At 33.4% G+C, this 72,089-nt stretch overlaps 2 protein-coding genes across 4 annotated transcripts; one reads left to right on the plus strand and one right to left on the minus strand.

Annotated features, from left to right (window-relative positions):
- Positions 1–4,165: 4,165 nt before the first annotated feature.
- On the plus strand, positions 4,166–33,155 carry LOC115995645 (DExH-box ATP-dependent RNA helicase DExH14). Of its 3 annotated transcripts, XM_031234745.1 has the most exons (49): positions 4,228–4,334; positions 4,424–4,485; positions 4,577–4,745; positions 5,581–6,022; positions 6,111–6,176; positions 6,318–6,422; positions 6,553–6,855; positions 7,319–7,435; positions 7,528–7,587; positions 10,236–10,307; positions 10,746–10,862; positions 10,953–11,114; positions 11,730–11,795; positions 11,945–12,097; positions 12,195–12,278; positions 13,141–13,215; positions 13,289–13,420; positions 13,498–13,563; positions 14,160–14,225; positions 14,330–14,452; positions 15,459–15,608; positions 15,705–15,917; positions 17,388–17,543; positions 17,637–17,861; positions 17,956–18,057; positions 18,168–18,248; positions 18,348–18,428; positions 19,147–19,350; positions 19,470–19,586; positions 19,684–19,806; positions 20,488–20,577; positions 20,667–20,792; positions 20,940–21,002; positions 21,671–21,759; positions 21,939–22,029; positions 22,763–22,912; positions 24,317–24,508; positions 24,614–24,679; positions 26,181–26,336; positions 26,479–26,622; positions 27,677–27,744; positions 27,833–27,998; positions 28,106–28,168; positions 29,425–29,520; positions 29,668–29,835; positions 31,459–31,629; positions 31,831–31,980; positions 32,167–32,298; positions 32,506–33,155. In XM_031234745.1, the coding sequence occupies exons 1-49, from the start codon at positions 4,228–4,230 to the stop codon at positions 32,578–32,580; spliced, it is 6,255 nt and encodes a 2,084-aa protein (XP_031090605.1). In that variant the 3' UTR covers positions 32,581–33,155. The 3 variants fall into 3 exon arrangements, with proteins under 3 accessions (XP_031090607.1, XP_031090605.1, XP_031090606.1); XM_031234746.1 differs by lacking the exons at positions 4,228–4,334; positions 4,424–4,485; positions 4,577–4,745 and having other exon boundaries at positions 6,001–6,022; positions 6,115–6,176; XM_031234747.1 differs by lacking the exons at positions 27,833–27,998; positions 28,106–28,168; positions 29,425–29,520; ... (3 more) ...; positions 32,167–32,298; positions 32,506–33,155 and adding an exon at positions 27,017–27,189 and having other exon boundaries at positions 4,166–4,334.
- A 2,540-nt stretch (positions 33,156–35,695) lies between these two features.
- LOC115996601 (chaperone protein ClpB1-like) lies at positions 35,696–41,167 on the minus strand. The gene is made up of 5 exons (XM_031235903.1): positions 41,032–41,167; positions 38,799–40,790; positions 36,646–36,925; positions 36,351–36,548; positions 35,696–36,182 (listed from the first exon to the last, which is right to left on the minus strand). The coding sequence occupies exons 2-5, from the start codon at positions 40,757–40,759 to the stop codon at positions 35,874–35,876; spliced, it is 2,748 nt and encodes a 915-aa protein (XP_031091763.1). The 5' UTR covers positions 40,760–40,790; positions 41,032–41,167; the 3' UTR covers positions 35,696–35,873.
- Positions 41,168–72,089: the final 30,922 nt, after the last annotated feature.

Consider the following 72,089-nt stretch of genomic DNA (forward strand, 5'->3'; position numbering starts at 1 on the left):
TGAAATTGGAAAAAAAAAAAAAAAAGTTATGCTGCTGTCAGGCGCGCCTGAACGTGCACAGCCAGCAACAATCGTTAGTTTAATTTTTTTTATTGGGAACCCAAAGAACCCCAAATTAGCATAAGCAACAATTTCCTTCTCTCTCCTATTTCTCACTCCTCCAAATAAGCATTTACTATTCCACTGTACCAATATTTCACTATTATGCATTGATGGTGTTGATCTAAACGGACAGAAAAAATTCCAGTGAATTTACCAAAAAAAATGTATTTTATACTTTAAAATAATGTACTTTATGAGTTATAAAAATATATTCCGTATGTTGCAGCAGTAAAGTTAAGAAAGAAGTAATGGAGAAGAAAATACATGTCGCGTGAAAAAAAAAAAAATTAACAGCATCGTCTCAGAAGATGACGTTGTTTTGGACTCTGTGTGACCACGAGCCATACAATAACGATTAGTTTACAATGGATCATGGTCCACATAAACCATGGCCAAAATAGGGGTAGCTCTTACGGTAGTTATGTTGTACGATGTGCTCAATTTTCTAATGATGGTATAATAAAATCAGAGTATGGCTATGTTTGGCAAACCTAGCTGAAAAGGTAGCTGAAAGCTGAAAAGTAGCTGAAAACTGAAAAGTTATAAGCTCGAAGCTGAAAAGTGTTTGGTAAACTTAGCTTTTTGATAAACTGATAAATGTAAAAAGACTAAAAAGGACATCTTCATACAATTTAAATAATTTTAAATTTAAATAGGTTTGTTTGTATATTAAAATATAAAATAATGAAATTAATATATGTAAATAAAATATAAAGTAAGAACATGTATTTGAAAATATATAAAGTAAAAAAAAATGTTTATAATTCATAAGATTAGTTCATATATATAAAAATTAATGTTCAAACACAAATGTCAAACTGAAATTACAACCAAACATAATGAAAAGAAAATGTCAAAAGCGTTTTAATTGAAAGGGGTAAAGGATATCATTTATTTAAAATAATAAGGATAAAGATGGAAAAAAGTTAAAAAGCTACTAGCTTATTTTTGAAAAGCTACCCCAAGTAGCGTTTCAAAATAAGCTCTTATTTTAAGCTACTAGCTTATTTTGAGAACATTACCAAACAGAGCTTATAGCTTATTAGTAGCTTAAAATAAGCTATAAGCTCCTAAATAAGCTCTGCCAAACAGAGTCTATGTATAAAATAAAATAGAATAACAAGTCTCATATATTGAGTATATAATGTCAAATGAAATTATTGTTAAATTAGAATGATATTTTAGTGGTATTATGATGAAATTACAATGTGTATAAATGAAATTGAATAACAAAATTGACATATTGAGTGTAGATTGTCAAATAAAACTGTAATTAAATACGAATGATACTTTAGTGATGTCGTAATAAAACTACATTATGCATAAAATGAAACTGAATAACTAGTCTCACATATTGAATGTGTGTTATTAAATGAAACTGTAATTCAATTATAATTTCACATATGTGATTAACGTCAAATTCAAAGGTTGGAATTGAATTAGGTCTACGTTAATTAATCTACGTATGGAATTCAAATTAATAGGCCATAGACTATCATGCAAAAAGAATGAAAAACAAGTAAGCAAAAAACTTATTGGATATTATTTTTGTTGTTGTTGTTAGAGGTAATAAGGGTCAAATAATCCTTGAGCTATTTGGGATATTCAATTAGGCCATCAAGCTACCTAAAAAAAAACCTTCAACTCAAAAGTAAAATGCAATTGAACCCTTTTAACGCATTATTACGTGTAAAGAACATGTTATAACTGCTATGTAATGTGCCATACATCATTTTTGCTACACACTTGAACAACAAATCATCGATTCATCGTATTTTACTTTTTTTATTTTAATTAAAATATATATATATACCATGACAGTTTGGTTCATTTTCATTATGTAGGATGAAGCGCTATTTGTCTTTTTCCTAATGACGAAAACAAAGCATTCCCCATCATTGACAAAGACAATGTTGCTCATATAGATAATTTTATTCATATTTGGCCTGCGCAGTACGTGCGGTCGTGTAGCTCAACGTATGTCGCTAGATTAAGGTGATCTGACGAGTGAATGTTATATATTAGGATTTAGGAAGTTTAATTCGCGTAAGGTAAGTGGGGATTTGTGGTAATTGTAAGTGTGGAATGTAATGTTAGGGTATAAAATGCACCAACAAACGTATTGAACCACACCATTCTACGTTGTAAAATGTACCAGTTCTCATATTAAAACACACTACTTAACCCCCACACACCAAATGCAACTACTCTCGTAAAACTCACTACCATGTGTATTAAAACACACGATTCTACGTTATAAAATGCATCACTAGACAAATTAAAACACACCATTCTACGTTATAAAATACACCACTAGACAAATTAAAACACACCATACCCAAATACACATAATTCAGATTAAAACTCACTACCATGTGTATTAAAAACACACCATTCTACTTTATAAAATGCACCACTAGACAAATTAAAACACACCATACCCAAATACACATAGTCATTTCCTGCGTGTGAGAGAGAGCCTTTATACTATACAAGTTAATTAATCATAAAAGTACCATTGTATAAATAGTGAGGCAAATCTTCTTTCCTAACCAATGTGGGACAAAAGCTACATAAGCTTTTTCCTCACACAAATTTCATCTCAAATGGGTCTACTTTGATAACCAATTTCTCATTCACCCATTATCTATTTTGAGCGTACAATATATCGATCTATTCAGCTAACTACGAAGAACCCGAATCCACTTTGACCCGATCCAAATCGGGGGTGGACCCAACTTTTAATTGTACCATAAACTGACCACTTAAAATACCATTTATGCCATTTTTTTCAACACTCATTACATAATCGAGTTAAACTTGAGCTCAAATATTACCTAATTCATTAATTTATTTCCCTTGTTCCAGTCGCAAGCCACTCTACAGCCGTTCCACTCCAGTAGTCCAGTTCGTCCAGTACTCTAGATTCTAGAAGTTCAGATCTTTACCACTAACATAGCTGTCAATTCGCGCCACGCTCATAAATTATAATTACAAAATAGTATGTTATCGCTTTGAATCGTGTGCACGGTATAAGACTATAAGTAGTACTGTCAAAATGGACCAAAGACCACGGGCTGGCCCGCACCCGCCCCGCGGTGGGACGAGTTAGGGCTACAAAAAAGATAATCCGCGAATGAGCGGACCTAACGGGCATAGTCCGCTAAGGCTCGTGACCCGCGCGGGCTAACCCGCACGGGTTGCGAGCCGTCCCGCGACCTGCAATATATATATATATATATATATATATATATATATATATATATATTCATGTGTGTACTATACACATGAATATATACTATACACATGAATATATATTCATGTGTACACTTTGTGTACAAAGTATAATTAAAAAAAAAGAAGAGCAAAATCAAAAGTTCGCGGGCTGGCCCACATGACCCGTCAACCCGCGTGAGGCGGGCTAGGGTTGTATGAATCCTAGTCCGCGGCCTAACGGGGCGTCCCGCAAAAGACCGTCAAAATTAAGATGGGGCGGCCCGGCCAGCTTTAGATGAAAAGTTAGGGGTAATAATGTAATATAAGTATTGACATAGCCAACTAACATAGGGGTAATAATGTAATATTAGCACATCAACGCCAAGCGACGGCGCAAATTATACTGTGGACCATCGTCATGACTGATACTACAGTTGTGTTGAACAGATACTACAGTTGTGTTGAAAAGATACTGCAGTTGTATTGAAAGAAAACTGTAGTTGCTAGACCGCTCATCTGTTCAACACAACTGCAATATCCGTTCAACACAACTGTAGTGTCCGTTCAATATAAATGCAGTATCAGTTCAACACAACTGCAGTTCCAGACGGATGAAACGGCCCATGTTCCGCACAATTGCAGTTCCCTTTCAACACAGCTGCAGTATCCGTTCAACACAACTGCAGTATCAATTCAACACATCTACAGTATCAGTCATGACCTATGGTCCACAATGCACTGTGGACCATGGTCCACGTATAACGACTGAAGCTACGGAGCCAAATTTGACGAACCGGTTAATTCAGGAATATATATATACACATACCAATTTGCCAAATTTGAGCTCTAAACCCTTTATCTTCTCCGTCGATTTTCCCCGCTCTGATCAGTCTGCTCGAAGGATCATCCATGTTTCTTCAACTCCCTCGCCTCACCAGCTCTCTATGTGATCCATTCGACGTCGATCAAGCCTATTTACACCGGAAAACCATTCTCCAAGGCCTCAAGCCTCGCAGGTACTGACTTCACATTCAATTCCATTAGTTTCTCCGCAAATTTCCCGCATTTCTAAACATTAAAAATTCGTTTTTATCATTTTTTGAAGTTCTGCTAGTTCGTCCGAAGAATCGGAGCTTGCTCGAAATATTGTGTATAAATGGGATGAAGGTATTAAACTAAATGCTTAAAAATCTACCTGTGTTTGTTGATGTGGTTAAAATGCATTGGCTTTTAACAAATCTTTGTGATTGGTTTGCAGCTTCTCCAGAACTGCGACAAGCTTACAAGCAGTTTATTGGTTCGGTGCGTGAGTTGGTGGGCGGTGAGGTGGTACAAGATGAGTTTAGGGAGGTGGCATTGAGTGTTTATAGACATTTTAGTGGGCCGATGCCGGAGGGTGAAGAAGACCGTATAATTTCAGAGAAGAAGTAAGAGTGTAGTTTCTTAATTTTAGTAAATATAGCCCCCTTTGTGTGTGTTGGTCTTTCTTTATTAATTTTTATTTTGAGCTAACACTCTGTTTGGTTGAGCATCATTAGAATGCTAATTCTCAAATCTCTTGTTGCCAACATGCCTGATATGTACTTATTTATACATGTTAGCAAACAATGAAACCTTCTTTGCAGAATTATATTTTTCAGTGCTACTTCCTTTGAAAATGTAATGGCTCATAATTGGCTCTGTTTACTGACTGCTGCTCTGTAGTGCAAGGCATGCCGTTGTTTAATGAGTTTCCATTCACATATAGTGATGGGTGGCTATTTAGGCTTCCATTTATCCGAGTCTGAGACCTTGCACTGGGCTTAAAATGGCATAAGAACAGCTAAAATGCAAATGAAGTGGCTGAACCTGGGATCTGGCCTTACACTCTCACACACTTATCTATCCTAAGATTCTAGGAAGAAACCAGTTGTGCTTTAGGAATTACTTGAATTGCTATCTTTTGAAGTGCGAGTATTACATTTTGGGAATGCTGTGGATTTGCGATCTGCTTCTCATATACATTGTCCCGATTTCTTATAACAAACTGTAATTTGTAACTGTCCTGAAACTACAGTCGCTTCACTTGTCTACTCTGGTCTGGTTATTGTTACACCATAATTAATTAATTGTTGTCCCTTCTTTTGAAAGTATATTGTTTGATGTTCCATCAATATAGTTTTGACTATTATCTTCATTGGTTTGCTAACCTTTTTTATATTGTAAGATGCTTGTATTCTATCATTCAGAAATGGTTATTCATTGTACTTCTGCTGAATGTAGGTTAGATTTGCAAAAGCTTGTTGGTTATGCTATTCCTAATGCAGTTCTACATAAGGCTGCAAATTTAGCACAAAGACTTTATGAGTTGCAAGAGAACAAGCATCGAACCGTGCCTGTGCTAGAATTGGAAGATGGAGGTGGTGATAATTTTGAATTTGGATCAGATCTTGTCTTTCAGCCACCTGCTCGATTTTTAGTTGATGCTTCCTTGGAAGATTTAGACTTTGTTGTTGGGCATGACAAAGAAACTTCAAATTACCGGAATGAGTACACTCATGGTTACTCCTTTGATGGTGGTCATTTACCAGGAGCTAAATTTGATTTAGAATGGTTAAGAGATGCTTGTGATAGGATAGTTAGTGAAAGTACTTCACAGCTTCCCAGAGATGAACTGGCAATGGCAATATGCCGTGTGCTTGATTCAGAGAAACCTGGTGATGAGGTAACTTGATTATATGTTTCCTTTCTGACTGCACTTGTCATATTTGTGCTATTTTAATTCTGAGAACATTTCAAATTCTTCTATGAAGATAGCTGGTGATTTGCTAGATCTTGTTGGTGATGGTGCATTCGAAACAGTTCAGGATCTTATAATGGTAAGAAGTATCCCTGCTCCTTCCATGCTACTTTCTATCTTATCTGGAGTTCGTGTAATCCTGTTTGAGGTTGATAAAATGCTCAATGGTTATTCCTGCACAATTTGACCCCTTAACCTGAAAGGGTTCTCTTTATCTCAGCATAGAAAGGAACTTGTTGATGCCATCCATCATGGAGTGTCTGTACTGAAAGCTGACAAGATGGCTACAAGCTCTCAGTCACGCCAGCCTAGTTATGGCACTCAGGTAAGTAAAAGAATAAAGTGGTTTTTGGAAAATCTCAGTGTAATTTATTTTCCTGAAAATTAGTATACTTTTGATCCCTGCAATGATAAAGACCTAATTTGGCATTGTAAACTTGTTAATCTTCTCACAGGTAACTGTTCAAACAGAATCTGAGAAGCTAATTGATAAACTTCGTCGAAAGGAAGAAAAAAAGCATAGACGTGTTGCAGATAATGGGGTTGAGAATGACTTGTCTTTGATGAACTTTAGTTCTTTACTTCAAGCAAGTGAGAAGAAAAACATATTTGAGGATCTCATTGGGCGTGGTGAAGGGCCTAATTCATTAGCTACTACTGCCCTTCCTCAAGGAACCATTCGGAAACATCACAAGGGATATGAAGAAGTCATTATACCTCCAACAATGACTGCACCCATGAAACCTGGGGAAAGACTGGTACTCTATCTCTTCACTCTATACTTTGTGTCTATTGGTGTCGGTGAACGGGTGATGATTGAATATGCTAATTTGTTCTTTGTATTATACTTTTATTTATTTATTTTTTAAAATCCTATAGCACGTAGTTTCATAAAATAGAAAGTGCCTCAAGCATTGATGGCAAAAAAACTATACTAGGTTCTATTTGGAGAGCATGTTTTAAATTATAAAAGAAAAATTTCTCATTTATTTAAGAAAGTTTATGTGCATCTTATTTTCCATCAAATTAGAGGTTTCTAGAAGCTTTTAGGAGATGGACATGCTTAATTCATAGCCTCAGGAATTTGACTTTGTGACTGGTAAAGTAATTAAAACATGCTCTCCAAATAGACTTTCTCTGCATTTGTTTTGAGATTCTTTTTATACTGTTAGCAGTTTCCTATCAACACTAACCTCTTTATTTTTGGTTCTCTTCTCTCAGATTGAGATAAAAGAACTAGATGATTTGGCTCAAGCTGCATTTCAAGGCTACAAATCTTTGAACCGTATTCAAAGCCGAATATATCCAACTACTTATAATAGCAATGAAAACATACTTGTGAGTACTAGAGTATTCTGTTGTATGAATTCATTTTTCAGTAGCACCAGAGCTTTTATTTTGTGTGAGAAAACTTTTACTTTGATTGTCAGGTTTGTGCTCCAACTGGGGCTGGAAAAACAAATATCGCTATGATATCTATTCTGCACGAGGTTTGTTGTCGATTGGTTCTTTCTAAGTTCTTTGATTGGGTTTAATCTTCCCTTTGTCCTTTAAGATGAAATGTGTCAAGTAATCTATCCAATGCATTGATTGCCTAGGATTATATAGTAGGTTATTCAGTTGGGGAGGTCATCATTATTTAATTCTTCCTTATTTCTTGTTTGGTTTATGACCGAACCATCTTCTCATGCAATGCGATACGAATTTGCATCACTTGAAACTTCTTTTATGGAGAGAAAGATGTATATCTCTTAATTATGGACTAGGATTAAGTAAGTCAAGGCCATCCATCTTTTAGACACTTGGTTTTGTACATTAATCTCTTTATATGGGGAAGAGAGAGAACATAAACACCTTTTAGGGGATAATACATCAAAATTTGATTTGTTTAAAAAAAAAATTATTTTTCACAATCTGACAACACACTTGGTTCACGGAATAGAATGGAATAACATTCTCAGGAATAGTAGGCCTATTTTGTTGTTTAGTAAATCATTTATTCTTGGGAATAGTAGTACTTCCAGAGGGCGGGGGCTAGGGGGTGGTTGTGGTATTAGGTTGTTCTCGAGTTCTCAGGAATAATCTATTTTTTTTGTAATGCCTAATAATATATTTGTGTGTGTGTGTGTATATATATAAATATTAAATGTTTTTGTTAATGTCTAATTTTTCTTTAATTAATAGCTTCTTTTTGTTATGTACTCCGTATTAGAAATGTATGCGTTGTTGTTGTTATTATTATAATTATATTATAAATAATAATAATAATAATAATAATAATCATAATTATTATTATTATTATTATTATTATTATTATTATTATTGTCTACTTCTACTAAATGACATAAAAATCAATGTTGGTAAGGTTTTAATGAGAATATAAAATATGTTGGTCAATGTTGGTAAGGTTTTAATGAGAATATAAAATATGTTGGTGTAATCATGTATGGTTTTAATGAGAATATAAAATATGTTGGTGTAATCATGTATATAATTATTATTATTATTATTATTATTATTGTCTACTTCTACTAAATGACATAAAAATCAATGTTGGTAAGGTTTTAATGAGAATATAAAATATGTTGGTGTAATCATGTATTAATGACTTGTACATTTTGATTTCTTCCTTGTACAATAATAAGATATTTCCAAATTTACCATCTTGCTTTTTAACTTTTCCCTTTATGTACAAACTTTGGTAACAAAATATTCCTTTAACTTATTAATATTCTTGACTCTACTTTTTTCAATATATTTCCAACTTTTTAATAATAATAATAATAATAATAATAATAATAATAATAATAATGAGCATTTTTTATATCATTATTATTATTATTATTATTATTATTATTATTATTATAACAATTAAATTAGTGTACACAAAAGGATTTCATGACATTTTTTTCTATTCTTTTTGTAACTATTTTCTCTTTTGTGGTAATAGTATATACTTAATTTGATTTGTTTCTTTCAACTATTAAAAAATGTGAAAAATATTATTTTTTTGAATCATCACCCTAAAAGAATATGAATGTCATACTAGAATTATCCTAAGAATACATTTTCTACTCTTTGCTTAAATCAAACCTTATTTGTTGTAGCACACATTTTAATTATCTATTCCAAAATTACGTTTCTTCAATTAGAATATAAATTTTATTACAAGTTCATCTACTATGTTTGAAACAAAATTTCTCTATACTTTGACAAAATTAAATGCAAAATTTGCATTATTTAATCAAATCTTATAGGGAAATAAATTAGTATTTCAAAATATTAATGAGAGTTTGCAAGAGAAACAGTTCACATATAACACAATTAAGGTCCAATCATATACACAAGGAAAACCTATGAATTTGTAAGCTATAACTTTATTGCAGAACTCATTAATTACTCTTCAACAACATTAGTAAGCCTATTAGAAACTTGTCACTTTCAACAAAAAATAAATTATGTTTTACCAAGTCATCAATGGTCATCAAAATCACATTAAGAAGACTTAATTTATCTTAATATGGAAATTGTCAGGAGATGATTTTTATTTTTGATCATAGCTATCTACAACAATACTCATCTTTACTACTACTTTTATCACAAGTTAAAAAGACCTGAAAATAATCAATTTTATTTTATATTGATTAACTTGTTTATTTAAAAAGTATATTAATTGTTTACTTGTTTTATTTTTCATATTGGACATTAGTCTAATCTTGCAATGCACGTATTATAACTAATTATTATACATAAATTACAAACACAAACAACCTATTATTATTATTAAATTTTCTATATGTCAATGAGTAGGGTATTTTTATCTTTTGCATGCTTATTTCATTTATATTCTTTAATCCAACCAAACATTAGAATATGATTCCTGAAGTTTATTCCTTCCGCAAACCAAATAATGGAATAAAATTTCTATTCTATTCCTTGTCTATTCCATTCCCTATGGAATAGGACTCCTATTCCTACAAAATTCATTTCGTGAACCAAACTTGTTGTAATAGTAATAACTAATAACTGAGGAGTCCAGAATTTGTCATCAAGACCTTGGTCATTGACTTTGATTTTAGTGGCTGCACTGTTTTTGATTCACTGTCTCTTTGACATTTTAATGATTTTCTTTGTGCAGATTAAACATCACTTTAGAGAAGGCTACTTGCATAAGAATGAATTCAAGATAGTTTATGTAGCTCCTATGAAGGTATCACTTGACTGAAGTATTATTCAGCTTTTCCAAGTTGTCATGGTGGCATTTTTTTTTGCAACATTCCCTACTGTCTATTGGACACCTTTAATGTGCCACTCTCCAAAAACGAGTTAAATGCTTGTTTGTCTCAGTTTGTTGCTACTTGAAAGAGGTTTTTTCCTCTTATTTTCCTTGAAAAGCTTTTTCATATTTTTAGGGTTTGGATTAGATTATGCTTTTTGGAGCAGATAAGCTCCAAAATAAGTTGGGCCAAACAAGCACTAAGTTCTGTGGGTTACATTTAAATTCATACTAAGATTGCATTGATTGGGATCAAAATGAGTTGACCCATCCTCAAAATGTTTTCTGCATTTTGATCCATAGTTTATTTGGACAAAAGCCATCCATTTTGCCACCTGTAGGACTTATGACTAATCTCCCTTTATCTTCTAGGCATTAGCAGCAGAGGTAACAATGACTTTCAGCAAACGATTGTCTCCACTGAACGTTACCGTGAGAGAACTTACTGGAGACATGCAGCTTTCTAAAAATGAACTTGAAGAAACTCAGGTTGTCTTCAGACTTTGTGCCAAACTTTGTTGATAAACTTAAAGTTTTTCTTTTTGGAACCTCACATGATTCTTCTTCAATCTCATTAAGATGATAGTGACAACACCTGAAAAGTGGGATGTTATTACTCGCAAAAGCAGTGACATGGCACTTTCAATGTTGGTGAAGCTTCTGATAATTGATGAAGTTCATCTATTGAATGATGATAGAGGCCCTGTTATAGAAGCATTAGTAGCTCGGACTCTTCGTCAGGTAAGGCAACCAATATTTTTCCTTGATCCAGAGAATGCTGCAAGAATTTCGTGATTTTTGTCAACATTTCCTCTGTTCATAATTATGATGTAAAACATCTTTCCTGTTTCACCAAAGAGTCTCTATTATTTATCACTATTGTTGGAATGATTTAATGATAATGTCATTTGCATAAAAATTAAAGACAAAGTGACAGACAGGAAAGCTGATGTTTATGGTTGCTGATAATTGGTAAAACTCTGAAACCAATGGAAGATGAAATAATATGTTTTAGTACAGAAATGTAAGAGGTGAACATATACGTAATTATTTTCAAAAAGGCATTAGAATCTAAATTTTATTGGACTTAAAAATATTTTATACTGAGAAGGTAATTTTATTTTACTAATTCAAAACTGCATTAGAATCTAAATGTATTTGGATTTTAACAGAACTTGCATAATATATTATACTAATAGGACAATTTTTATCTCCTGTGGTTTGAGCATGGAGTGTTTCATTCTAATATGCTATGCAACAACTATGCTATATTGGTGAATTTTCATTGTGCTTCATTTTAATGCAATTATGCAAATAGACACAGTTAAACAATTATGGTTGCTGTTTTGGCAACAGGTGGAGTCTACACAATCCATGATACGAATAGTGGGTCTTTCAGCTACATTACCCAATTATTTGGAGGTTGGTTCTCTGCGAAATCTCAGTATATTATGTAGAAGTGTTCTCTTCTGTAGAATGTATGTGTTAGACAGACTGTTGAAGCTCTGTAATCATATTATTCTGTATTTGGTCTTAAATGTTTTCCATGGTTTATCTTTGTTGAAATCCAGGTTGCTGAGTTTCTGAGGGTAAATCCAGAAACAGGACTTTTCTTCTTTGATTCCAGCTACCGACCTGTTCCTCTTGCTCAGCAGTATATTGGTATTAGTGAGCATAATTTTGCAGCCCGCAATGAGCTACTGAATGAGATATGCTACAACAAGGTTTCTTCGCAAGTTATTTACTTTATGGTGCTATATATGGTTGGGCAAATACTTGGTTTAATTAATTAATTGTTTAACCTATCTTTTACTTGTGCAGATTGTGGATTCCTTAAGGCAAGGGCATCAGGCTATGGTTTTTGTTCATTCTCGCAAAGACACAGGGAAAACAGCGGATAAACTTGTAGGGTTTTCTAATATTTTTTCCTAAAAGTCTGTCACTTGGAGTTTTTAGTTGACAAGAAAAAACGTTTCTTGGGGGCACTTTAACTTAGGTTTTTCCTCTCCCCAAAGAAAGTTAACATTATTGCTTCAAGTGAGTTCAATATCTTTCAAAAGTGAGAAACCCACATCCATTAAATTATAAGAGTGCTGTGTCCGGAATGAACAAAAGAAGGATTTCTCTATTCCAAGCACTGACTTTTCATCTAAGGAATTTCAAAATTTATGTCATCTACATCTCCTTACTGGTTGCGACAAAAGTTAGGACCTTTTTGCTAAAACAAAGAACATTTTTGAAGCATTTTCTAATTTGTAGTCCTTTTGTTATCTTGATCTTCATATCTTTGATGAAGATATCATGATAAAACTGAAAAAATTGTCAATAGAATGGTAGATCTTTTTTGTAATGTTTATGAGGTTCCCTTAGAAGCTGAAAAGCAAGTACTTTTAAATTTTGAAATTAAAAGTCCTCTTTTGTTCTGATCTTTAATGCTGTGGTGGTATATGGTGGTAAAACTGAAAAATAGAACATAGAATGATATTTTATTCCCTGGAATACCCCATACACGGAAATACTTTGAAATTATAACATTTATAATTTATTAAGTATGTTCAAATTGTTAAATTTGAAGTCTTGTTCTCTTTATCTTTAATATCTTTGGTGATATGATGCTATATGGTGATAAAACTGAAAAAGTTTACAATAGAACAATCTATCTTTTCTGGAATATTTATGAGGTTCCATTACGAACATATTATCCATATATGGTGTAATGCTATGAAATTTGCTTAATGTTCAAGCATTTTACGTATATTGTTATCAGGTCGAGATTTCCCAGAAAAATGAAGATTGGGAGCTCTTTCGGAATGAACAACATCCTCAGTTTGAGCTTAAAAAGGCAAGGAATACGTACTTTCTTAACATCCAGATGCATGATATTATGCTCAGATCAGTCTGTTTATTGATTTCAGAAGGAAGTACTCAAGTCCAGAAATAAGGAGGTTGTCCAGCTTTTTGATCATGGGATTGGTATTCACCATGCTGGTATGTTGCGTCAAGACAGAAGTCTAACTGAGCATCTTTTCTCTGAGGGACTTCTGAAGGTCTTCTTCTCAAATCTTGACTCTATGCTCATAGAATTCTCTTTGGACGTATTTCCTGAACGCTATGTCTGTTTTAGGTCCTTGTTTGCACTGCAACCTTGGCTTGGGGGGTGAATTTGCCTGCTCATACTGTTGTGATTAAGGTATGTAAAGGCTCATCTTTGATGGTCATCTTTTGTTTTGTGATTATATGAATGCGATGTTTCGGAAAATCGATTTATGGACTTGGATTGTGGGCACTCTAATAATATATGTTTAAGACGAATGCTCTGTATCTTTTTTTTTTTTTTTTAAATAATTTTTATAATTACTTGTTTGTGAAATAAAAGAAAAAACAACAATATAGTAACCCAAACCTTCTACCTTTTTGATTACAAAACCTAGAACTTAAACCAAGGTATATGTGTGACTTTTTCTGGCTGAAGTTCACCAAATAAAAGCAGTGATGAAAATTTTCACTTTAAGAACATATTCCATCTGGAGCTGTTTGCTGTAATCTAATATTAATAATTATGTGCTAAGCTAAAGAGATTATATTAATAATAAGCAACAGGCCCTCTTGGGTTTTTCTTTTCCTTTGCAACCTCTACATTGCAAAACTCTGATGCTAAATAGAATTCTGGTAAAAATTTTCATATTGTTTCCTTTTTCTTTTGGCACAAAACTTGTCTACTTTTGCTTAAAGGCGCACACAATGAATTCCCTTTCATGGTAAGGTGTTTGGATGTTAATTCCCCAGGGTACACAAATTTATGATCCAAAGGCTGGTGGATGGCGAGATCTGGGCATGCTTGATGTTATGCAAGTAAGGCACAGTATTCATGGACAGCGTTCTGAGTTATTTGTCTCCTGTGGATAGTGGATGTTCATTTGTAATTTTCCATGTTTTGAATGTTGATCCTCGTGTAGATTTTTGGACGTGCTGGAAGACCTCAGTTTGATAAGAGTGGTGAAGGCATTATAATTACTACTCATGATAAGTTAGCCTACTATCTACGTTTGTTAACCAGTCAGCTTCCAATAGAAAGTCAGGTACATATGAAAGATGCTTGTGTTTATAGATTTGTTGAAGATATTATCGTGCACTTGTGTGGATATAATCTTTTTGAGGGATGAAACATGCTGCAATATTTGATGATGAGTAGAGTGTAAGATTTGAACCCATGACCTCACCTGCTCTTGATGCTATATTGAATGATTTGTTTCACTTAAACTAATAGTTTAAGCGTCGTTTTTAAAGCAATTGAATTTTCTTGTGTCTATAGATTGATATCTTGGAGTTAGATGCCCTCTTGTCCTCATCTGTTTTGGACTTGGGTATCTGGTTGTTTATTCCCTCCTTTTTATAATCCCTGAGAAGAAATTGAGATTTTTACCACTCTTCTGATTGTTAGTTTCAAATTAAAACACTATACCTCTTAAGGAGCCCTCCTTGTCACTATATTTTTAACCTAATTTGCTTTTTTGTTTTTTGAGATCTTTCATGCTCCTTACTGTACATGCTAAAAATCAAATTTCTTAAAAAATAAGTTGATATAGGCGCACCCATCAATTAACTTTATGCTTAGTCAACAACTCAGTGTTGAGTGAGTTATGCAACATTTAATCATTGATTTGTGGGATGAATTTAAAGCAATGATCATGTCAAAACTAAAAAGATGGGAACCATCTCAAAATTATCATGATCGATGAAAACTGTTTCTACAACACGACTAGTTGGGGCACGCTACATGGATTTCCTCGCTTGGGTTCTTAAGGCTTCCTTAAGAAAGAGCAGGGAATGAATGATTGTAAATAGTGCATTACCTACAAGATACTGGGGATTTTTATTCATTTAGTTTATTAAAAATATTATCAGTTGTTTAGTTCTCAGGTTATTTTGATTGAATTTAATAAAACGTTAAATTAGTTTGTACTCATGAATGAAGGTTATTTTTTTACATTTGTTGTGAATAGTGTATGGACTGAATTAACTGATTCACTCTGTGATTCTTTTGTTCTTGTTTTTGTTAAAATTTCTTTTCTTGTACTCTTGTAGTTTATAAACTCCTTGAAAGATAATTTGAATGCTGAGGTGGTACTGGGCACTGTGACAAATATTAAGGAGGCTTGTGCTTGGCTTGGGTATACATATCTTTTCATCAGGATGAAAATGAATCCTTTGGCATATGGTATTGGATGGGAAGAGGTAGTGTCTGTTTCTTTGTGTTTTGTTCATCTTAGCATTTATGTATTGGCTTCTCATATCCCTCACCATTATAAATGATGATTCTGTGTTTGACAGGTCATTGCTGATCCATCATTGAGTTTAAAGCAAAGGGATTTTATTACTGACGCTGCACGTGCTCTTGACAAAGCAAAAATGATGCGCTTTGATGAGAAAAGTGGGAACTTCTATTGTACTGAGCTTGGACGTATTGCAAGCCACTTCTACATTCAATACTCTAGTGTTGAAACATACAATGAAATGTTGAGACGCCACATGAATGAAAATGAGGTGTGTGCCATTTCTTTTTCGGGTAGTACTATTCTAACCCTTTCTTTTATTAAGATATAAAAAGTTATCCCTCCGTATTAATGAACCTTTGATTGTGATATTTGAAACATCTGTTGAGTTAAATTTTTTCAGTTTTATTCTATTGTATTCTATTGTATGAGTGTATCTCCTTTGAAAAACTAAGGAAAACAAGATGGGGATCCAATTGTTATTTTTTTTCTTGGAAAAAAATGGGAAAAAAAGAGAAGAAATCGGAACTAGGAAAGAAGGAATTTTGGGTAGTGAAATGAAATCATTTTCTTGTAAGGACAGAGCCTAATGTTCTTAAGTTTCAATGTATTCTATTTTCACTGAAGATTATTGTTAAGAGTTCCACATTGAAAAAAATAAGAGAGAATATATGGGTTTATAAGGCCATGCGTTAGACTAGTTAATTGATTGGATTCAATATTTTAGTGTTGTTTGATCCATATGTATTATAGCCCAGTTGAGTGACCTTATCCAATCTTAGATTTTTAACATGGTATCAGAGCCCGTTCGGTCCACTTTGTGTTCACCCGGTTGTCTACCCGGGGTATTGGTGGCGTCCAAGCTTTCGTAAGCCCGCTTGTTCGGTCCACTTTGGTGGTGTTCAGAGCTTTCGTTTTAGGGGAGGGTCCAATCCAATTTCAAGTGGTCAACCCTTTAGATTAAAATGGTTTGGTTGTCACTTGAGGGGGAGTGCTAAGAGTCCACATTGAAAAAATAAGAGAGAATATGTGGTAAGGCCATGTGTTAGACTAGCTACTTGATTGGATTCAATCTTTTAGTGTGGTTTGGCTTAGTCTTAGATTATAAGGAGTAACAATTATATTTAGGTTTTAGCCTTCTGCCTCTAATAGCATGTACTCCATTCAATTTTTTATGTCTAGTTTGGTTAATGAGGTTTGACTTAAACTATTTGCAATTCAATTTTTTTTTTTGTAATATTTAATTTAGCATTAGTGAATAAAATTTATATATTTAGAAACTACATTAAAAGTTCTATTAAACATAAAATGTTTAAAATTTAAAATTATATGAAATGTTATAGAAGTTAAGTGGAGAAAGGAAAGTTAGTTTGGCCAATGAATATTAAACAAGACATGTAAAGTGGAATAGAGGGTAACATTTTTAGATAAAAATAGTTCCCATATCGGTATTGATTTTGAAATGTTTAAAAATTATATCACATCGTTGTTTACAAATGCGAAGTATTCTTGCCTGTGTAAAGTAATAAAATGTTGGTAATATTTAAAATTACAGGCAATTCATTTCTACTTTCTGTCTTTATCAATATCATTTCTTCTAAAGTGAAACTTCCTTCAGTTGGGATTCTCATCATAAAGTCAATTTTCTGTGTCTGCAAGTATCATGTCTCTTTAATAATCGTTATGTCTGAACTTCATACATGTTCTTTCCCCTTAACATGATTTCTTCTTTTTTGACTAGTTAATCAATTTGGTTGCCCATTCTTCTGAATTTGAAAATATTGTGGTCCGGGATGAGGAACAAAATGAACTTGAAATGCTGGCTCGAACATATTGTCCTTTTGAAATCAAGGGTGGTCCGTCGAGCAAGCATGGGAAAGTTTCAATTCTTATTCAGGTTTTGTTTATTGGTTGCCCAAACATAACTTATACATGCTTGTTGAATATGTGGAAGTTCTTATTTGATTTTCTGATTGATCTTGATTTGCAGTTGTACATTTCTCGGGGTTCAATTGATACATTTTCACTAGTTTCTGATGCTTCATATATAAGTGCAAGCTTGGCTCGTATTATGCGGGCTCTATTTGAGATTTGTCTACGTAGGGGGTGGTGTGAGATGACTGCTCTCATATTAGAATTTTGCAAGGCTGTTGATCGTCAAGTTTGGCCTCACCAACATGCACTCAGACAGTTTGATAAGGATATTTCAGCAGATGTGTGTTGCTCATAACATTTTGAATGTTTGATCTTGATTGAATGTTGACTTTGTTTCTTATTTATTTCTGGTTCACTAATGATTGTTATTTCAGATATTGAGGAAGCTTGAAGAAAGAGGAGCTGATTTAGATCGTTTACAAGAGATGGAGGAGAAAGATATTGGAGCTCTGATTCGTTATGCACCAGGAGGAAAGGTGTAACATCTTGTACATGTCAATTCTTAATGGAAAGTGATACTTATAACCCATTATGATTTCAAAGTCTCATTTAGCTCTTTTATTTATTTATTTTTAATCAAATTAAGGTGGTTAAGCAACATCTTGGATATTTTCCGTCAATCCAGTTGTCTGCTACAGTCAGTCCAATCACTAGAACAGTGCTTAAGGTAACTAGTCATACTTGATTCCATCTTCTTTTTTGTATCCCCTGAAGTTGTTTTCTTTTAAAGGATAGTATGAAATTGACAGTAAGCTCAATTCACTAGGTGGACTTGGTATTAACACCAGAATTTGTTTGGAAGGATCGATTTCATGGTACTGCACAGCGCTGGTGGATTTTGGTAGAGGTATTTTCTTTTAGAATGCTTTCAACAGTGGGCTTGCCTTTTATTTTCTAGCACTATGATGTGGACAAATTTCCGAATATCTTTGATTGATTATTATTTTGACTTTGGTGCTATTTCCTTTACAGATGTTTGGTAGTTTCCTAGTTTAAAGGTTTGGTAGTTTCCTTTATCAATGTTTGGTAGTTTTGGTTAATTTTACTTTTCAGTTTAGAAGGCCTGCTCATGTAAGTTGGCTAAATGAACACAACAGAATTAAGTCAAAATTAAGGACCTTGGACATACATTTTTTTTAAAAGAAGTGAGTATTTGTAGAGGCTGTCTGCAACTGATCTGAATGAAGCAAGAATTGCTTGTTTTCAGTTTGGGTTAATTGACCTCATTTTTTGGGTATGAAAACATTATATACTGGGTTAGTTGAGACTCTGATCAATTGAGTGCTCTTCTACCTTAGAATAACCCTTTAATAAGAATGAAGTTGAGGGAGTTGCAGTTTCCACACCTTCTTAGATAGAGCACTTTCAAGGGTTCCTTATAAACAAGAATACTTCCTTATGTGTTGTCAGAATTTGTTGTATAATATCTCCTTATGGCAAAATGCCAATTTTGAGTTGTTTACAGTCTTACCTTCTATGCTAGGAAAGTAGGAATTGGAGATTGACATGTGGCCGGGCTTGTGGAGTATTGAGTTTATCTAATTTTATGCTTTTAATTTGCACAGGATTCCGAGAACGACCACATATACCATTCTGAACTCTTTACTTTGACAAAGAGAATGGCCAGAGGAGAGCCACAGAAGCTATCCTTTACCGTGCCAATCTTTGAGCCACATCCTCCTCAGTACTACATTCGTGCTGTTTCTGACTCTTGGCTGCAGGCAGAGGCATTTTATACTATAACTTTCCATAACCTTGCCCTTCCTGAGGTTGTCTTAACAACTCGTCTTCTATTTCCTTTTATTATTGTCCAATATATGTTAGATTTTTTGTGGTGGCAATCACTTCATTGACCTTGTCGGCAATACCAAAACATCATTGCTTTCAGGCTCATACGACTCATACTGAACTTCTGGACTTGAAGCCTCTTCCTGTGACTGCACTTGGAAATGGAATGTATGAAGCCTTGTACAAGTTTTCACACTTCAATCCTATTCAAACTCAGGTTTTTTGCAGTTCTTTACTACAATATTTTCATGCTTTCTACAAACTGCTTTTCCAAATTCGGATTATTTATTTAATTCACCAATTCATTCTGTCAGGCTTTTCATGTGCTCTATCATACAGACAAGAATGTTCTCCTAGGAGCTCCGACTGGAAGTGGGAAAACTATATCTGCCGAGCTTGCTATGCTCCATCTTTTTAATACTCAGCCTGATATGAAGGTGATTGTCTGAAATATGTTTGCTAAAGTTCACCGGTCATTGCTGAAAATCCTCTAAAGTCTAAACTATGTCCAAAGGTCATTGGTAACTGACCCTTCAATTGAATGTCTGAACTTTGAAGATAGTTTGTCATCTTGCATAACATGAAAGATGCAAATTGTAAGTTTTAGGTTTATTTAGTCCTGATCTTTGTAGAATTCACTCTGGTTGGAATGGCTGCAATAATGGCCACATTTATTAATGACTTCTATAATTTGTAGTGGATTATCACCTTTTCAGTGAAGGATCAGGTGCTGTATTTTATACCAATGATTTTGCATTGTTTAGAGATATAAATGAAATGCATATTATTCAGTGTACTGAATAAGAATACAGTTAATTAGGTTGCTTTGGATTCTTGGATTGGGTTTTGGTCCACGAGTATGATCCTAGGATGTTCTATATGTGAAGATAACATTTGATACACAACCAAGTTGCTTTGTGGAAGAATTTGTTGTTCATACTCCCTCTGCACTTGATTTGGTGTCACTCTCTTAGGTTAGATTAGAAAGATAATACTTATAGTACTATCATATCATATATTATGAAATGATTTCAATAAAATATTTATATGATCTCTGTACTGCAAATGAACAATTTAAAGGTATTTTCCTTGAAATGCTAATTGTTTGATAATTTCAGGTTATATATATAGCACCTTTAAAGGCTATTGTCCGAGAAAGGATGAATGATTGGAGGAAGCATCTTGTTTCCCAGCTTGGAAAGAAAATGGTGCTTGATGTCTTCTCTTGTTGCATTATCAACTTGAGTTAATGTATTTGTACCAAAAAAAATCAGTACTAACTGAATATTTTATGCAGGTTGAAATGACTGGGGATTATACACCGGATTTGATGGCACTCTTGTCAGCAGATATCATTATTACCACTCCTGAAAAGTGGGATGGAATCAGCCGCAACTGGCACACTCGTACATATGCCACCAAGGTGCTGACACTTGCTCATTTATTTACCTTATATTACATGGCATTTGCTCATGTTAAATTAGCCATTATTACTGGAACTAAGTTTGGTTGACCGGGCATATTTTCTTGCCATAATTACATTCTCACCTGTTGACACCTACATCTGTAGGTTGGGCTTATGATTTTGGATGAGATCCATTTACTTGGAGCTGATCGGGGACCAATACTTGAGGTACCGAAGATTCTTTTCAAGGATAAATCAATTATTGCGTGATATGAAAGTGATATAAGTGAATTTTATGAAGAATATTATTTGCTATTCATAGCATATTCAAATTATAGGAAAATGAAAGGAAATGCGATATCTTTGCGTGAATACATACACTGTTTCCTATCCACCCCATCAAAATCCTAATGTTTTTCTTTTGTTTTTATCTTATAATTCTTATGTTATTCCTATAAAATTGTGTGCAAGAACAAGGATTTTTATGATCATTCTATATCAAAGTACTGTACAAAGGTCCTTCATTTATATATGAGTATACAAGCATTGGGCTAAGCCAACTATAACTAGGTTTAGGGTTAGGGTTTCTTCATCATTCAACAAATTGAAGCCACCATGGAATGTAGTCTGGGACTCTAAATTGATGTTAATTTGTCAATTCGTTTGAATGATTTTAGTACCCACAATTTTTTGGCAAGAATATAGATATTACAAAATTTGTGAAAATTCTCTTTGTCAGGATTTTCATTAGTGCGATAACTTATCATTTTTTTCATTTTCTAAAATATATTTATTCTTTTGTATAATATATTTGCGGTACGTACCAATTTTTTGTGTTCTATCTTACTATTCAGTTTGCCCCTAAAGTATTTTCATGCTGAATTTTATCTTTCCAGGTTATTGTTTCAAGGATGAGATACATTTCGTCTCAAACGGATCGTCCGATACGTTTTGTCGGCCTGTCAACAGCATTAGCAAATGCACAGTTAGTGCTTCATTATGCATTTTTTCCATTTTTTTTTCTCTCTACTTCCGTGGTTAAATTATTAATGATGTTATGTTTTTAGCTATAATATTTGTACACCTTTCAATCTGGTCTATTTATTTACTGGGGAATGCTTTCTCTTGTTAACCTGACTATTATTTATTTACCTGGTAATCCAGAGATCTGGCCGATTGGCTGGGTGTAGATGAAAATGGTCTTTTCAATTTCAAACCGAGTGTCAGGCCTGTACCTCTTGAGGTTCATATCCAGGTAAGTGGATACTGTTGTGTTCTGTAATTTACTAATTTTTCTGTGCGATCCAATTATGTTTCTGGCTTGGTTTGAGAAAATATACTCTGTATCATAAATTGGAGGCTCCACAACAGAACGCTTATATATTTGTATATACATATTACACTTTTAATACTATGCTCTAACATGCATACTTGTATCTTAGGAAGAAGTTATCAGCATTACATAGATGAATTGTGTCTGCTTGGTGCTGCATGTCATGAAGATTACTTGTAAAAAAGCATAGATCATCAGTTTTGTAGGTTATCATTGATCAATGTAATCCTTTAATGCAGCAACTATAAGAAGGTAGAAATGGTTGGGGATAATTTTTAAGTATAACATGTATAAAATAAATAGTTTTACACATGCACGATTGTGCCTGTGCACACACCTCCACTTGAGGTGGGGGAAGATATATATATATATATATATACACCAAAGACATCAGTTGTGTCAATAGATTAAAGTAAGCAGACTTTTAAAGTATTGCCATGATGGCAGTGTAGGTAGAATTCCAATGCATTTGAGCATGTGAAATCATTATCTCGTCTATTCTAGGAGAGAATTTGTGAATCTTAATCATTGTAGGTGTGAATTTGTTTTGTAAGATTTGTATCTTAGCCAACACTACTTTCATGGTTACAATACCTTTAATCATTTAGCAACTGAGTTTGTTTCAGTTGTGATAGTTGATTGGCTTTATTGACAGGGGTATCCGGGAAAGTTTTATTGCCCAAGGATGAATAGCATGAACAAACCCACATATGCTGCTATATGTACGCACTCGCCTACAAAACCTGTTTTAATATTTGTTTCATCTCGTCGCCAGACACGGCTCACTGCACTGGACCTTATTCAGGTGAGAGAACTGTGAACAGTGTGTGCGTGTGCGTGTGTATTCTATGTAATATAGTTATATAGGTTAACACAAACATAACTGTTCATAGCTTGGTGAACGTATGTGTTTTATTGTGCATTTTCATAGATAATTTGGATGCTTCCTACATTTTAATATTTGGACATAATTTGTAATTTTGTACTCTTATTCTCTCTATTTTTATTCTGCGAATGAAATGCCACATAACATCTATGGTATCTATGCATTTGGTCATGTAGCAGCTTGGGCATGCATGACTCATGTGGCTGTGTAGTTTTAATATTTTATCTAAGTTGCATTGTCATAGTATCAACACTGAAGTTATGTAGTATTGAACATGTTGCATAATAGGAGCTTGCTTTTACAACTATGTAACTATGTAACTATACTGAATTAGCTAACACAACTATACGAAGAACATAATATTAGATATACATTGAAAGTGTGCTTCTGACTGGGAGATTCCTTTGTCGTGTACTCAATTATGGGTACAAGTTATAAAATCCTGCTCAAAGACTGAAATAGGAATAAAATTCAATTTGTTGATAAAAATGGGAAGGTTTTGAAACTTGGACTAGAATGGGAAAAGAGCGTTTGGGACATGCGTTTGTAATTTTTCTTTCTCTCGAATATTGACCACAGATGCAAGTGGGACTTGTGTCAGATGTATTATACATGAGATGCAATGTATATAAAAAAAAAGTTGGTCGCCTTCGCCTTCTCCGGCAAGCAACTTTTTTTTTTTTTTACATGAGAATGTAAGTCCCATTTGTAGTCAGCATTCGAGAAAAAAAAAACAAACGCATGTGGGAGATGTCAGAAACGCATCTCCCAAATGCTCTTTTCCCACTTTAGTCCAAGTTTCAAAACCTTCCCATTTTTGTCAAGAAGTCTAATTTCCTTCCCATTTCAGTCTTTGACCCTAAAATCCTGGACTACAGTTATTTATATCTCTTGTAGGTTCATTACACTGTTTGCAATGGGATTTGACAATTGTTCTGATCTGAAAGTTGGTGTCTGAAATAAAAATATATTCATTTAACAAATTGTCAAATGATAGCATATTCTCATATTTTTTACTGCCAAGACATTAGCTGTGTGTGGTTTGACTTGTTATGTGAAAGGACACAAACTTTTGATAGAGCTTATCTCCCTGCTATTGGTTCTTTATGAGAAGGATATATATAAAATATGAACAATCATATTTTTTGATTCATAAGTCACAACATATTACAAGAAATCAAAATGCTTATTTCCTACTACAGGAAAAGCACATCAACCTTAGACCATAGGCAGAACTATGCTAGCATGGTAAACCCTTGTAAGTATGTCCGTGTATTTATCTGTGGCTGCAAAGTAATTTGTTTTTCTCATCTGTAATTTCAGTTTGCAGCTTCAGATGAGCACCCAATTCAGTTCTTGAACATGCCTGAAGATGCACTTCAGATGGTCATTTCTCAAGTCATGGATCAAAACTTGAAGCATACTTTACAGTTTGGTATTGGGCTGCATCATGCTGGACTGAATGATAAGGACAGATCTTTGGTTGAGGAACTTTTTGCAAACAACAAGATCCAGGCAATTATATTTTTCTGAATTGTTTTCTTGTGCAACTGAACAATAACATCACCGACTGAAAGTGGAGGTGCTATCCTCATTTATCGTTTGTTCCATCTCTTATAGGTTTTGGTCTGTACAAGTACACTGGCATGGGGTGTGAACCTTCCAGCACATTTGGTCATTATAAAGGTATTTCCAAGTGTTATATCACAAATGATATTATAGTATTTAGGTTCTTTTACAGTGTATCAATTTGGTGCAATACTTAGGTTACACTGACGCTGACACAGACACAGACACTTAACTCTATAAGTAATAATATTATGTGTGTGTGTGGGTGTATTTATTTATTGCGCACATTAAAATTCAGGGTCTATTTTGTAAAAGTGAGACCCTGTGGCCAAGAATTTCAAAATAAAAAAGGAACAGATTTCCACTCCATTACCTGTCAATTGCTAATGCATAATTGTCCTATCTCAACCCTTAAATTTATCTCCCACTCCAAAATTGTCTAGCTCCTCCATTTTCCCTTCTAAACTCTTCTCCAGAATCTTTTTCTTTTTTTGGTTAGGAATTTCATATGCTTATTAGTGTTATAGATCAGCAACCTTTTCTTAATAGCAAGAGAAATCTTAAGTTTCGTAAATATATAAATATGTGCGCATATGAATGACTGACAGATGCACATACCCATTTAAACTGTTGTATCTGGGCTTCCTTGTGCAAACATGTCAGTCCTTGCATATACTTTTGTTGCCTCTTGTCTCTTCCAATTTCCAAACCAATCCAACTCTTAAGTTTGCATTTGGTACTTGAAGAAAATGTGTGGACACCTGTGCACAAGTCTTCTTCCAACAGATGTATAGAATTTTCTAACCTTGGCCCTACTTCTAAAAGAGTCTACATGACTTGAACTTCTTCTATTCTCTAACCATGAGGTAATTGTAGGATTGGTTATGGCTGATATTTAGTTGCCTTTGTTACAAGTCAGAGGAGAAATTCTCACTTTATTGTTACATCATGTTAACCACTACATGAGTTATGACCCCTAAGGCTATCCTTATCCCTGCAAATAACTCACTTTCTCAAATGGGTCCCACTTCCACATCATCAAATTTGTAAATTCTCCACTATTTATTCTACATCTCTGAGAGTCTCTCTCACTTTCATGGGTCCCATTTTCATATTATATTATAAATTATAAATATAATGATAAAATAATATTAAAAGAAATAATAATTAAAAAAAAAAACAAAATGTGTGCTGCGGCAGCTTTTGCAGCTTAGCCAATTCTCTGTCCATTTGCTAATTTTGCTAATTCTCTCTCCTCTTGCAATACGCGTTGGCTTTAATTTAAAAAAAAAGTCTCTCTCTTGCCATGTAAGCTTGCCAATTCCAAACTTGCAGGGATAATGGCAGCCTAAGAGGCAACCAATCTCGTATGGGTCAATTTTAAATACATTGAAATAGTTGGATGGTCACAGTATTTCTAATCTTAGGGAGATATATTTTATGCCATAGCCCTAGGACATTTAAATTGCATTACTAACTCTGTTAAACTCAAAAGGATCAGATGCATATATTTAACAAATCCAATCAGGTGCATCATATCAAGTATCTGCTATATAACTTCCATTATGTTTTTCAATATTTATATTCTCTCTACTTAATGATACCTATCCTCCACCAGGGAACAGAATATTATGATGCAAAGGCAAAAAGATATGTGGATTTTCCTATTACTGATATTCTGCAAATGATGGGTAGAGCTGGCCGTCCACAATATGATCAACATGGAAAAGCTGTTATCCTTGTTCATGAACCCAAAAAGAGCTTCTATAAGAAGGTTTTTATTATTATTATTATTATTATTATTATTATTTATTTATTTATTTATTTATTTAATTTTTTTTTTGGGTATTGTATATACTAATGTGACTAGCTTTGAATCTTTTCTCTTATGTGATAAGTTTTATTCTCTTTTGCAGTTTCTGTATGAACCATTTCCAGTTGAAAGTAGCCTGAAGGAGCAATTGCATGATCACATCAACGCTGAGATAGTTTCTGGAACTATCTGTCACAAAGAGGATGCAGTGCATTACCTCACCTGGACATATTTGTTCCGTAGATTGGTAAAGTCCTGTGATCTTAGACTAATTCACCAGGATAATCAAGTAATACATATTGCGTTTACTCTCTTAAAATAATGATGTAAATACTCTAGTGAAGTATTTTTTTGTCAGTATTTAAAAAAAAAAACCTGATATGAGCTCATATTCATAGACAACATTGATAAAACATTTTTAATTTTTTACATTTATCTTAAATTTTGATAATCACTACGGGATCTTCTGCTTTTGATACTCTTAATTCCTTGGCACATGGACTAATGGTTCATAGACGACATTGATAAAACTTTTTTAATTTTGTACATTATTTTAAATTTTGATAATCACTAGTGGGCCTTCTGCTTCTGATACTCTTAATTCCTTGGCACTTGGACTAATGGTGACTAACTTTGCATAGGTAAGGACCAAAGTGGACTATAAAGTTAGCAATGATTACTCCCTCCACAAATTCTGCCCAAAGTTAATGTTGTCCATTGTAGACTTTTATTATTTAGCAGTAAAGCATCTGAGAGGAATCAGAGGATAATGAAGACGGACCAAACAGGAAATATCCTTAATTTTAAGCATGCGGTACACTAATTTCTAGATCTTTTGACTGGTAGTTGCTAGTGGTTCAAGAATATTGAGAACATATTTCTATTCAATTTGGTAACAATATTTGAATTAGCGATGTATTCTAATATCTAAAAAGTACGTCCCAACTTGTTTGGTATTAGAATCTTCAATATACATGATCAACTCATCTGAAATACAAACTTAGAATACCATAAAAGGCATTTTATATATCAAAACTCATTGTATTGTTGATCAAGTCCCAAACTTAATGTACCATGTGCATTGGTCTGAACTGCCTGATATGCTTTACCGATAACATAGTTAAAGAGAGAGAAAGAGGGGGAGAGAGATAGAAATACGAAGGCTGTCTTAAAATTTCCTTAACTTGTCTAAATATTACTGACTTTGTTTAAGCTTCTATATACTAATGGTATAAATGATTTCATATTCTTTTACCTATAGATATGATCATTTTCTAATGATAGGTATTTGCGTCTAACAGATTGTCAACCCGGCTTATTATGGTTTGGAGGATGCAGAACCTGGAACAATTAGTTCTTACTTGTCTAGGTAGTATGAACATATTGCATTATTTTCCTTTAGAATTCTTTATTTTCGTTGGTAACATTGTTGTGTACCTGACTGGAACCATTAACAGCTTAGTGCAGAGCACATTTGAGGATTTGGAAGACAGTGGATGCATCAAGATTAGTGATGATAGTGTGGAGCCCCTAATGTTAGGGTCAATTGCTTCTCAGTATTATCTCAAGTACACTACTGTATCAATGTTTGGTTCAAATATAGGACCAGACACATCACTTGAGGTTGGTAAACATTGAAGATCATTTTTACACTGTTATTACCCGTCATGATTATTTTTTTTAAATATATATATATTTTAAATTTTAATTGTACCTGGATTTTTTTAAAGGTTTTCCTTCATATATTATCTGGTGCTTCTGAATATGATGAGCTCCCAGTGCGCCACAACGAGGTAATTTAAAATGATCTCAAAATTTCTTTTCTTTATAATTTCTAAATGAATGAGTGCCATAAAATTTGTGGAGCCAATTGTGGCTGATTTCATAGCATACATTATAATTAGATTAATTTTACATGCAAGAAAATATTTCATGCTCCTGCTTGTTTTTCTGATCCTTATTCTATGGTTGTGTTTCTGTTGTCGGACTTTCCCTATAATCATGTCTTCTGATCTCATTGATATTGCTCTTGTTTGATCATTCTAAAGCAACCATTAAGGATTGTATGGAACAAATTGTGTTATAATTACATTTGTATGAATAGGACTGAATGTAGACATAGGACCTTTGTACCATTATGTATATATAAATAGGGAATTGTACACAGGTTCTATACATCAACAAAGAATCCTTTTCTTTGTAACAATTGTAATTCTTTATACACTTAAATGCATTCAACTCTATTGGAATAAATATAATATATCTGTTATTCTTTGTTCATTTCTTGTTGCTTCTACTCAGTGTTAGGCAGCCACCACTGCGACCATAATTTCATAATTTCTAATATTAGTAAGGTGGAAGTTCTAGTGGCTGGCAAAGAGTCACTGCCCACCAGTAGCCAGTAGGGTGGAAGCTTCTAACTGTTAAGCAAGTAGAATATTAAGAGAGAAGACACTTAATTACTAATAGCTTCATATGGAGTTTACAGTAACCTATGTATTTATAGGGTCTGTGCCTCACCATTATGACAGTTGATTGTTTAGTCATTGAATTTACCTATCTAGACCTCAGTTATAAATTTAACAGAACCAAGGTAGGAAACATATGTCGATCGTTTGTATGTCTTTTTGGCCAACTTGAGCATGACCTTTTCCTCACCCATTGAAAGTCAAAATAACTAATGTATATTCTTATAAGTATCATAAACAGTATACAGGAATAGCAACTTAATTACTAATAACTTCATATGGAGTTTACAGTAACCTATGTATTTATAGGGTATGAGCCTCACCATGTTGACAGTTGATTGTTTAGTCATTGTATTTACCTATCTAGACATTCTTTAATGGTCGACCTCTTCCCTCCACCCCCTAACTCAAGATTTTGAGTAAAGCCTTGACCTGCAAAAACAATGTACAACGAAATTGTTGCCTTATTGTTTTTATTTATTTATTTATTTTATCATACCAGTTCCAACAACTTGAATTTGCTGCTATGTTGCTTATCCGGATTTGTTTTTACTTCTAAATATCTTAGATGTTTGTTTCAGGACAAGTATAATGAAAGGTTGATTGATAAAGTTCCATATATGGTGGACAATAATCGCCTAGATGATCCTCATGTGAAAGCAAATCTTCTTTTTCAGGTACGTCTCATACTTGGGTAGTTGTTTTGAATTGGTTTCAGAGTGCTTCCTGTTGACTTCACTTTTTATAGTTCTCCACTTCCATTCAATGTTACAGTGTTTGAGTAGATATGTTGGCTTCACTTTTAACTTATGATGGGGTTACAGGCACACTTTTCCCAATCAGAGCTACCAGTAGTTGATTATGTGACAGACATGAAGTCTGTGCTGGACCAGAGTATACGTATTATCCAAGCCATGATAGATATTTGTGCCAATAGCGGGTGGCTGTCAAGCACCCTTACTTGTATGCATATTTTACAAATGGTCATGCAGGTATTCCTTCCACTAAGTATGCTTACTATAAATGGACCTAGTGCAGAGTACATGTAACTGTGAACCATATTTCTTCATAATGGTCTCCTCCGTACTACCCTTTAAGTGTATAAGACTCCTATATATGTTGTTATAATGGTCTCTTGTAATCTCTGCATTTGTTTATGCGAAGAAAAAATTTGTAGAGTACTATTCTTTGAAACATAAATTTCCTGTTTTACTCTGATATATAAAAACATTATGGGCTTTTGATTTCTTTGTGATACATACAAACACATCATCTCAGATTGAGACTAGCTTACAATGTCGACTGACAGGGGAGCTTAATTGTTTGTCATTTGAATTGACTATGTCAAAGAGTTCTTTATAGCTAACCTTCTTTCTGTTTCTTCGCCTGGTTTTTGTTGTAAGGGTTTTCGAATATATGCTTTCATAAGTGGAAACTATACTCCCCTCAATACTAAATTTGCTGTACATGTTCCCCTTTTTGTACGTCACAAAATGTTGCCCAGTTATCTAAAATAAATATCAGAAATAATTTTACTTTCCTATCATAACCCTTCTAATGAAAGTTAAAAAGTCATTGTTTCAAAGTTATCCACTTTTTATGAATAGAAGAGGAAATATATATATATATATATATATACACACACACACACACACACACACACACTTTTCCTCTATATCCTTAAAATCTGTGCCTGTAGTAAATAAGATAACCTTTTTTGTGTTGGGGGGAGTATATTATTGGAAATGTAATCACATTTAGCCTCTTTTTTTTTTAATTACTTTGGAAGTTTTGAATTTCTTGGAGTAGGTCACTTACAATGTTATTAGGTGTGTTTGGCATGATTGATCTCTCAACATCCATCATGCTACTCTTCCTACATGGGTGCTGAAATCTCTACAGCTTCCTAATTTATTACCAGTATGATCATTAATGTTCTTTTCTAACAAGAATTTGATTCTGATATGTGAACGGAAGTGTTACTTTAATTGTTGTGGCCAACATAAATTCTCTACATACATAGATATCAGTTTATAACCAGCAAGATCCTAAATGGTCTTCCTTAACTAGAATTTTTATGGTGTTTGATGAGTAATGTGTTATTTTATTTATTGCACTATGTTTGCTCTTGTAGATTGTCTATGATGCATGGAAACTCTTAGGGACGAGTGTTTAAGCATTTCAGACATGTTTCCACATTGGAAACTTCCTAGAAACATTTTGGGGCCGTTTCCGTAGATAAAAAAAAGTTTTGGAGCATGTTTCTTAAAAATAAATGTGCTTTTGGAGTCTAATTTATTTATTTATTATTGAATACCCCCCATCGTAGGTTCATATTCCTTAACCTACACCATATATTTTTTATAGTATATATACACCTTTAGTGTATTGCTTTTTAATTATGGAACTAGTAGACAATTAATATTTATGCATGTTTATTTAGGCAAAAATATTTGAAAATATATCCGTGTGTGTATATTGCATGTTGTGTATTACTTTTTTAAAAATTGCCATTTCCTGGTGTTACCTAATATGCTTCTAGTCTGTTCTCAATCAATTTTCATCTATTGCTTCTCTTTTCGGATGCCTCTACTAATGGCTCCTCTATTTTGCAGGGCCTGTGGTTCAGTAGGGATTCTCCTCTTTGGATGTTGCCATGCATGACTAATGATTTATACAACTCATTAAGTAAACGGGGTGTTATTAATGTCCAACAGCTTTTGGATCTTTCTTCTGCAAATCTGCAATCTATTGTAGGGAATTCTGTTGCTTCAAAACTGCATCAGGTTTGCTTTCCAGTCTCAGATAATTCTCTCTGAATTCAACTGTCATACTACATTTTAATAGCATAAAGCTCACTGTATCCTCATTCAGTCAATTGGCACTTAATATGGCATGCTAAAGTTGTATGAAGTTGCTATTCCTCATTCAGTCCATGAACGTTTTCATTCACTGTATGTTTTAGTTACACATTCTTTCTCTATCAGGATCTACAGCATTTTCCTCGTGTTCAAGTTCGATTAAGAATTCAGAGAAGGGATTCTGGTGATAACAGGAGTCACACTCTAAACATTAGACTGGAAAATATTAATACGAGTCGTAGAACATCCAAAGCATTTACACCTCGATATCCAAAGGTGAGTATTTGCTTCAGTGTTGTAAAAATTGGCGCCCCTAGGCCGAGGCAAAAAGGGGTTTAGGCGGTTGCTAGTTGGCCGGAAAAAAGGTGGCTACCTAGGCGCCTGACTAGCGCCAACATTGATTTGCTTTGATATGTTTATAATTCGTGGCATGATGTAAATTGACATTGTAATTTATTGCAGATAAAAGATGAAGCATGGTGGTTAGTCCTTTGTAACACTACTACTTCAGAGCTGTATGCTTTGAAGAGAGTTTCCTTCTCTGACCGTTTAATGACACACATGGACTTACCATCAGCTGCCACCACCTTCCAGGTTGTAGAATATCTTCCTTTTTATTTTTATTTTTTAAATACAGACTAATAATAATGAGCAAAATTTTTCTTGTATATTAGGCTCAATTTCAATTACTGTCTGATAGTGCGTTAGGCTTGGTTTAATCCTCATTTTGTTACCCTCAAGGCTCAAACCCGTTATTTTTTCCTTTTAATTGTTTTGACATGGATACATTTTCAATTTTAGGGGATGAAGCTCCTTCTAGTCTCAGATTGTTATCTAGGGTTTGAGCAAGATTACCCCATCAAAGAATACTCCTAATTTGCAACATTAGCAGCATCTGGTGATTGTAAAGCAAATCGACCATGTTTTTTCAAGTCCATGAATTGGTTGATTGGGCAGCAACCAAGTGTACAAAGTTCACCCAACACCATCTCCCTGGAATGGAAAGGAATGTAAGTTTTGAAACATGCAGGATCGGATCATTTCTCCTTGAAAATCTTCTTAGCTGCCAGTGCTCTAGTGCCCATGTGTTGGGAGTTTATTGTGAACTATTTCCCCATAGAAAGGCAAGAAAACTTGGTAAATATATATATATGCAGAACTAGAAGTTCATTAATCTTTTATAAATACTCCGAAATATATAATGCAAAGTTCGACCAATTCGTAGACAACAATTTGGATGTGAATCAAGGCTTGTTTTGTTTTTATGGTTCCCCAAATTTGCGAAAATGTCATTGATACAGGCTAAAGCAATTGTGTTGTACTATTGATACAAGATCAAAAGAGTGTTTTTCCTACTTTGCTTTCCAGTAATAAACAATTTAAAAGGTGGCTATATGGCTATGTATTGTGAACAATAAGCAAAAGCTAAGTAATTGGGCATGTTTGTCACATTTCTTTTTGTCAATTTGGTGGACTTTCAATATGTAATTACTCTATCTCATATACTTTTTTATTTGAATAATGAAATTAAATGTTATTCATCTATCTCATATACTTTTTTATTTGTATAATGAAATTAAATGTTATTCATCTTTATTAAATGATGATGGAAAGGTATGCATTTAAGAGGAAGACTAAATATGATAAGTAAATATGGAGTAATAGTTAAGGATGTAATATGACAAAATTAAAAGAACTCCGTATATGATAATGTTATAACTTATAATAGTCGATTACTAAAAGTGAATTTTGTTTAATTTAAAAATATGCATTAAAATTTTATCATTGACCATAATTAAACAATAGAGTAGAACAAGAGCCGCCAAGTAATGCTAAAAAAGGCATTTAAGTGTGCACACTCTTCTCTTCGTAGTTATATAGAGAGATCATTTGAAGTATCAGAAATTATGCCATGGATTGGAAACCCATTGTGGGTGTGTAATTAAGATCCTGTCCATCATTTGAGATTAAATGAGATTTATGCATAGTGTTCACCCTGCCCATTATTTGAGATTGAATGGGATTTTGTGTAGTGTTCAATAGAGAGATTTTTGTTCACTAGGACTTACCGACCCAGGGACATTAGTGAAAGTTTCATTCCCAACATCTGAACATTTTTTCGTATAAAGTTCCTCACGGGCTGGCCAATCATCACGGGAAAGAAGAAGATGAGGATCTACTCTCATTACCATACCTCTTTTACTTTCCCACGAGACCTCCTGTCCTATTCCTTGCATCTGCCAGCTCTTTTGGGGGGTTGGTTGTGGAACTGAGAGGTTAAGCTAGGCCAGAGAGAGCGAAAGAAGGAAGCCCGCCTATAGCTTCTTTTCGATGAAACAAGACTCTGCATATTCTATTGAGATTGGTGTTCCTCCGTGTATATGTACATGTATATATTAACAAATGATTTTGAAAGATATATTACTTTTGAAATGTTCCTAAAATTTCTATTGTGAAAAATACTGATTTGGAAATTATGAATTATGAGTATTTTTGAGAAATTATGGGTTTTGGAAGTCTTGAATATTTTTGGATATCTACCTATATCCAAACACACTGGCTAAAAACAACCAAATTAAAACAACTCAAGTTTTAATGCTAAAAAAAATATTTATTAAGTATATTAACCCAAGGTACTTACTAGTACAAAATAACTAACAAACCAACAAACTATTCTAATTAAACCTTTCAAAAAAAAAAAAACTATTCTAATTAAATGATAAATTTTCTCTAGGTGATTCGCACTCATAATCCATGCTCATGCAGACACACCTGAAATATAGGGCTGTTAACGAACAGAGCTTTCGACAAACTACTCGTGTTCAAGCTCGGTAAGCGTTCGTTTATGTTCGTACTCGGTTAATAAACGAACAGAGTATGAACAATGGTAAGCTCGTTTGCTAAGTGTTCGTGAACAAGCTCGTTTGTGTTCGTTTATTAGTGTTCGTGAACAAGCTCGTTTGTGTTCGTTTAGTAGTGTTCGCGAACAAGCTCGTTTAGTGTTCGTTTAATAATGTTCGCGAACTTACTAACATATATATATAATTGTTCCTAAACATAGATTATTTATTGTTCACGAACAAATTGTGTTCATGAACATGTGCAAGTGTTTGGTTATTAAGTGTTCACGAACGTAAATGAACATGTTTGTGAACGTGTTTGTTAACGTTTGCGAAAGTGTTCGTTAACGTTAACGAACACTAACGAACGCTTAACAAACGATCACGAACAAAATTTTTAAAAAAACCTTAACAAATGATCACGAACAGGATTTTCAAAAACCTTAACAAACGAACACGAACACAAACACTCCAAAATCCTTAACAAACGAACACGAACAGTCTCCGTTCGTTTATGTTTGGTTCGTTAACAACCCTACTGAAATATACTCAAAGAGTATCCAAAGTTAGCGCAAAGCTAAGTAAGATTTAATTCACCTTCTAAAAATAACTATTTACACATAGCACATATGAGCACAAGTTGTAGATAATAATATGTATACATGTGTACATTATTAAAACTATTGGAGCATATAAATGCAAATAAACAAAATACTCACAATATTCTAAGTACTCACAGTTCTCGAAAAATACCTACACTTATCCAACTAAATAGGGAACCTTATTTCCTAAATAGTCTTGAAATATTGGAAAGACTAGATTTTGAATTGGAACTCAAGTGAACCTTGGAGGAAGTTCTATCTCTTGGTATATTACTGATTTTTTGGAGTTTATTACCTTAGTCTTTTGCTTGCAAAAGAAAAAAGAAGTTGCATAACTTAGGAATTTACCTAGTGAAATTTTGGTATGGCATGAGCCTATGCCTCTAATTATTGTTCATTGTGATAGTGCTATAACGCTTCCTAAAACTTATCAAGTTAGAAGTGCTTTAAGCCTTGTGGTTGACATCTCTAAATAACAAGTTGATTTTGTGTTTTTTTTAAAAGACTAACTTCCTGTGCTCATTAAACATTAACAATTTACACAAAACAGAATAGTAAAAAGAACTATTTTATTTCAAAACTCAGGGGATGACAACCATATGAACAAAGAAAAAGTCAAAAAGTCATTGATACAATGCAGTAAATTAAAGGCCTTGGGGCCAAACAAAAGTTTACACTCTTAACGATCCTTAAAACATGATATTATTATAACATATACGGTTGGGTTTCAATCTTCCATCTCTTCATCTCCATCTTCATCTATTTCTTCAATCTTCATCTTCTTAACAGTCCGAGCAGCATCACTCATGCTGCCATTACTAGTAGGCACTTCAATCAGTATATCAGATTTCTGTCCCGTGGCGGCGTTCACCAACCCTCCGTTCTTCTCCACCTTATACGACAGCTCTTTCCCGTTATATGCAGCATCTATGTACACAGTCGAGTTCTCATCGATTTCCTCTTTCACCAGCATCTTCGACAATTCGGTCACCACCTTCTTCTCCAGCCATCTCCTAATCGGCCTAGCCCCGTACACCTATAAATTGCAGCAAAGTTCATTCAGACATTTCGTCGAACACAATCAATGCATTGGCAAATTGATGAGAGATGAAATGAATATTGCAGCAAAGTTCATTCAGACATTTCGTCGAACACAATCAATGCATTGGCAAAATAATGAGAGATGAAATGAAATGAAGCTTACCGGATCATAGCTTTGTGCCAATACAACATCCAGCGCTGCCTCGCTTACTCCCAAGGCGATGCCCCTCTCTGCTAGGCGGACTGCTACGTCTTTCAACTGGAGCCGGCACACTTTTCTCAATTGCTCGTGAGATAAAGGATCAAACACTACTATCTCGTCTAGCCGGTTCAGCAACTCTGGTTTGAAATGCTTCCGCACCTATCAATGTATGAAAAATTGTTGTAATTCGAGATATTGTTCCAGTAGTCATGATTTAAGCAAAGTTGGCCTCTGTTATAGGGTTATTGCAATTTACCTGCTGCATCACCATTTCCCGGGCACTCTCCATGCTGCATTTGCCCAGGAGTCCATTCAGGAGATACTCTGCTCCGATATTAGAAGTCATGATTATAACAGTGTTGGTGAAATCAACTGTGCGGCCTTGTCCATCTGTTAGCCTTCCGTCGTCTAGAACCTGAAGTAAGGTGTTGAAGACGCTAGAATGGGCCTTTTCAACTTCATCGAAAAGGACCACGCTGTAAGGTCGTCTCCTTACAGCTTCTGTCAGCTGTCCACCTTCCTCGTGCCCAACATAGCTGAACACATTATTAACACACAATGAGCTTATTAGCACACTTGGTTAAAATATATGTGTTTGGCATAGACCGATACAAAACTAAATCTATCAATTAGTGTTTAGAGGAATTGTTGAATGAAAACTGGTGAAGGGCCAAGTCTAGGCACCTTACCGATGAAGGGCCAAGTCCAGCACCTGACCGGTGAAGGGCCAAGTCTCGCAGTTACCTCTAGAAAATGTGATGGCAGTCTATAAGAAAATAAAGTTTACCTATCTATAGTTTTTCTTTGTGATAAGCACTTGATACTACCAATATGTTTGCTTATATAAGTCATAAATGGAGATGAACTTACTATCTATAGTTTTCTTTGTGATAAGCACTTGATACTACCAATATGTTTGCTTATATAAGTCATAAATGGAGATGAACTTACTATCTATAGTTTTCTTTGTGATAAGCACTTGATACTACCAATATGTTTGCTTATATAAGTCATAAATGGAGATGAACTTACTATCTATAGTTTTCTTTGTGATAAGCACTTGATACTACCAATATGTTTGCTTATATAAGTCATAAATGGAGATGAACTTACTATCTATAGTTTTCTTTGTGATAAGCACTTGATACTACCAATATGTTTGCTTATATAAGTCATAAATGGAGATGAACTTACTATCTATAGTTTTCTTTGTGATAAGCACTTGATACTACCAATATGTTTGCTTATATAAGTCATAAATGGAGATGAACTTACTATCTATAGTTTTCTTTGTGATAAGCACTTGATACTACCAATATGTTTGCTTATATAAGTCATAAATGGAGATGAACTTACTATCTATAGTTTTCTTTGTGATAAGCACTTGATACTACCAATATGTTTGCTTATATAAGTCATAAATGGAGATGAACTTACTATCTATAGTTTTCTTTGTGATAAGCACTTGATACTACCAATATGTTTGCTTATATAAGTCATAAATGGAGATGAACTTACTATCTATAGTTTTCTTTGTGATAAGCACTTGATACTACCAATATGTTTGCTTATATAAGTCATAAATGGAGATGAACTTACTATCTATAGTTTTCTTTGTGATAAGCACTTGATACTACCAATATGTTTGCTTATATAAGTCATAAATGGAGATGAACTTACTATCTATAGTTTTCTTTGTGATAAGCACTTGATACTACCAATATGTTTGCTTATATAAGTCATAAATGGAGATGAACTTACTATCTATAGTTTTCTTTGTGATAAGCACTTGATACTACCAATATGTTTGCTTATATAAGTCATAAATGGAGATGAACTTACTATCTATAGTTTTCTTTGTGATAAGCACTTGATACTACCAATATGTTTGCTTATATAAGTCATAAATGGAGATGAACTTACTATCTATAGTTTTCTTTGTGATAAGCACTTGATACTACCAATATGTTTGCTTATATAAGTCATAAATGGAGATGAACTTACTATCTATAGTTTTCTTTGTGATAAGCACTTGATACTACCAATATGTTTGCTTATATAAGTCATAAATGGAGATGAACTTACTATCTATAGTTTTCTTTGTGATAAGCACTTGATACTACCAATATGTTTGCTTATATAAGTCATAAATGGAGATGAACTTACTATCTATAGTTTTCTTTGTGATAAGCACTTGATACTACCAATATGTTTGCTTATATAAGTCATAAATGGAGATGAACTTACTATCTATAGTTTTCTTTGTGATAAGCACTTGATACTACCAATATGTTTGCTTATATAAGTCATAAATGGAGATGAACTTACTATCTATAGTTTTCTTTGTGATAAGCACTTGATACTACCAATATGTTTGCTTATATAAGTCATAAATGGAGATGAACTTACCCAGGTGGAGCTCCGATTAGTCTGGCAACCGAGTGTTGTTCCATATACTCGGACATGTCAATTCTAATCATCAATTTATCATCATCAAACAATTGCTCTGCAAGAGCTTTGGCAAGCTCAGTCTTCCCAACACCAGTTGGTCCCAAGAAAAGGAATGAGCCAGTTGGTTGTTGTGGCCTCCCGAGTCCCGCTCTCGACCTCAACACAGCCTCCGCGACAGCGCTCACAGCTTGATCCTGTCCTACCACTCTCTGGTGCAATCTGTCAGCAAGGCCAATCAATCTCTCTTTCTGATCCTGACCCAACCTCGTAACCGGTATCCCAGTCCATCGGCTCACTACTTCCGCGATTTGGTCAGGTCCAACAGTCTCGGTTAACATTGTATCCTCACCCGAGACTGTATTCTCGAGCTTGGCAATTGCAGCTTCCACCTCTTCAATCGCCCCGTATTTCAAATCTGCAGCTCTAGCAAGATCATACCGCCTTTCGGCTTCTTGCAGAGCATACTGGAGCTCATCCCGCTTCTTTTTGAGACTACGAAGTTCATCAATCCTTTCCTTTTCCTTGTTGTATTTCATCATCAGAGGCTGGAGCTTGTCCCTTAAATCATCAAGCTCTTTCCTTACATCAACAAGCCGGGCTTTGCTAGCTTTGTCTTTTTCCTTCTCGAGGGCGTGAAGTTCTACTTCCAACTGAATCCTTTTCCTCTCGAGGTTATCGATTTCCTCGGGCTGACTGTCGAGCTGAACTCTCACATTGGCACAGGCCTCATCGACTAAGTCTATAGCCTTATCGGGCAAATGGCGCCCTGTGATGTACCTAGAAGAGAGCTGTGCTGCAACCACAAGTGCCCTATCCTGAATCTTAACACCATGATGCCCTTCATACCTCTCCTTTAACCCCCGAAGGATACTAATCGTGTCGGGAACACTAGGCTCAGCCACATAAACCTGCTGGAATCGCCTCTCGAAGGCTGCATCCTTCTCCACGTATTTCCTATACTCCTCGAGCGTCGTGGCGCCAATGCACCTCAATTGGCCCCTCGCGAGCATTGGCTTAAAGAGGTTTGCAGCATCCATAGACCCCTCTGATCGGCCCGCGCCCAAAACCAAATGAATCTCATCAATGAATAGAATCACTTTCCCTTCTGCTTCTTCTACTTCCTTCAACACAGCTTTCAATCTCTCCTCGAATTCCCCTCTGTACTTTGCCCCAGCAACCAGTGCTCCCATGTCCAATGCTATAAGCCTAACATCAGCTAGGTTACTCGGCACATCGCCCCGGACAATTCTTTGTGCTAATCCTTCAACAACAGCTGTTTTTCCCACCCCAGGCTCTCCAATAAGGACTGGATTGTTCTTCGTCCTCCTCGAAAGGATCCTAACAACTCTTCGAATCTCTTCGTCTCTACCAATCACAGGATCAAGTTTTCCAGCCTGCTCCACAAGATCACGGCCGTACGTTTTAAGTGCTTGGAAAGTAGAATCTCCAGAAGCACTCTCCACTTTCCTCCCTTCCTTTCCTCTAAGCTTCTCAACCTCCGATTTCACCCTAGCAGAGCTAATTCCAGCTTCCTTCAAAAGGTCTCCAATCTGAGAATCCTCCAAAAGCCCCAAAATCAACTGATCAACTGCCAAATGCGAGTCCTGCCGGGCCTTCTGCAACGCCTGTGCTCGCCGGATCACCTTGATCAGCGAAGTGCTCGCCGGAATTTCGTCCGGCGGTGGTGTCTGCGCCGGCAGTTTCTTCATTGCTTGATTGAACACCCTCTCGACTGAGTTCGCCGTTTCCTCGCTGCTACTGGCATTCACGATGGCTTGCCGGAAAATGCCATTGTGATCTGAGAGCAAGGCCACGGCTATATGTAGAGGCGTAAATTGTGCATGCCCTGCATTCATAGCCAGCCCATGAGCCTCCGCAAGGATCTCATTGGTCTTGTAGGTGAACTTTTCTGGGTTCATTCTAATCACTCTTCTTTAAACACAAAAAAACCTGCAGCCACAACACAAACCATGAACATTATTCCCCAGCTAAATCAATCAGAATAAATATCCAATGCATATAATTATTGCATAAGACAAGCAAATTGCATCCCAACATTGCAAATTGATTGTGTGATTTAACCATCTCTATCCAAATGGGATTGCAACATAAACAACGAAACATTTGCTAAAACCGTATTTCCAAAATCAAATGAAAAATAGAATTTCTCCAGAACGGAAAGTTCACATACCTTGCGATGAATGAAGATGTTTTGCGGGTATTGGGTAGTCGGGTTTTCTCCTTGGCGAAAATCTAAGCGAACGAACTTGATTGTGAGATTTTGCAGTGGGATTTTGAAGATCTTGAGTTTTCTGAGTGAGAGAGATAGCAATGGAGGAGTCATTTTATATGAGCTAAGAGAGAAGTCTAGAGTTGTGAAGCAGCGCCTAGAAACTACCAGAAATTTCTTCTTACCGGCAGGCTCGGAGCTAACGTGTAATTGGTATGGGCATTCTGGTAAATTACAAAATCCACTGGAAAATGGTGTTTCACGTATCATTTTCACCCACAATTTTTTCCTTATTTGTTTTGTTTACGAACTATTATTATTATTACTAGTATTTTTGCCAGTATTTTCGCAGTCGTTATACCGTGGACCATGCGTCATGGCTGATACTGTAATTGTGTTGAACGGATATTGTAGTTGTGTTAAAAGGAAACTGCAGTTGTGTTGAAAGGGAACTGCAGTTGCGCGGAACAGAGGCCATTTCATCCGTCTGTAAATGCAGTTGTGTTGAACTGATACTGCAGTTGTGTTGAAAGGATACTGCAGTTGTGTTGAATGGATACTGCAGTTATGTTGAATGGATGAATGATCTCTGTTCTGCGTAACTGCAGTTCCCTTTCAACACAACTGCAGTATCTTTTCAACACAACTGCAGTATCAGCCATAACCACGGTCCACAATGCATTGTGGACCATGGTCCACCATATAATTTGCGGTATTTTCGCTAGCACATTACTCGAAAATTCGAAATGGATTTGTTATAATAATTTAAGAATATTTGGATCGATATACAATTATATAAATTATAACATCGAATATTATATAATAATATTCGATGAAATTGGTTGGATCGATTATGTATTCTGATGCTTTCCTTTCTTGAATTAGAGCAAATAATAATTGTCCAATTACCTGTACGATGCACAAATACATTTTTTATTATATATTTAGATAATAAAAATAAAGATGAAATTATAAAAAATTCTAATATTGGATGTGTATATTTATTTGATTATAAGATTAGTGCAAAAGTATTACTCAATTAATTGAATAATATATGACTTATTTGTCTACAATTATCTCTAAAAGATCGATATGTAATATGACTTGTTATGTAATTATATTATATTATTACTAAAATAAATATGGAAAATGAAAAATAAATTAATTATAATTATTATAAAAATAAATTAAGCGAATAATGTTTAGCTTAATTACCATTATATTATAATTATTAGGTAATTATTATTACTCAATTACACTAATATATGTTCAATTATACTTTTATACCTTAACTATATTCATTTTCACCATATCACATTTAATTTTTTCTTCCTCCTCCATATTTGAATGAACTAATTGTAATTATTAAAAAAAATTTAACAACCCATGTTTGATTAATCTTTTTAAAGTTTAAATAATTTAAAGTTTTCAAAAGGAAAGTCTATTTAATTTTTTTTAAGTTTTTAAATAATTTTCAGAAAATTAGTAATATCATTTTCCTTTTCAAATTTGCCTAATTTCCGTTTTCATTTCCATTAGAATCTTTTTATATTTTGAATCAATATATAATTTTTTTTGTTATTATGAATTTAAAATTTATATTGATAGATTTATAATTAAAATTTTACATTTAGAAATTAAAAAATTAGCATTTAAATTTTGTATGATTAATGTACTGCATATGTATGTATTTAAAAAAAATTCCTAAATATTTATGAACACATATTTTGTTAATTTTATAATTTCATTTCCTTAATTATATTTCATATTTTATTGATTATAATTTAATTAAATTTCCAAAAATATTGCTACGGAAGAAATATTATATTTCTCAATGAAGTTAATTATATTAATTATAATTACCAAATATTGTGGCAATTACCATACTAATTTCATTAACTATATCAATTATAATATTTTTTCTATTCTAATATTAAAATATATTACCATAAATTAGCACTACATCTTCAAGGTGCTAAAGCAAGTCCATCCTGACATCAGGATCTCCAGCGAGGCCATGGGCATCATGAATAGCTTCATCAACGATATCTTCGAAAAGCTTGCCCAAGAGGCGTCTCGCTTGGCCCGCTACAACAACAAGCCGACCATCACTTCTCGTGAGATTCAGACCACCATTAGATTGGTTCTTCCCGGCGAATTGGCAAAGCACGCCGTTTCTAAATGCACCAAAGCAGTCACCAAATTTACAAGCTCTTAGATCAAATCATTTAAATCTGTGTTTCCTTTTGATATAATCTGAATTAGGTTTAAAAGCTGTAAAGTAGCTTGGATTTGGGTTTAATTTCGGATTATACTATTATCCACCTTCGACTATCAATGCATTAATCAGCATTCTGAAAAAAAAAATATTTAAGCACATTTTACTGTGTACGTCTCCCAACCATCTCACTATATACTACTTTTCCTGCTACGAGTTTGAATTGGGGGATTATTTTATGAAAGTTTTTTCATTTTTTACAGGTCATTTTGGGTAGTGAAAGTTAGCCATTGGAGATAATAAATCTTGTAATGCTTGCAACGGGGTTACAACCAGCGTCGCAACGAATGAGGTCAATCAAGATCAACAAACGAATCAAAGACACTACAAGAAATTTCATATTTAGTGACAATAGAAGTTGTCACCAAAACTATCGATTTTGGTCACTATTGAAATTAGTGACCAATTTTTGAAGTCGTCTCCAGTCGTCACTATATCCTCCATCACTATTGTAGTAGTGACGACTTTTGAAAGGTTGTCACAATTACTCAAGATTTTGTGACAATGTTTACGTACACTAATAGTTTTTGAGTGATACCAATAGTGGTCACAATAAATGTACAATTTGTGACCTAATATGTCATTAAAAAAAATTAATTTAGTGACAACTAAAATTGTTTCAATTAATTATTTTATTGTGACAATACTTTAGTCACAATAATTATACTTATTTGTGAGAATTGTTTTTGACGTAAAAATGATTATCAGTGACAAAAAAATTAATTTATTGTGACAACAAACATAGTAACAAATATTGTATTTAACATCGTTTCTTCTTAATATTTTAAACAAATACCCAAAACATCTTTAATATTTTTAATTTAAAAAAAAATTGATGCTTAGAAGCCTCAGGCTTCATTAATAATGAAGCCTGAGGCTTCTATTTTACTGCACATCCAATTTGAATTGGATGTGCAGTGTAAGGGGGCGTTGAGGTCCCCTTTTAATGAGGGAGCTCAACGCCCCTCTTCTCTATTTGATCCACATCACTTTTCTTTTATTTTTTTTAATTTTATTATTATTACTATTTTTTTGAGAAGTTTATTATTATTATTATTGTTGTTGTTGTTGTTGTTGTTGTTGTTATATATTTGATTTGATTTGATACAACTATTTTATACCAAAATTATACTAAGAGAATAACTCTTAATGTACAAATAATAAATTATTGTGGTTAGGAGTAATAATTCAATTAATTGAGTTTTTATTTTGAGAAATTGTTACTTAGCTTAATCAACCAAACTAAATTATACTTCAACTAATTCGATTAATTGGTCCATAATCAAATTTTTATTATATATAATTTATTTTATATTATATATTTGATACAACCATATTGTAAAAATTGTGGTACATTGGATGATTCTTAATGTACAAATAATTGACTATTGGTGTTAGGGTAGTCATCCAGTTCATTTAATAAATTTTGAATAAATTTTAGAGATAAAGACCCCATATTGATAAAAGAACAAGTAATCCCTAGGAATGACATCCTTAGTAACAACTAATTACTCGGTACAATTATCATAAATTAGTGACAGAATTTGAAATCAACACAATTATTGTAACAATTTAGTAATTTTTGTTACGGAATTATAGGGCGTCACAAATATTTGTAACAATTTCATCACAAAAAATGACAATATTAGTGACAATAGTTTTTTTTTTTCTCACAATTGTTTGTCATTTATAATGGTACTAACCAATTGTATTTTTATTGACAAAATATGTTGTCACAAATATTATAAACAAGAGTGACCAAAAAAACTATTTGTCACAAAAAGTATTAATATTTGTGTCCACATTATATTTTGTTATAACTACATTCGTTCCCGCCATAATTATAATGCCGCCAAAATGCACATACATTTAGTGACAATAAATAGTGACAACGTATGTTACGACACTATTATTCTAGTAATAGTGACAACTTACTGGTAATAAATACTTACTTGTCACAATTACCATACTATCAGTGACTAAAAAAAGGTTATCACAATTATTCCACATAATAGTGTCGAATTACTTTTTTGGTCACAAAAAGTGTATTATTTGTGACTAAATTACAAAGTGTCACAAAAGATTTGTCACTAAATGTCTTCATTCTTGTAGTGAGAGATAAGAAGAAATAGTCTGCATCAAATTCAAGAGTTAGAATCATAATAATCATTACTAAAATATAATGATATTCTTAAAATTCAAAGAATAAATTATTATTGACTTTTTTCTTTTGTAATTTTTAATTTGTGATATTAAATTATATTACTTTATTAATCTTAATTCTTTTAGATCTTTTAAGGAGTGCTTTCACCTAGATAAAAATCAATGAAAGAAATTGACCCTTGCACTAGGGATGGATCCTATATATTCAAATTAAATTTTGATTTCAAAACAAGTGCAACAAATTGATGGTATATATTTTACAATTACTCTTATTCACTTTACTATGATAAATGTCATATGCAATGACGATATTATATATTTGATGGTATACTTTGAATCTTTTCTTTCACCACTAGAAAAAATGACTTTCAAAATTAATTTAGGGTTGTACGGTTAAGAATGTTAAACTTTTTTTTAAATTATTAATCATTAATTATGACACCAGTGAGACATTGTATTAGATGTTTTATTAATTTACAATTACTTTTAAATACACTTAATCTCTAAATCTAATTATTTTTGGAAGTTAATCTTTGCCTCTCATGTTTTTCTGATCTTGTCTAACGTGTGCAATGATAAATTACCGAATTGTAGTATATAAATCTTCCGTCAATCGAGAAAATCGTTTATGTTTAGTTCATTTAAATTTAATAAATTGTTTAATTTTTATATACTTATGCTTTATAAACAAAATATCCTCTAATCTATATATATATATATATATATATATATATATAGGATCGCGTTCAGGTGCGAACTGGCCGCCCAGGAGAGAACTGCGAACGAATCACAGCGCGCCACGTGTCCGGAATGTAGTTGCACCTAACGTTATAACTAGGTGCACGTCATGTTATAACTAGGTGCACATAGGTGTACCCAGGTGCATAAATGTTAACAAGGTAAATTACTTGCACCTGCAAGTGAAAATAGGTGCACACGTGCAAGTAAAATGTATTACAAGTGCAAGTAAATTATACAATGAGCATCAATACTAAGTGCACCTAATGTTATAACTAGGTGTACCTAATGTTATAACTAGGTGCACATAGGTTACACCCAGGTGCATGAATGTTAACAAAATAAATTACTTGGTGCAAGTAAAATGTATTGCAGATTCAAGTAAAATGTATTACAGGTGCAAGTGAATTGTACAGTGAGCATCAATACTAAGTGCACCTAATGTTATAACTAGGTGCACTTAATGTTATAACTAGGTGCACCCTATGTTATAACTAGGTGCACCTAGGTTGCACCCAGGTGCATGAATATTAACAAGGTAAATTACTTGCATTTGTAAGTGAAAGTATTTGCGAAAATAGGTGCATGAATATTAACAAGGTAAATTACTTGCACTTGTAAGTGAAAATAGGTGCGAAAATATGTGCACTTGTAAGTGAAACTAGGTGCACTTTTAAGTGAAACTAGGTGCACCAAAGTTCCAGTTATTTACGAAAATGCCACCGCGTCATTTTTTTAAAATTGCATCTGATTCGTTGATTTGGACACGTGGACGACTGTGGAGCGTTCTCATTTCTTACCTGGGCGAGAGTTCGCACCAGAGTGAAACCCTATATATATATATATATATATATATATTAATTCATAGGCTCTAAATGAATGCAAAGGTAACTCACAAGTTCGCAGGGAAAACCAGGCTCTTCAAGCTGTCCTAAATCTTGGTAGCACATTTGGGTGCTCAAAAATCAATTGACAGATAGACACCGAGAAATTAATCATCAGAGAGCTTGCGCTGTAGGTTATGGATGAGATACTCCAAATGCCAAAACTAAAAGAGCCGTTTTGGATTTCTAGCATGGATCTCAATATAGTTGCTCTAGACAATAAAGAGTATGCATGTAAGGTTTTCCTCCCGAGCAATTATTGCTGAAACAGGTCTCGAAGGGTGTAAGACCTAGACTTCTTGTGAAAGCACAATAGTGAGATTAACTATATCCAGCTTATTGAGGCATTCATGAAGGTGGTAATTGCATTCTCTATCCAAATTAGTCATCCATATTTATAATAATCCATATAAACCAAGAGTGTTTGTTCACTTTTAAGTCTTTTAATCTAGAAGTTTTTAATTTTAGCAAGGTATCCTAAATCTTAACAGCACATTTGGAAGCATTAAAATCTATGGACCGACAAACACTAAGCAACTAGTCATCACCGAGCTACTAAAAATGGAAAATCTAAAAGAGCCACTTTGGTTTTCAAGCATGGCCCCCAATACAGTTGTGCTAGAAAAACAAGAGTATGCAAGGTTTTTATCCTCTACAACTATTGCAGCAACTATCCTGCGTGTGGTAATTACATTCCCTTTTAAGTCTTTTTAATCTGATCCAGAAGTGCTTTATATATATGTGTGTGTGTGTGTGTGTTGTATATCATATCTATTATACTTTACAATTAATGATATTTAAATGTGAATAATGATCGAGTTAATGAATCGTGTGCCTACTAAATACATGCTGAGTTTCAGGTGCCAACACCACTAGTTGCATCTTAGCACTACTTTGCCAGATATTGCAAGAAAAACACTAATTGAAAATAGACACTAGTAGATAATTTATATTGACAGATATATGTGCATGAATCAAGTAGGCAAATGCCTGAGGAAACCATCAACATGCATGCCTAATTGGAGTACTACCAAATGGGTATATGAAGGTAGAATTCATCCCAATCATCCATTTCCAATTAGATCAGCCTAGCATACAAATTTACTAAGTAGTTAATTTACATAATAGTTTATTATAATTAGGTTTTTCTATGAATTTTGTTCTAGATTACCTAGATTGAGCACATTGATTTAGACAACAATGATAACAAAGTTGTTTGGCATCTACAAGCCACAACTTGATTCTGGCATGACATTTGGAGTTGACAAAACACGGGATTACAATGTTGGATGAACAACCTAAATGTATTGCCTACACAATGTCTATAGACATTGTGCTATGGTAATACTTTCACATTGTTGATCCAACGTTGTAATCCAACATTTTGCTAGCTCCAAATGCCATGCTCGAATCAAGTAGTGCCTTGTAGATGTCAACAACTTTGTTATTATCGTTGTCTGCATCAATGTGCTCAACCCGAGTAACTTAGACCAAATGTCACATAAAAAACTAAGCATAATAAACTATTATGTAAATTAATTAACGACTTAGTAAATTTGTGTGCAGATCTAATTGGAAATGGATGATAAGGATGATATATTTACCTTTGTATATCCATTTGCGAGTTCTTCAATTAGGCACTCGGATGGTTTCCTTGAGCATTTGCCTATACTTAACTCATGCATATATATCTGTCTATAGAAATATCTACTACTGTCTATGTTCCATTAACATTTTTCTTGCAATATCTTGCAAAGTATTAGTTCTGAGATGCAACTTGTGGTGTTCGCACTTGAAACTTAGCATGTATCTCTGGTAGCCATACGATTCATTAACTCGATCATTATTCACATTTAAATATCATTAATTGTAATCAATTAAGTATAATAGATGTGATATATAATACCAATATGATATTAAAAAATAATACACTTCAAGATTAAAAAGACTTAAAAGGGAATGCCGTGCTCAAGATAGTTGCTGCAATGGTTTCACAAGATAAAAACTTTACATACTCTTGTTTGTCTAGCACAACTGTATTAGGATCCATGCTTGAAACCCAAAGTGGCTCTTTTAGTTGTGCCAATTTTAGTTGCTCGTCCATGGCCAACAGTGCAAGCTCGATGATGACTAGTTTCTCGGTGTCTGTTCGTCCATTGATTTTTGTGCTTCCATATGTGCTGCCAAAATATAGGAGACCCTAGGAAAATATATTTAAAATTTCTGGATTAAAAGACTTAAAATGAATAAACACTTTTGGTTTACATGTATTACTATAAATATGAATGCCTAATTAAGATAGAGAATGCAATTACCACCTTCATGGAAGCCTCAATAAGCAGGATATAGTCTATTTTTACTATCACACTTTGACAACAAGCCTCGATCTTACACACTTTGAGACATGCATGTTGCTGCAATAATTGTTCGAGAGAAAAAGCTTGCATACTCTTGTTTATTGTAAGTGTACAAATGATACACATGATAATATATATTCATTGGCATATTATTTGTCTAAACTTAGTTAGTCTTGTTAGGCTATTTTTTGGATTCTGTACTACGGTTTGTATCTGCTTCAGAGGATAACACAGGAGGATGTAAATATGCTAACAGAATTTGTTTTAAAGATGCAGTATTCAGGCAGTTTTTTGAAATTATGAGTGATATTATTCTACGATAATATTGAAGCTAAAAAATGGGGTTTGTTACATCCAAAGATTTCTTGCTACAAAAAGAGCGTATTTGCCAGCATACAATATGTTTAAACTTACTACGTTGTTTTCGTAAGTGATTCAAGATGAGGATGATAAGAAGTCATAGGTAGCATAAGTTCCATGGGTCATACTTGTGTGAGACCGTCTCACGGATCCTTATTCGTGAGACGGGTCGGGTCGGGTCGGGTCAAAGCTACTTATAAGAGAAAAAGTAATACATTTTTCATAATAAGTAATGTTGACAAGTGCCTCTCACTTATAAGGGCAAATATAATACTTTTGAGGAAAAATGTAATACTTTTAAACCGAAATATAAAAGTATTGTATTTCCCTTAAAAGTATTACATTTACCCTAATAAGTAACAAAAATTTTATTCCTGATTAGTATTACATTTGAGCATATAAGTATGGCATTTGTGTATATAAGTGTTACATTTGCATTTTGACCCGACCCGACCCGTCTCATGGTGAGACGGTCTCACACAAGTTTTTGTCAAGTTCGATATTTTTCTCACAACATACATGCATTATTTTTTCTTGGTCGGTAGTTTCTTTGCAAAAGGAGTTAAACCGCCATTAGCTAAAGCATAAAAAATTAAACCAACCTAAAAAAGGTGGTCATTCGGTGGTATAAATATGAGTTAGGTCCATTATCAATTTAGACCGGGTCAAATTGGATTTGAATTTTCAATGAGACAAAGAAATAGATATATTGTATGCTCAAAATGGATAATGAGTAAATGAGAAATTCATTATCAAGATATATACATTTGAATTGGAAAATAGAAATGGGAAAGGAAAGGAAGAAGCCCTTGCCCTACATTGGAAAGAATATAGAAATGCAGAAGACTTTATTTGTGTTTAAAGAATTTGTATTTTAAATGTAACGCAACAACACAGAAAGCACGGAAAGAGAGAGAAACTATAATAGGGGCTCGGTTCTATGACCACTTATTTGGAATGGTAACAACTGCATCATCAACACCACATAATAATTGACATTATTGTTGTTGTTATTATTATTATTATTATGAAGAAATCACCATCTTGATCCTCAATTATTTCACAACTATCAATGTAGTCTCTAGTTTTCATTTTCAAATAATAATTATATTCTCGTATTGTTTAAAATCTTTTCAATTAAACCTTTTGATAATCAAATTGAAGAAACTATAAAAATAGAGAAATTACAATTTTAGTCCCTCAAAAGGATTAATTGACGAAGTTTTAAACAATTTGAGGATCAATTAGTTAAAATAGAAAACTAGGGACTACTGACATATTTTTAATTTGTTTAGTAGTGATTTACAAAATCATGAATGCTAAGAAATAAAACGGAAATTGTAATATATAGAAATGTAAAAAAGAAATTAAAAAGAAATATTTATGATACTTCTTATTTTAAAATTAGGCAGGTGTAAATATATAGAGTGGTCATATGCATGTATGTTTAATTTGTATGTGTATGTATTCATGTGTGAATACGTATGAGTAGTTGTACGTGTAACATGGAACTGCAAGAGACAATAGTTATGTTATTACGGAATTTTTTTGATGTGTATTTAATTTTAGATGTCATGTAACACACAAGCATGGAAGAGAAAAAACTGTACAAATAAGCAAATTTAGGAGAATAATTACTAGCAAAAAACTGTTATGGATCATTATGTCATCAGAAAGCTAACTTAAAGAGACTTTGATGAAGACAACAAATGCTAATTCAATGGCTTTGGGGGTGAAAAATAGCTTAGAAGTCAAAACAGTTGCGCAGATTTTCACCCAAATGGTATCCACGGGATCAATTCTGGCAGACCCACTAGAATTCTCCCCGTCATATCCATCGCTGACAAAACAAAAACAAACTAACCCTTTTAGGAATTGTTGTTCAAACAAATGGTGGTGAATCCTTGACAAAATTAAGGAAATTGAGAACATAAAGCTGACATATAGTCGTAATTTAGTATGAATTTGGGAACATATCAAGGTTTGAAGACAAAATAGACTAAATCAAGGGTAATTTATTTGAAGTCAAATTGAACAAAATAGGATGAAAGTCGGATAATGAGCTTGCCACGAAGGGTATCACACTAACACGCTCGTGATGCATGGTATGAGAGAAACTTTAAACGTGGCCTCTACTATCCGGAAGGGTATCAAGCAAGTAAGGAGCTTTGTGAGACCAACTTTAAAATGCAACCTCTCCTATCACGCATTCCTACTTGGTGTTACGCTCGTGAGAGAAAACTTCAAAGAGTGAATCATAGCCTTCACAAGGCTTGTCATGCTCATGAGAGGCCTTGTGGCGCGCCTGGTCTAGGAGTATAAATTAGGAATTTTAGTACTCCATTCGTCCCATTTTATCTGTCATACTTATTATTCATTATTAGTCAAACCAACTCTTTTTTTTTTGTTTATTTTCTTTATTATTTTTTACTTGTTTTTAAATTTGATTTTTTTTTTTTTGTGTTTAATAGTTTGTACTTTTAGTATAGTTTCTAAATATATAAATTTTGTATACTAATAATATTGAACTTAATATTATGAAAAATTGAATTAAAAATAACTTCTCTCAACCTACTAAAACACAAAGAGTCAATAAAGCCTCTACTAAGGCTCGACTCCTAAACTCTTAATCTAAATCTAATTACCCTTATCACAAGTTCACAACCAACTAACCTATTAATACTAGTTGTACATACATTGTATGACTACATATTCATATAAATCATTTTTAAGCATTTATATAGTTTATAATTACATAAATCATGTTTCATAATTATATATTTACATGATTATAAATATTATTATAATATAGAAGTATATTTGAAAAATAAGCAGGTTGGCGAGTTGGCCCATTTAGCCTACTAGTATATGGGTTGGGTTCATGTTCCCAACCCCACATACAAAAATGGGTCTGGTCAGAATTGGCTCGTTTTACACATAACCGTGACGGACAACCCACATGGGCTGAGGCTAGCCTTTTCTGAGAGGAATTCATCTATCTACCATTGAACTTTTTTGTTCGAGGAAGAAAAAAAAAAAAAGAAATTGTGGTTGACGTTCACGCTTGGTGCATAGAAAGTGGTTGCCAATTAGTGGACATCCTCTGTCTCTTTTAAAAACCTTGCAAACTCTTACTTGGCAAAGAGACTCCCACAAAAAGAGCCAAAAATCCAACGACTAAGGCAGTTAGACCAAAGACCTTGTGGTCTATTGGCACCCAGTTTATACTCCCACATGGAAGGGAGTGCGTTCGAGTTTCAGTGGAGGCGACTGTTGACTCTTTGTGTTTCATTAGGTTGAGAAAGTAGCTATGAACAGATATCTCATCTATTCCACTTATCATCCCCATCCACATTTATCTTTCTTACTATCATTTAATTATACTAACCAATTACCAATATTTATCTAAACACATTTTAAAATTTTATATAGAATAATAAAAGAAAAAATTTGGCCAAACAAGATTAGGGTTTAAGCATGTAGCGGCGATAAAAGGGGCGTATTAGTCATTTTGATTATATTTCATAGTTTTAGGGGTTATTATCTACAAAATGTGAAATTTATAATCTCCACACTTTGACACAACAAGCATGTTGAGGCGGTAGAAGGGTGTATTAGTCATTTTGATTATATTTCATAGTTTTAGGGTTTATTATCCATCGAATGTGAAATCTAATGCTCTAGGATCTCCATACATCGGCCCAATAAGATTAATTAGGGTTTAAGCATGTGAGATGGTAGAAGGGTGTATTAGTCATTTTGATTATATTTTATAGTTTTAGGGTTTATTATCTACAAAATGTGAATTTTATGATCTCCACACTTTGACCCAACAAGGTTAATTATGGTTTAAGCATGTTGAGGCGGTAGAAGGGTGTATTAGTCATTTTGATTATATTTCATAGTTTTAGGGTTTATTATCCACCGAATGTGAAATCCAACGCTCTGGGATCTCCATACTTCGGCCCAATAAAATTAATTAGGGTTTAAGCATGTTGAGGTGGTAAAAGGGTGTATTAGTCATTTTGATAATGACAAAAAGAAAAAAAAAAAAAGAAAACAAAAAAAAAAAAGATAAAAACAAAATTTTTTTTTAAAAAATAGACGCGCCTAATTAAAGTCAAACAACACGTCCCTAATTTCATTCCCACCCCTTTATATATTTCATTTCTACCATTCAACCTCCACTCTAATCACAAAACTCAACTCAACTCCTCTCTTCTTCACTCCCATCTGCCCAAATTTCCCGATGGCCTCTGGTAATGAAACTGCCGCCGCTTCTTCCTCCATGGAAGAAGGAACCGGAGGTTCCCAAAAAGCGGCGTTGGAGGATAGGTGTTAGGGGTATTAGTATGTGTTAGGGGTATTAGTGTCATTCACTCTATCTCCATCTTCTTCCCCTGTATATATACACTATCTGCATTTCATTCTGTAACTTCTTCTACTGTTCAATACAACTCCTCACCATTTTTCCAGTTATCCCTTCCATCTTAATTTGTTCATTCACTACTGTGGATCTTAATTTGTTCATTCACTACTGTGGATCAAGTGGTGCAGTGAATTTGGTGTTGATCCTAAACATTTCAAGGGGAAACACACCTATGTTCCTGACACTCAGAATGACTATTGGCAGTTTGACATGGGAGATTTTCTCATTGGAAACAACTCAACTGGCCTTTGTGAAAGTGGATGTGCTGCTATTGTGAATTTTAGTACATCTTTGCTTACTGGTCCAACTACCATTGCGACAGAAATCAACCATGCCATTGGGGCAGAAGGAGTAGTGAGCACAGAATGCATAGAGAGTATTTCTCAGTATGGAGAGGTGATATGGGATTTGCTAGTATCTGGGGTGAAACCTGATGAAGTGTGTTCACAAGTAGGCTTATGTTTCTTTAATGGAGCTGTAGGTTCTAACATCGAAATGGTAGTTGAAGAGGACAATGAGGGAAAAGCCTCCAGTGACCCGATGTGCACTGCCTGTGAAATGGCTGTTGTTTGGGTGCAGAACCAGCTTAAGCAAAAGGTGGTCAAGGAGAAAGTTTTTGACTATGTGAATCAGCTTTGTGAGAAAATACCAAGTCCAATGGGAGAATCGACAATTGATTTGATTGAGCAGATTGTGTTCATTGTTCATGGTTTCTTGAGAAAAACAAGCTAAACTGGGCATTCAAATTGTTCATGGTTTCTTGAGAAAAACAAGTCTTCAGGTTGAAGAACCATCTTGTCTCTCACTTTCATTCTAAACTGGGCGTGCATGCTCCAGGGGGGTGTTGGAGAATAAAACTGGTGCTGCCAGCCAATAGGTGTAGATACTTGTGAAAGGGGCACATGCGTCTTTTATCTTTTATCCCTTTTAGTTGTAACCATTTTACCAGCTTCATTCTGTATATATTGTTATCCATCTTCATCTTCTTCAGTAGTAAGCTTCATTGAATAGAAATAAACATTCACCTTTCATCTTTTTATCTCCTCTGTTCATTGTCAGTCCATAATCCAACATGAGGGGGTAACGGTGGCAGTTGCGCCGCCACCGTCTTCCCCTCTTCCTGTTCCCGAGCCTGCACCCGTGGAAGATCGGGATGAGGAAATGATTGTGGGGGAGGATAACAATTCACCGCCATCCCTGGAGAATGAGCCCGATGCGAACGAAGGGGTGGAAGGTGATGCGCCGCCGCCGCCTCATGAGCCGGAGGCGGTTCAAGAGGGTGGTGATGTGTTGGCGGCTGGGGAGATTGCCCCAGCGGGTCCGGCGGCTGGGGATTTTACATGTGAAATCTGCGGCGCCAGGTATCCAACGGAGAAGGCGATGTTTGGGCACCTGAGGTCCCACAAGGACCGTGGGTGGCGTGGAGCGTTCAGTCCTCCCACATTCACCATGTAGGAGTTTGCTGAGTACCAGGAGCACTTGGTGAAGCCGGAGGAGGAGCAGTTGCGGGAGATTGAGGCGAAAGAAAGGGCGGCGGCCGGCGAGAGGGTGGTGCTCGACGTCGATCTCAATGCGGAGGCGGAAGAATTCATCCTCCCTGATCTCAACCTCCCACCCCCTCACGAAGACTGATGATCAGATTCCGTGCTTCTTTCGTGCATGCATGGCGTTGATCGTTTATGTTTTACATTTTTCTTTTTTAGTGTTTTTCCGTTGTATTTCCTGTTAAAATTGTGTGTTCTCGTGAGTCATCGAAACAATTTCTATTTTCAAACATGGCCATATCCATTTGCGTATCCATTTGTGTATGTTATCTTTTTTATTTTATTTTTATTTATTTTATTTTAATTGATGATTATAATGAAACCTCTAACAAAATCATATCTCCGATTTGATGGATTAAAATCAATTATCTTGAATTATTAGAGGATGGAGGACTACGTTCTTGGATTCATCACCCGCGAATTTAGACATGCTACTTGCGGTTGATGTTAGAGTTTGATAATTCATTTTTTTTATGGTGTTGTCGGGGCAAGTCCACAAATAAAAAAAAATCAAAAAAAAAAAATCAATCGAAATCTTCACGTTTTTCCTGATTCGTTTTGAAATTTCTTTTGGAGAAAAATATATGCCAAATACGAGATTTATTTAATAATTAAATTTATTATTGTTTTGACTAATCATAAAATTTTTATCCAAGTTTAGTTAATAATTAAATTTTATTATGAAAAATATCATACTATATTTGATTTGACTTTTGATTTCCGGTAAAACATTTTGGAATTACAAATCTATCAAATTTATCATTTAACACTAATCTATGTAAAGAACTAATTAATTTTATGCAAATGTGAAAAAGAATGTTAATTTCAGTCGATACACGATTCGTACTTTTTGTAATTATATATAATATCCAATAATTTGAAAATTACTATAATCATTTCCAATTTTAGTTTAATTTTAATTTCCTTTTTAAAAAGATTTTATTCTATATTTGACTTGATTAATTTTATGTAAACAGTGAAAAAGTAAGTTCATCTCAGTCGATAAACGATTCGTACTTTTTGTAATTATATATAATATCCAATAGTAGGAAAATTACTATAATCGTTCACCAATTTTAGTTAAAAATTTTAATTTCCTTTTTAAAAAGATTTTATTCTATATTTGACTTAACTTTTGATTTCTTAATATGGTAAAAAAATTTTAAATTAAAAAATATCTATTTTTTCATTAAAACCTACTTACGATAATAAATAAATTAAAAGATATTTAATACTATGTCGAGAGAATAACAACATTATTCATAATTTAATTTTTATATAATACTATCATATTATTTTAAATCTTTGAATTTTTTCACATGCAAAAATAGTAACATTCCATATTTGGTCACTGTATTTGGACACTGTATTACGATATGGTATAACTAACTCATATCCAAATTTTATTTTGAATATATTATAATGTTGAAACAATTAATAATTTATATGTATTTGGTTCAGGTAAAATTATTTATATTTACGTGGATACTAGTTTAGAATTATTTGTAAGTATAATATAAACTGGATGAAGAAAAGATAAAAGTAGGGCCTTTTGATGGCCTCGGTTGAAACAAATAAGTTGATCGATCAAATTTAGTAGATGGACTTCAAGAGTTAATATATCTCTCAATAATACATAGATAGATTATATTGAAATCTTAATTAGATAGTCAATCAAATTTTATTTGACAACGTTAATGCCCATGCAACATAAAATAAATTTAAAAGCACACTTATTACGATTTGTAGGTTGTGGAGATGTTAAGAAAATGAGTGAGTTATATAACAAATTAAAATGTGTAAAGTAAATAGACAAAGTTCTTATAGTGGTTTATTGCTAAAGTTTTCACAATACTCCATGAGTTTTCTACTCTACTACCAAAAGCATCATTCATTCGAGAAAAATATCGTATATATTTGATTTTACTTTTAATTTCTTAAAATGGTAAAACATTGTGTTTTAAAGATCAATCTATTTTCTTATTTAACTCTTTTTTATATTTTACATGTTTTATTAGTGTTTTTTTCATTGTATTTCCTATTAAAATTGTATGTTGTCGTTCTCTGCAGTTTTTAAGTTTTCCAATTTTAAACTCACCATATCCATTTGCTCATGTTGTCTTTTTATTTTTATTTTTAAATTAATAATTAAAATGAAAAACCTAAGTCATATCTTTAATGTGATGGATTAAAATTGTTTATTTTGAATTTTTGGATGATAGATAAAATTAAATTGTATAATTAAGATTCATAAAATTTATCAAAAACTCTGCGTTTTGCATGATTAGTTTTGAAATTTCTTTTGGGAAATAAATCTATGCTAGATATGTATATTTCTTGTCTTATCATTTTGACTTATGAAGATATCGATTCCAACTTTTGATAATGATTATATTATGAAAATTACTATTAACATTCGCCCAATTTTTGTTAATTATTAAATTTATTATGAAAAATATCATACTATATTTGATTTGACTTTTAATTTCTTAAAATGGTAAAACATTCTGAAGATAAAAATCCATATATTTTCTCATTTAACTATACTTAAATGATAGATCCGATTAATTTTACGTAAATGTCAAAAAGAATATTAATCTCGACTTGATATATAAACGATTCAACCATTTTTAATTAATATATTCAATATATGAAAATTACTATAAAAACGTTCTTCCAATTTTAGTTTATTATTAAATTCATTAGGAAAAATATCATACTATATTTGATTTGATTTTTAATATCCTAAAATGGTAAAAAAAAAATTGAAATTAAAAATATATCTATTTTCTCATTTCACTTTTCTTTAATGAATGAACTGATAAATTTTATGTAAACTTGAAAAAAAAATTAATCTCTACTTAATAAGGAATTTTGCCATTATTTTAAGTTTTTGTATGAAATTTTCAACTTTAAAAGAAGGAAAAAGTGTCAAATAGGCCACTGAACTTATCGCTTTTGTGCAATTGGGCCATTGAACTTAAAAAGTGTGCAATTCAACCATCAAACAAGAAAAATTTGTGCAATTAGACCATTTTTACAAAACTTTTTAATTCAATTTGAGTTAAAAACATTTCAATATTGACTCCCAACTAGTATGGTAGAAGAAAATGCCACTCTTAATACATATACGTTAGTAATATAATTGGATTTTACCAGAAAATTTTTGTAAAAATGGTCCAATTGCACAAATTTTACTTGTTTGATGGTTGAATTGCACACTTTTTAAGTTCAATGGCCTAATTGCACAAAAGCGATAAGTTCAGTGGCCTATTTGACACTTTTTCCTTAAAAGAATTATTATCACACGCAAATGTTTTTCTGAGCACCATCATATTATTTTAGAGTAATGTTACACCTCTCTCGTAATTTTGCATGCTAAGCTAATATACACATCCTTATGTAACAATATTATATTAGACGGGCCTAGTTACATTCTTGTTGTATTTGATTAATAAGTAGATTCATTTTTTAAATACAATGTAGGGTCAACCTACTTCTGATAATCAATAATAAAAAAATACATCGTATTTATTACCACGTCAAATGAAAATAAAATTATTCATTTGTTAATTTTTATATAGTACCATCATATTATTATAAATTTTTGAATTATTTGTTTACACGCAATAATAGTAATTTTGTATATGATGATTATGAGATGTGATTTCTACTGTACTATCTACTATACTAATAAGAGCCAAAGAGAGTTAGGCCTAAAATGGGTAGAAAAAATGGCGGTCAAATTATTTAATCAAATGGATGGTTCAGATGAATTATTTAATCAAATAGATGGTTAAGATAATTCAGATTAATATTATTAATAGAGATTATCTAATTTAACCTTACTTTTATGATTATCCGTTAAGTTTTCCGTTAAATATTCTCTTCTCCGTTAATATTCCGTTAACTTTTAACTTACCCATTAATTTCTATAAGAAAGGTCTTAGGTTCGAGCCTCATCTCAATCAAATTTGACATAATTAAGTTTCTCACTCTATTTTACTCTTATTAAATTAAATAAATTAGTAGCTACAACAAAAAATGATACATATGTATTTCTTTAATTTAGAATTATGTGTCTACAATACCTTTATTTGAAAAAATTATTCATTATCAAAAAATTAAATTAAATAAGAGAATTAATTTCATTAGTTATATTGTCTTTATTTTCTCTCATACAAAGATTCTTTACATTCAAATTTATCAATTGATATTCATTACATTGTCCATTATCTTTTTTTACAATATCTTGTAATTAAATATCAAAGTTATAGTACAAAATAATGCTATATATTTATTTACCAAGTATTTTATTAATACTATGAAAAAAATTTTAAAATAATTTGAAGCTTATTATATTAACTACTTGGGATTGATTGACAAAGAGAGTACTCAAATAACCCAACAAATTGAAGCGGAATCGCTCTATTTTACTCTTATTGAATTAAATAAATTAGTAGTTACACCAAAAAATGATACATATGTATTTCTTTAATACCATGAAAAAAATAAAAAAGAATATTTCGAAACCAATCATATTAACAACTTGGTGGATTTTTTGACAATGAAAGTACTCAAATAACCCATTACCCAGCAAATTGAAGCGAGAAACTACCTTTTAATATCTTTGAATATATAATATTTTAAATTTTCAAAATTTTATTAATTTATTTAATTTTTTTTCTTAAACTAGGGATTTCTTTATCCACAATAACTCATTCAACAATACTGGTTGAACCAAATGAACCCCAAACAGAACACCTAAAGGAAAGTTCATAACTCTTATATCATAATCTCATTGCATGACGTTGTCATCTATGCTACCAACAATAACCGAATTGCAAATAACACACTACCAACAAAAAGGAAGAGAACAAATAATAAAAATGAAGAAAATGACAATGTTACTCAAAAGAGAATTAAGAACAGTTAGAAAAATTCAAATGAAAAGTATTATTTATTTAGACTATCATTTTTAGACCAAATATTTAGACTATCGATTTTACAAGGTTGCAAACATTTATTTAGTAATAATTATAATGAATTTTCTATATTATCTTGGAATCATATACTTTGAGTTAGATATTTAAATAAAAAAAAATTCGACATTCAATTACCCATGTATAAACTTCTCATATATAATCTTACATTGATATACTTTCAAATATTTATTTAAATATAAACATTGGGCATTAACCCATACGCGCAATGCGCGTATAAAACTAGTATACTAATAAGAGCCAAAGAAAGTTAGGCCTATAATGGGTAGAAAAAATTACGCTAAAATTATTAAATCAAATGGATGATTCAGATTGTTTAGACTTATAATTTTCCTTGAGATTTCCTAATTTATGCTTAATTATATGATTATTCGTTAAATTTTCCGTTAAATATTCTCTTCTCCAGTAATATTCCGTTAACTTTTAACTTGCCCAATAATTTTTATAAGAAAGGTCTTAGGTTCGAACCGCATCCCAATCAAAGTTAGGCATATTGTTGAACATATACTACGAATATGTTAAGTATATTATTCAAAAGTAAATCACTTTATTGCACTTATTAAATTAAATAAATTAGTAGTTAGAATAAAAAAAATACATATGCATTTCTTTAATTTATGATTCGATGTCTATAATGCCTTTATTTTAAAAAAAATATTCATTATCAAAAAAAGTATTTATTTATATTATCATTTTTAGACTAAGTATTTAGGTCAGCGTTTTTACAAAATTGCAAATATTTATTTTAGTGACAATTATAATCAATCTCTCATATATTATCTTGCATTTATAAACTTTGAATTACCGATTGAAATTCAACATTCAATTATATATGTCTTCTATATAATATTGCATTGATATACTTTGAAATACTTATTTAAAAATAAACATTGGGCATTATCTCATTTGCGTAATGCACGTGAAAAACTAGTATTAATTATAAAAGTTAAAAAAAATTTAATTAATAAAAAGCCATATTTGGTTACTGTATTGGATCCACCTCACTATTCACACGGTTACATAACTCATATACAAATTTTATTTTAAATATATTAAAATGTTGAAAGAATTAATAATTTATATGTATTTGGTTGGTGTAAAATTATTTATATTTACTTGGATACTAGTTGAATATTTCTTCTTTTTCTATTAAATAAATGTGTAATAATTAAAAAAAAAAAAAGAGAGTAAATAATTAGTACATCAAGGACAAAAAAAATTATAGAATTTGTAAATATACAAAAAAAAAAAGTAAGTATAATGTAAATGTTATTAAATTTATAGATGTTACTGAATGACGTTACGAACTTGTAAATTTGTTCAAGAAATTATACAATTCTTACTACATGATTTTAGATAATTAGATGGCTATAGGTTTCTTTATTTTTAACTACAGACTTCTATTGTCACTTTTGTTTGGTCATTTCTCCATTAGTGCAACTCTACCTCTTTCAACAACCATGTTGACGGGATATTCGATGAGTAGAAGTGTCCAAAATATGATAGTCTGGAGTGTTAAATATTGCATTTTTAGAAAAATAGAAAATACATTCTTCTTTATAAATTTAGTTTCTTAAATTGTAAAATAAAGAATTAGAACACTAATTCTTAAGTGCAATATTTTAGTTTTTTTTTTTTTAATTTCAAATTCTTTGATTAATTTAAGACTTATTTCGATTATATTATAAATTTAGCTTTTAAGCTGTCCATAAAATTACAATGCAAATAAGAGACAAAATGTTTTATTTTTAAAAAACAAAAATCATAAACACAGAACTCCACTTATAATAACGGTCACTGTTAAGGCACTTCAAATGCCGATTTTTTTTATGAATTTTTTTGGCTACATTGGAAGAGAGAGAGAGAGAGGTGGCAGAGAGGACTTCATCAACTATTGAAATTTTTCTTTGAGGAATAAGATGAAAAAGAAAAAACTTATGCAGGGCTCTCTTCTCGGTGTTTAGACTATTCTTGTGTGGGGGTTGTTATTTATGAATGTCTTGTAACATTTTCTATCTTCAATATGGTGCAATTATGGTCTTCAATGGCCATAATGTGGTACCATTAAATCAAAGGTTGTAACGGTTGTTGTTACAACCGTTACAATTACCTATATTGATGGTTCTATAGGTATATAAACTAGAGGTCTCCCACTGCTCAGGTTACAACTTTTACACCATCTATACTAAATCCTGAGAGCAAGTGGGAGACATACTACTATACAAAAACTCTGCAGGAATTCTACCACACAACTACCAGCATCTACAACAGATTCACAAGCAACAACTATGGCTGGAGGTTAGTCTAATATGGTTATATTCTTATATTTGGTATCAGAGCCTATTTATCTCTGCCTAGTTGCATATTGCATAATATATATTTTCCTGAATATGATATGATATGCAATATATTTTTCTTGAAAATCTATTATATATGCCTATTTGAATGCATATAAATGTGTTTTTTCATAGATGTATAAATTGTGAATATCATGTATGAATTATGATATTTTGTACACTACAATAGTTTTGTACACTGCTGATAATTTGTACATTGCAATAGTTTTACTTTTTGGATATTATATACAAATTTTTCCATAAATTTTGTATATATATACCGTAATATCAAAAAAAAAAAAAAAGGGTGAAGGGGATTCTGACCGGCGAACCGTGAAGGATTGGACGGCCGCCGGTACATCCCCATTTCCCTTTTCCGGCGACCACGACTGCCATTGGGCGGTGGTCGCCGGTGGTTATTCTTTTTCCGGCGACCTCCATGATGGCGGCGGCCGAACATCAAAATCTAAAAAAAAAAAAAAAATCTTCCACCTCACTATTCACACGGTTACATAACTCATATACAAATTTTATTTTGAATATATTAAAATGTTGAAAGAATTAATAATTTATATGTATTTGGTTGGGGTAAAATTATTTATATTTACTTGGATACTAGTTGAATATTTCTTCTTTTTCTATTAAATAAATGTGTAATAATTTTAAAAAAAAAAGAGAGAGTAAATAATCAGTACATCAAGAACAAAACAAAATTATAGAATTTGTAAATATATACAAACAAAAAGTAAGTATAATGTAAATGTTATTACACTTAAAGATGTTACTGAATGCCGTTACGAACTTGGAGGGGAAAAGAGGAAAATAGGCCCTTTCGTGGTCCCAGTTGAAACGAATATGTCGAGGTGCAAAATGGGAAAGCGTGCCCAAGCGGGGTGTTCATATTTATTGTCCAAGCAAGAAGGAAACATGGAGCAAAATATTAAAGTAAATACAACCAACAAAATTCAAATCCACAACCTCAAATATAACATCACAAGTTCCAAACCACCAAGCCACTCTATCACTTGTGAACTAAAAGGCACGATGCTCTACTTAGCCATGTGAGAATTGATAACATCCTACTATCCTAGTAGTGGGGGGACACGTGTATGGCTAATATCGAAGGCAACCCGATGTCGTACATTTGTCAAGCTAAGCATCCGTGGCGTCTTCAACAATATAAATACTATTCTTTGCCCCTTAAAAGGCATCCCTTAGCTCACCAAATTCTTATAGTCCATTGGTTTGAGACTTCTCTCTCCGTCGGCATGTTTGATTGATTCCTAGCAGTAATATTATTATTTTTATTTTTATTTCATTATGGCTATAGCTAGCTTGTATTATTTATTATTCTTAGCCCATTATTTAAATTATAGCTTGTATTATTTATAACTTGAGCTGTCGTTTTAGGCCAATATTTCAGACTTTGTATGCATGTATTCTATTTTTTGGGCCTAGACTCCTAGAGCCCGAGCTAATAATATTGTTATTTTCCCACCTCTGTTCTGTACCTCTGATTCTTTATACCCGGTTCCAACAAAATCATCAAATACATATATACATAGAAAGATTATATTGAAATATTAATTAGATAGTCAATCGAACTCTATTTGACAATGTTAATGCACAATATGGAAAATAAATTTAAAATCACACTTAGAATGATTTGTAGCTTGTGAAGATGTTAAGAAAATTCGTGAGTTATATATGTAAGAAATTAATTTGTGAAAAGTAAATAGATAGAGTTCATACAGTGATTCATTGCCAAGGTCACAAGCTTGCTATTCTAATACAGAAACCGTCATTCACATCTACAGGGACGGAGCTACATGTATTGTGAAGGGGGCCGTGGCCCCCCCCCCCCCAACCCAATAGATTTTACTATTATAATACATGGTTTTTTTTAAAGTTATTATAATACATGTTTTGGCCCCCCTCCTTAAAACATTTGTCCATTTCTTACCTCGAGCCTCCCAATAATTCAGCAAATTCTTATTTATATTATTATATATTTGTGGTATTGGGTCCCTTATGTGGCATTTATTATATTCAAATGCAGTTTGGGAGACAACAATGTATGAGGAATGCCACACTTTTTTACAACTTTCCACTCTCATTCTCTTTTTTCAAGACCCACTTGTATTTTTTTTCAGATTTTTTTGAAAATCGTAGTTTTTTTTTTTCAGATTAAAGACCCACTTGTATCTTCAACTCTCAATTTTATTAATTTCATTTGGCAGTAGGCTGCAAGCAGAAAATGAGGAGAAACACCATTTTTCTTCTTTCTTTCGTTCGGCAAGAACAAAGAAAACCATCTTCCTTTTGCTTCATTCTCCATTTTTTTGTCAGAGTTCATTTTTTCCTTGTTTCATTCTCCATTTGTTTGTCAGAGCTCATTTTTTCCTTGCTCCGCCGTGGATTTGTTAAGTTCGTGGGTGCTGTCTTCATAAAATATTTTGAAGGTCAATTTGTATTTATTACAAGCATTTTTTGGGTATTCATATACTTTTTTTTGGAGAAGGGTATTCATATACTATTCTCGTACAATTTGTATTTATTTGTTAGTGTATGTATATTGAAAAGCATATTGCAAAACAATTTAGTATATATTCAATTAATATTTTTGTATTATAATTATGTATTTTGATATATATTAAATGAATATTAATATATTTAATTGTTCACTCTTAAATGAATTTGGCCCCCCTCTCCCTCTGATCCTGGCTCCGTCCCTGCACATCTATATAGTAGCGGACAATAAGTATCTGTACTACTCTAGACACGCAAATATATATACACAATATTACAATATTGTAATTTTCTTGGATATAAAAGAAACAAATAAAAACACATAATTTTCTTGGATATAAAAGAAACAAATAAAAACACATAAACATAAAAGTACAATAGAACATAAAAACTTAAACATAGTTTCTGAGCATGACCTCGTGTATTGTTAGAAAGAAAAGAAACAAACATAGGAGCAATTATAGGGGTCAGCCGCAAATTATATTATGGACCATGGTCCACAATGCATTGTGGACCATGATCATAGCTGATACTGCAGTTGTGTTGAACGGATACTGCAGTTGTGTTGAAAAGATACTGTAGTTGTGTTGAAAGGAAACTGCAGTTGCATGGAACAGAGGTCATTCATCCGTTCAACACAACTGCAGTATCCGTTCAACACAACTGCAGTATCTTTTCAACATAACTGCAATATCCGTTCAACACAACTACAGTTCCAGATGGATGACACGGCCTCTGTTCCGCGCAACTGCAATTTCCTTTCAACACAACTGCAATATTCTTTCAACACAATTGCAGTATCAAATCAACACAAATGCAGTATCAACCATGACCCATGGTCCACAATGCATTGTGGACCATGGTCCACTGTATAACGACTGGGGATCAGCTAGTTCATCATATCTCCTCAAAAATAAATGAAGGATTATAGCATAATTACAGCCTTGAAATTTATTCTGTTTCATTGTATAGCCTAATATATTCAAGGAATAAGGGCCAAATTGGCCACTGAACCTAACGCGAAAGTGCAATCAGACCACTCGACCAAAAAAACGTTCAATTACATCACTCAACAGCGCAAATTCGTTCGATTTCACCAGCTAGCCGGTTCCCATCCCTTCTTTCCGGTTGAATGCTGACTTGCAATATTACATGGCATTTATTAGGCATCTTCTTTTATTTTCCTTATTTTTTGTTACTTCCAGCCTGTAAGTATATATCATCGTCTTCTTCATAGAACTCATCGCCTCACCGTCCAATTTTCACCAAAAACTTCCAGCTTGAATCCATCCCAGGTGCCATTGGAAAATCAGAGCACATCCCACAAGCCGCCGATGCGCCGACGGAGCAACACCTCAGACGTGTCCTGCTGCGGTCACTGCTTCTCCCGGAGATCGACCGGAGACCGACCTGGGCCTGCAACGGTGCCGCTTCCGAGCGATCCTGCGGATGCCTCTATCCCGTTTATGAGCGGACAAGGACCAATCTTCATCGAACAAACTCAGCTTCCACATATCGAGGGCGTCAATCGGGAACGACGACTCCGATCCTATGCTCTGGCTTAGTTCTTAATGTTTGTCTCATCTTTTCAAAATGTAAGCTTTATGTTGGAAATACCCACAATTTCCCACATGTTTCTTGGAGCTAAAATGAATGGGTTTCAGTTTCTGAAGTACCCATCAAGAATTTCAAGGTAAGAGATGCAAAATGTTCTGTTCATTTGGAACTTTTGGTTATGTTTTAGCTGTTATAATTGTACTTTATTTCCTCTGCATTTTTAGGATGTTGTGATGATTATGATGATTCCTGTATGCTGCCAATGTCTCTTGGTTTGATAGAACCAAGAATTGGGTATCTAAAAATGGGATTTTTGCATTTGGGTTCTTGGAGAAGTATGTTGGTGATGATGTTGATGGGTTTGCATTTGGGTTCCTGTGGACTATATGATATTTGCAGGTATAATACCTTAAACCCCACTCGTAATTGCATGTATACAAATTCTTTAGATTTTAGAACCAGCGCTTCTACTGTGGATTTGGGTAGCTCGGGGTGCAAGAAAATGGTTGATTTGGGAAATTGCAGACTGCATACGGTTCTTTATGGTCTTTATCATCCACTTGATGTTAATATGATTTTAGTATTGCAGGGTCGTGCGCATAGTTCCTCACTAATGGCTCCATCATCGTTGAACATCAATTTCCTATGATGGAGTAGTGCCGCCATTAATGTTAAGAAATGAGAAAAGTATGGAATGGAGAAGATACAGTGAAGAACAAAGAGAAAAGGAAGAAAAGAAAATAGGAAAATTTAAAAAAAAAAAAAAAGCCAAGTCAGCCTCCACGTATGTAGGTTACCGGGAGGGAGGGGAGAAAACCGGCTGCTAGGTGAAATTGCACACATTTAGCTTGTTAAATGGGGTAATTGCACGTTCTTTTTAGTTCAGTGGTCTGATTGCATTTTTGCGTTACGTTCAGTGGCCAATTTGGCCCTTATTCCTATATTCAACTATAAATTATTGTACCACCTTTCACTGTAAATTATCAAAATATATAAAATTCTTCTTTTTATGTATAATTCTTCCTTTCAATACCTGTTATTATGGTATTCGAGCAGTGTGAATGGCGCTCTAGGACCAAACTACTCAATTCTACTCACCATCTACCCTTTCATATTCCTTCCAATTTTACTGTCAAGCTGCCATGTCTGAAGACAGTAGCTCGACACATACAACAGGCATCAACAATGATGACCTAGCAACTCATATTACAAACCTCATCAAAAATGGTCTCAATTCACAGAACCAAAACCCAAAACAAAACCTTTCTGATAGCCTCACAATTAATTTCAAGTTAAACAACCAAAATTATTCCCTATGGGCTCGAATGGTTCGAGTTGCCATTGGGGAGAAATCAAAAACACTTCTTAGCCATCTATCCGGAAATCCAACCCCACCAAATCCAGAAGATGATAAATACGAGCAATGGGAACAAGACAAATGTCTTGGGAAAGAAAATATGACTCAAAATTATGGCAGCAGCAAAGTGGGACGACGAAACAGGTAAAGGGTTTTGGGATTTATCCTCAAGCTTGACCTTGTTGTAGCTAGGGATGACAATGTGCCCCGTCTCCGGCGAGGATCCCCGCCCCCGTCGGGGACGGGGACGGGGAATTTGTGAAATTCCCCGCCGGGGACGGGGACGGGGATACCTCTCCCCGCCCCGTCCCCGAATAAAAAATATTATATATAAACAACCAGTAAATTTACAACTACAGTAATTTATACTACGTATTTGTGTATTATATTGTGTATTTATTTTTATATTTGTGTATTATACTGTTTAATATGTATTTTAATTTTAATCTGTAATTTTAATGTATTATGCTGTAATATTAATCTGTGCGTGTATAGTGTATACTTTAAATCTGTGCAGCCCCTGTCCTTAATCTCCCCAGTCTGGCAGTCTAAACAAAACAAGAAATAAGGGGAAAAAAAAAGGGATATGTATTCAAACAGGAAATAAGTAAAACAACTGAACTAACACTACATAACAATCTTTCATTTTCTTTTCTCTTCATTGTGTATTCATTCTTATGGTGTATTCATTCTTATCCAGATAGACATCAATGGACTGTCGTAGAAGCTAAGAATGAGATTAATTAATTGTATAAATGTCTACTCTACTATACGTACTGCTTATATACTATATACTGTTTATTCTAAATTTGTATTCTTTATTATACTGTTTAATTTTAATGTGTAATAATACCTTTGTATGATTTAAAATCTCTACAACAATGCATTTGTTATTTTTGGATTAGAATTTGGACTTCGTTAGTTCGTATTTTTAAAATTGTTATTATTTTTTTTCAAAAAATTGTACTAAAATAACACTTTGACTAGGAGTTGACCGGGGATTCCCCGTCCCCACCAAATTCCCCGCGGGGACGGGGGCTGGGACGGGGACGGGGTCGGGGTGGCGGGGACGGGGACGGGGACGGGGATACCCCTCCCCGTCCCCGCCCCGCCCCGTTGCCATTCCTAGTTATAGCGGAAGCGTCTTGAGCGGTTGACCTGCAGAATAATATTAGCCATTTTGTTTTATACTCTATTCAGAACCCTAGATGATGTGTTAGAATTATTATAAGTAGCATGAATACCTTAAACTAAAGGTGCTATATAATGTATATCCTATATCCATTAATATATAGGCTTTAGTTATTCAGTCCAACCACTTAATTTAAGGACGGTTTGAATATATAATATATTATACAGCAAAATCTTACAACAAAAGTTATACTTCACAAAAAAAAAAAACATGTCCACAAAATTAAACTTTTATCATCTTCTTCATCTAAAAGACTAGAACTATTCACAAAAACAATATTGCAGTACGCTTAAACGATATCCCCACACCATTCGCTGGTCACCACTACCGTTGACCTGCCCTACCACTACACATCATAATAACGTTGTGCTATCTGTAGCACTATTTGGACTGTACGATAAACGAGAGTAGAGAGGTGCCTTTAATTTCGTGAAGAAACCATTGGCCACACAATATATATATTGTCATGACTTTTCGATTTCAATTCCTTCCATGAACTTTTTTAGGATGAGTCTTTGTATGATGAATTGATGATGTTCTTTTTATTTCATGTTTTATTTTGTTTAGGTTTAATTTCCTTTTATTGTACTTCTTAGGAATAAGGATACGTAATTATGTACCCTTTAATATCTTTACATATAAAAATTAGATAATAGATAATCATAAATTTTGTGCTAATTTCTTACATGAAATAAGCTCACTTATCATATCTAAAAACATAATAAGTCTCAATCAAAGTTATATCTCTCATTTATGTCCATATTTCTAATGCTAACCATTTTGTACATTGTGTTTTTAGAGTTGTACTATACAATTTTTTGGATAAAAATACCCTTACTGTTATAACTTCCGTTATCTTTTCCGTTAAATTTACCATACACATGCATCCACCATATCTTTTCTTATATTCTTTAATGATAATAATATTTGTAGACATTATATATTGTAGGGGTGTCAAAGCGGGCCGACCCGCCCCACCACAGGCTTTTTTATTTGCGGGCTTTTGCGGGCCGGCCCGCGAAGCCCGCGGGCTGGGAAGTACTCCGCCCAAGCCCGCCCCATGCGGGCTAGCGGGTCCTGCGGGCCGGCCCGCGGGCCTACTTCAAAATTAAAAAAAAAATTAATAAAATTCATATTCATTTGTATATATATAATAATAAAAATAAGAGCATTTAATATTCTAAAAATTCACCCTTCACAGTTCACACCACAAGGATAAAAATCCATCATTTCAGAATCTTAAAATTTCAGAATGATAAACACATAGACATAACCACATAGTAATAATGTCCCTAACTCTCAAAATCCAAACATAACAACTAATAACAAATTAACAATATTGTCTTCAATTCAATTTCAATCCACTCTTCAAGCCTTCAAATTAGTGCCTAAGGCCCTAAGTAATGAAAGTGACCCCTGAAAATAATTCATACAAGTAATTTATTAACTGCTATTAATTCATACAAGTAATTTAATAATTGAACTAATTTAGTAATTTAATCTAGTTCATAACTAAATTATGACTAATTTAATTCATACTAATATACTATATAAAAATTCAAGTTAGAATCTGCTATGCTATATCCTATATATACTAAATCTAAATATCTAATATACATAGTCTGTAATTAAATTAACTAATCTAACTGCTATACATACGAACTAAATCTAAATATCTAACATACATATTCTGTAATTAAATTAAGTAACCTAATTGCTATACATGCGAAGTTACGAACGATGAACTGATCACTAATGAACACAGACTACACATTCACATTCATCACAGATTATACATACAATTATCACATTCACATATTATACATATAAGTATAACAAGATTTATGTATGAACATTTAAATATTTAAATGAAAATATTAAGTGATTCAAACTTCAAACCTGTGTGGACGGCGGCGTGGTGGACAGATCACCGATGTGTGGGCTGGTGGCGGTGGGCGGTGGTGGACGCTGGCGGTGCGAATCGCAATCGAGAGAGAGCCGAGACTTAGCGACTTAGCGTTTAGAAAATTAGAACTTTAGGGTTGAAGTCTTGAAGAGTGAAGACTTTAATTGATTATTAATTCAAGCGGTAACGATAAGGCCTAATCCCTAATGGCTTATAATTTATAAAGCTGTAATTTTTATTTTTTTTTTTAATTAAAGGGTCTGGCCCGCAACCCGTGCGGGTTTGCCCGCGCGGGCTGTGGCCCACCGCGGGCCAGGCCCCTTAGGCCCGCATTTTTGCGGGCCAAGTTTTCTACGGCCCTAACCCGCCCCATTGCGGGGCGGGTG

This window comes from Ipomoea triloba, chromosome 11, assembly GCF_003576645.1.
Source record: "Ipomoea triloba cultivar NCNSP0323 chromosome 11, ASM357664v1".
NCBI lineage: Eukaryota > Viridiplantae > Streptophyta > Magnoliopsida > Solanales > Convolvulaceae > Ipomoea > Ipomoea triloba.

What these genes read in the sequence shown, in the direction of transcription:
- LOC115995645 (XM_031234745.1), top strand. Translation starts at nt 4,228, where the DNA reads ATGTTTCTTCAACTCCCTCGCCTCACCAGCTCTCTATGTGATCCATTC. An exon ending in ATTAGTTCTTACTTGTCTAG is followed by an intron (nt 27,745 to 27,832) that starts GTAGTATGAACA and finishes AACCATTAACAG; the next exon opens with CTTAGTGCAGAGCACATTTG. An exon ending in TTTTACAAATGGTCATGCAG is followed by an intron (nt 29,836 to 31,458) that starts GTATTCCTTCCA and finishes TCTATTTTGCAG; the next exon opens with GGCCTGTGGTTCAGTAGGGA.
- LOC115996601 (XM_031235903.1), bottom strand. Translation starts at nt 40,759, where the DNA reads ATGAACCCAGAAAAGTTCACCTACAAGACCAATGAGATCCTTGCGGAG. An exon ending in GGGAAATGGTGATGCAGCAG is followed by an intron (nt 36,549 to 36,645) that starts GTAAATTGCAAT and finishes ATACATTGATAG; the next exon opens with GTGCGGAAGCATTTCAAACC. An exon ending in TGGCACAAAGCTATGATCCG is followed by an intron (nt 36,183 to 36,350) that starts GTAAGCTTCATT and finishes TGCAATTTATAG; the next exon opens with GTGTACGGGGCTAGGCCGAT.